The sequence below is a fragment of the Perognathus longimembris genome, chromosome 18 (genome assembly GCF_023159225.1).
Source record: "Perognathus longimembris pacificus isolate PPM17 chromosome 18, ASM2315922v1, whole genome shotgun sequence".
NCBI lineage: Eukaryota > Metazoa > Chordata > Mammalia > Rodentia > Heteromyidae > Perognathus > Perognathus longimembris.
The window spans coordinates 10,490,181-10,561,200 of NC_063178.1; the positions used below are offsets into that span (position 1 = coordinate 10,490,181).

A 71,020-nucleotide genomic window follows, 5' to 3' on the forward strand; every position below is an offset into this window, starting at 1 on the left:
TCCTGGAGCTGGGCTCAGGTGGCAGGCTTAGATAAAGCCTCAGTGAGCCCCAGGTCCTGAGCAGAAATGCCCCCCTCACAATCATAACATGACCTTAAATACTTCCTCTCACGTGGAGATAGAGAACAGGATCTTCTGTGTGTGTTCAGAAACAGATAGCTGTGTCTGTATGAACCAATACTTCAACGTTCTCCTCCACGGACTGCTAACCAAGTCCTTCCCATCGCCAGGGCTCTGGAGCCTGAACCACACCACAGGGCTGCTCACCCCTTCCCCCCCGGGGGCCAGCCCCACCACAGCTTCCTGGCCAAAGGGCAACTGAGAACCACGAGCAGCCAGCACAACCCATTCAAGAGGACCTCGGGAAAATGACATAATATTGTTCTTCCTAATGGCTGTGTAAAATTTCACTGTGTGTAAGTACCACACTTTTTGGATCCACTCATCTGTTGTAGGGCATCTGGGTGGTTTCTACAACTTGGCTATTGTGACGAGTGCAGCAAGGAACAAGGATGTGCTGGTGTCTTTATAATATCTTGGCTTATAGATGCCCAGGAGTGGTATGGTTGGGTCGTAGGGAAGATCTATGTTTAGTTCTTTGAGTAGCCTCCAGACTGCTGTCCTGAGACATCTCTCCCTATCAATAGTGTGGGGACCAGAGTTTACCAGTTCAAGTCCCTGATGACTTGGCCTGGAGAAGCCAGGGGGAGTTCCTGCTGGGGTTTAGTACGGCTTTTGTTCTCTTTCATCATTAAGGATATTCCGATTTTAAATTTTATTTTTGAATTAACACATATTTCTAGTATAAGGGGGCTTCGTGGCGATATTTTCTACATATGCACATAGTATATTTTGAAGTATTCTGATTATTTTATGAATTCTTCCTGTCATTACCACACCAAGCAAAAGCATGAGACCCTGTTTGAAACACAACTAAAGCAAAAAACAAATTGAGCTGTGGCTCAAGTGGTGGAGCACCTGCTTAGCGAGCATGTGGCCTTGAGTTCAGTCCCCAATACTATAAAATAAAAATGTTAGGAAATTGTCTAGGCTGCCTCATTCTTTCTACAAAAGAATGTCCATGAGAATTGTAGGATCTTATTGATGAGCTTCTCTTTTATTTTTATATAGCTCTGATTTTGGAAAGGAGTAAAAGTAGAGCTAGGGACCTCTGAATTACATGCTGGGATCTGATTCTTTCCTGGAATGCTCTTTGCCTCTCTTAAGGCACGCTGTACTCCTTTGCATGTTTGAATGCTGTCTTGATTTCATCAGGCTTTGGGGAAGAAAGAGACAGTTGTGATCTGGCTTTTATTTATTCATGAGGAGATGCAGGCCCATGAGATGAGAAGCCAGCGTTTCACCAGCAGGAAGTGGACAGCAGAGAAAAGCCCAGGGTGGCGGGCTGTGGTGTCCATCCAGGCCTTCCACCCAAGTCCTTGGCTAGCCTTGCTCCCTTCCGTGGGCGATGGACTGGGACTGAGGCCTCTGGCCTTCAACTGAACTGACACCAGAGGAAAGGAAAGCTCCTCAGCTCCTACAGAGGCCTCCACCGTCAGCGCTCACGTCTGCTTGCATTCAGCACATAGTCAGGCCCTCACTCCGTGTGACTCTTGTCCCAATCCCTCTGCCATTTCCTCCCACACGCTCAGTACTCTGTCTCCCCCGCTGCCCTCGCAGAGAATCTACCCCCAGAGTAGTAATTGCGGTACTTAAAGATGATTTTTGCCAGACGTTTTTCTCAAGCTATTTCTCCAGGAAGTGCTTAGCCAGAACTCTGCAAATCATGATGACAAGGACAAGAACACAGCCAGCTGCCATAACCTAGTGGGAGATGAGAGACGCCGGGTTACCTTTTAGTCCAGCACTGATTCTTAGATTGTGGCCTCTGGTTCCTCTGATTTTATTGCCCTAATCTAACCTGCCTTGCCCTGCTTCTGTGGAAGCACAGTTCTAGAACAGTAAGAGGAGAGCTACCCCTCCAGGAGCGAGCCCCTAGGGCTCTGCAAGCTAAGGCAGCTGACAGTCGGTCCTGGGTCTCCTAGCTACCCCAGCCAGAGGACCCCAAGTGGGGACAGCAAAGGGGAGGAGCTGGTATGGAATGTCCCAGCTTCTCACTGTGCACAGCCTTCAAAAGCCATTATTCCGAAATTCTGCAGCCTCAACAACAACAATAATAATCCTGTGGCCCCCACTAGCTCTGATGTGGACTTGGACGTTTCCAAGGAAGGCTTCTGGTTTGGAGGATGGAGTCACTCCAGCTTTCTGAGTGCCAGGCTCCCTGCCTCCATCCGAAGCTCCCCGCTGAGGATAGGAGCAGCCAAAGCCAAGGAGGCATCAAGTGAACGGAGCCCAGTGCTGCTCTACAACGGGAGGCAGAGCAGGAGGCTGGCAAGAAGGAAGGCCACCATTCGGCACACCTGCCGTGGTTGCCAGAGATGGAAGGACTCCCTGGCCTGCCTCACAGCTGGAGAGGTTCCGGTAACCAGCGCTTCCACAGGATGCAGAGGGGCGCCCTGGGGTGCTGCATTTGTGCTAGGCAGGGGAGGTGGGTTCTGGGATTTGAACCAGGAAAGAGCACAGGGTCAGGGTTCACCACCACAGCAAGAGGCAAAGGCAAACCACTGTATCCCAACGCCCATCTCTGGTTTAAATAACAATTAAATCCTGAATGACAAGGAGGCTTTGCCGGGACTCCCGGCCTCTGGAAGGCAGCACCCAGACGCTGTGGGCCAGCACAGAGGGTCACATCTTTTTTTATGTCATCATTAATCACTCTGACCTTGTGAATGAGAGTTCACAGGGATTTCACTTCCCTTCTTCACAAGGGTCTCCCGTCCTTTTGCACCTCTGAAGCGGAGTACCCCCTGTTACAAGGTTTTGCTTCTGACTGTCCCTCAGCCTCGCTGCTGGCTCCTCCTCCATTCCCCCAGCATGCCTTTCTCTTCGCATTACTTTTCCTTTGTGGACACTGTCTCACTACAGAGCCTCAGCTGGCCCCTTGGCCTCTCCCCATTGCTACACCACCACACTCTGTTCTATGCCGATGGAAACACTAGGCATTGAGTTTAGGGACCACTAGATAATCTAGAATGTTCTCACTTGACACCTTTCATGTACAACATCTACAAAGATAAATTTTCCAAATAAGGTTTTCAGGCTCTGATAGGCTTTCGAGGTGCTACGATTCGACGTAAGCGCCCGAGCCTGCCCTGCCTGCCATCCAAAATACCACAGATGGAGTGGTTTCAACACAGACATTTGTTTCCTCCCAGCTCTGGAGGCTTGAAAAACCCAAGGTGAAGGGAACAGCAGAGCTAGTTTCTGATGAGCCTTCTCTTCCTGGCTTAGCACCCCCTCTCCTCGTGTCCTCCTGCCGTCTCCTGTGTGCTGTCCCTGGTCATGCAAGCTTCCCCTTCTCATAAAGACGCAGTCCGATTGCATTAGGGCCCACGCTAATGCTCTTAGCCTTAATCACCTCCTGAAGGGCCCCGTCTCCAAATATAGATCCTGAGGACACCATCATGCTGTAACAATGAGGGACACCAGCATGGGGGGTATGACAGTGCACGCCTGTAATTCCAGCCTTGGGGGGGGCAGCTGAGGTCAAAAGATGGTTTCATTTACTGATTTCTTTTGAAATAAATTAGCTTACTAGGTAGGCCTCTAATTTGTCATCTTCCTACTTCAGCCTCTTGAGTGCTGGCATTATGTGCGCGTGCCACCCTCTCTGTCTTCAAAGTGCCCTTGGGCCAGTGTGCAGGGACCGCCCCCCTCCAGGACTTGATGCTGTGGCCCATCTCATGGTTTGCACACTGCCTGGCACCTATTGGTTTCTGTTATCGCCCTCCACTTCTATCCGTGTGTAAAAATAAATCTCATTTACTTCTGCCACCCAGTGTGCTAAGGAGAAATAGGAGAAACTCTACTCGGAAAGACAAGAGAGAGCGCTTCACCTTTGAATTCAGACGCACGAGGCTGGCAAGTAGGTTTGCCAGGCAGGTTATAAAAACTGGGGTTCGACTCTTCTCTAATGACTTTCTACTTCAAAGAGACCTGCCCTTCTGTGGGCAGAGTTGGGAAATGGGTACATGGCTGAGTCACTGTCTCCCCGAGATGATGTAATGGTTGCAAGCCAGACAACCTGGCTCCACGAGCTTGAGCCATCACTACTGGTACAGTGTTGCTTTGGGACCTTGAGCTCTTGCTTGACTTTCTTGCTCACAGTTGGTGCTTTACCACTTGGGCCATGCCTCCAACCCAGATTTTTTGCTGGTTGTCTCTTTGGAAACTAGGACCGTGGCTATGCCAAGGAACCATTTGCTATATTCTGGACTGAAGGTTGCTTGACTCAAACCAATGACTTTACCTACAGTGATAGTGGCAGCTAAGAGCAGACATGGCAGGAAACCGGAGGACCACAACACAGATAGGATGCTCATATAAACAGAGCTGGGTGCTGGTGGCTCATGCCTGTAAACCGAGCTACTCAGGAGGCCGAGACCTGAGGATCACCGTTTAAAACCAGCATATAGAAAACATCTGTGAGACTCTTATTTCCAATTAAGCAGCAGAAAGCCAGAAGAGGAGATGTGGCTCATGTAGAAGAGCACCAGCCTTGAGGAAAAAAGTTGAGTGAGAGTTCAAGTCTTGAGTTCAAGCTTCCCCGGCCTCCCATTCACATAGAAAAAGAGCTGGCTAGCTGGTCAACTCAGGCAGAAGGGGACAGACCTGTGCAGTCACTGTGACCCAGATTCAAGGGTGTCCTTCACCAGAACCCACACACACATGCTGACAAGACTCTGCCCAAAGCCAGCCTTACCCAAAGGACAGAAAGCCTGGGGAGTCTTAGCCACCCTAGGCCTGTCCTTTACCCTTCTCAACTTCCGTGAGCCCCACTGCACAGATCACTGGAGACAGCACGCCTCTGCTAGTGCATGTGGCAGAAAAAGAATACAGGGACATCTTTGAAAGATATGAAGACCTGGAATGAAAACAATGACAGCTTGCTCTCTGGCAGGGGCCGGGGGTGGAGATAGTAAGAGGTCAGGAGTCTGAATGTTAGGGTCCCCACTTTTTCCTGTTGACAGTGGCTTAGGAAGTTTGGGAAGCCTTGTGGGGACCTCTAAACAGAGGGGCTGGAAGGCTGGCCCCACCCCAGCCTGGTCACCAAGGAGAAAATGTCCATCAGAGAACAGAAGGGAAGCAGAAAGCTGGGCTCCGTTCCTGGCCCCCTGTGTAAAGTTGCCTTAGAATTTACCCAAGGCCACAGAGCCCACGGCTTTCACCGCAGTCCCGCCCTTCCACGGCGAGGCCCTTCCAAGGACGGGTGGGGTGCGGGCTCCCTTTGGCCCCGAATGAAAAACGGTCCTTTCATGTGGAGCTGGCATGGCCGGAGCAGAGCGGATGGGGGTCCAGCTGGCATCGGGCAGCACCCAGGGCGGCCTGGGCTTCCTCCTCATCCCCCCCACAGGCGGCTGGGGCTGTCTGGGGAACAGAGCCGCTGTCTTTGTGCCGCTCCTTCATCAGGACAAACTGCAGGAGCCAGAAGGAAGAGACGATTGAGCTTCTCGACCATTCCACAGCCACTGTCTGAGTGTGTCCTGTGGGGTGGGGAGGGGAAGAGGAGAGGAAGAAGGAGGGCCAGAGAGAGTGGAGTGTGCAGGAAAGTGTACTGAGAATCATGTTGTTTTTATTTCTCTGAAACTTCTTGAGGAGTGGCTGGATTTCGCTTACAGATGCATTGGGTGGGGTGCGAGTGGACATGAACATGTTCGCTGAAACATGGTAGATTCAAAGGAGATCAAATAGTGGAATTCCTTAGAAAGTTCAGCCAAATGAAACACCAGGAAGTAGGTACTGGAAAGGGGTCAGGTGGGGTCAAAGGGAAAGGAGCTGGTGAATGAAGAGAAGCGGGGAAGCCTGCAGACAAGAATCCCAGGCAGATCCTACAAATGTCAGAGGAGTAGGGGAAGGGGCGGGGAGGGGTGGGATGGGGGAGAACGTTGAAAGAGGTGACCTTGATCAAGACGTACTGTAGTCATGAACGGCACTGTTAAAGGCACCTCCTTTGTATAACTACTTTTTTTTTTTTTTGGCCTGTCCTGGGGCTTGGACTCAGGGCCTGAGCACTGTCCCTGGCTTCTTTTTGCTCAAGGCTAGCACTCTGCCACTTGAGTCACAGCGTCACTTCTGGCCATTTTCTATATATGTGGTGCTGGGGAATTGAACCCAGGGCCTCATGTATACGGGGCAAGCACTCTTGCCACTAGGCCATATCCCCAGCCCCTTGTACAACTACTTTTTTTTTTTTTTTTTTTTTTTTTTTTTTTTTTTTTTTTTTTTTGCCAGTCCTGGGCCTTGGACTCCGGGCCTGAGCACTGTCCCTGGCTTCTTCCCGCTCAAGGCTAGCACTCCGCCACTTGAGCCACAGCGCCGCTTCTGGCCGTTTTCTGTATATGTGGTGCTGGGGAATCGAACCTAGGGCCTCGTGTATCCGAGGCAGGCACTCTTGCCACTAGGCTATATCCCCAGCCCCGTTGTACAACTACTTAAAGATCACTTTTAAACATGAATAAAGGAAGGAGGAGGAAGGGGAGTGGCTAGAACCAAATCCTACTGCCCGGACACAACCAAGAAAATAGACAGAAGAAAGAAGGCGGACGTTGCTCCCAAGTGAGCCAGGGAAGGAGGCACTGATGGCAAGAGCCAGGGTGCCCGGTGCAGATGGCACGGGCTGGAGGTCCCATCGGAGGGCAGAGAAGGCCAAGGAAACCCATCCGAGGGGGCAAAGGGGTCAGGCTCAAAATGAAGTCTTGGGCCTGCGCTGAACCCACCGGAACTGAAGGCAGGAAGCAGCTGGTCCAGAGCGAAGGTAGGACGGGCCCCACCTCCGGGATGCGGGAGAGGCCGTGGGATTCCTCTGTGTAGGGAGCCTGAGCCCCACTTACTCCCAAAGGCAGAAGAAGGTGAGACTCATCTCCAATGAACCACCAGAAAACCGCAAGTGAAGCTCTAGCTTGAGCAAAAGAGCTCAGGGACAGCACCCAGGCCCTGAGTTCAAGCCCTATCACTGACAAATTAAAAAAAAAAAAAAAAAAAAAAAAAAGAGGGGCTGGGGATATGGCCTAGTGGCTAGAGTGCTTGCCTCGTATACATGAGGCCCTAGGTTCGATTCCCCAGCACCACATATACAGAAAATGGCCAGAAGTGGCGCTGTGGCTCAAGTGGCAGAGTGCTAGCCTTGAGCAAGAAGAAGCCAGGGACAGTGCTCAGGCCCTGAGTCCAAGCCCCAGGACTGGCCCCCCCCCCAAAAAAAAAAGAGGTTGGTATGCTTGGAGAATGCCAGTGAAAGGAAAATGGAAGGAGCTGGTTAAAATAAGACCACAGGGCTTCCATCATCGGTAGCAAACTGCCAGCCAGGAAAATACGCCCGTGAGAAGTTAACCCACCCTCTCCACAGTCGCAGGTCTTGAGACACCACCTATGTGTACAGACCTGGAAGGTTAACATTGCTTTCCCTTTGCTCTGCTTCACAAATGGTTACGTTTGAAGTGCATGTTTGGCAAAAACACAGGGAATAACAGCCAATTAAAATGTTGTTGCTAGGCAAAGCAAGCTGATCCCTAACTTCCCTCAGTTACAGAAAAGGTAGGTAATCAGTCAGTTCCAATAGTCCCTAACTGGAGAAATAAGAGCCACGCCCCCAACACCCCCTAAGACTGTGAGTCCAGTTTGCATTGGGTTTTCCTTCTTGCCCCTCCTGTGAGGGAGCTTTATTCTGGGGTCATCAGTTGTTAGTAACTCCTGGACATGAATTTGGGACCCCAGAGCCACTGTTTCACCAGCAATGCCCAATTGGAAACATAGAAGACAATTTTTTTTTGGGGGGGGTACCATTTCTGAGGTTTGAACTCATGGCCTGGATGCTGCCCCTGAGCTTTTGCGGCAAGGCTAGCTCTCTACCACTTGAGCCACAGGTCTACTTCTGACTTTTGTGGTGGTTAATTGAAGATAAGCATCTCACGTTCCTACCTGAGCTGGCTTCGAATGTCAGATCTCAGCCTCCTGAGTGGCTAGGATTACAGGCGTGAGCCACCGAGCTGGCTAGGATTACAGGCATGAGCCACGGAGCAATTGAGAAAGGTTCCTGTGTAGCCGCACTGCGGGGCAGGAATGCCTTCATTCCCTCCCCTCTCTTGCTGGGGACATTCGGGGAATGGAGTAGATGAAATTCAAAACCAATCCATTTCAGAAGGAATCAGGGAGGGAAGAGATGCACACTCAGGCTTTTCTAAACAATAACATTGGTTAAGCTCTGACAAGCGTTCACAAAGTTACCAACTTTCTATCCAGATTCATCAAAAACCCTTCCACAGCGCTTGACTCGTGTCAAATGGGGAAGGGTTTGTGCTCACAAATGGCGGTGAGGGTCGATCCTGCCCGCCCCGTCTCACTTGTAAGATCCCTTTAGGAGCTTTGTCTGGTGACACCGGTGACGGAAGGAGTGAGGGCCGCGTCCCATAGCGGCCAGGCGGCTGGGCCACTGCAGACAGCAAGCGATCTGCGTGCTAGGGGAACTCCAGCCACGGCTCCCATTGCCCCAGCTCCCGCGCTACTGTCTTCTAAAGCTTGAGTGTCACAGCCACCTTCATTTGTCTATAATATAACAACTTCATTGTTGGGCAGTTACTAAGATTTGAACTCTGCACTCTACCACACTCCCAGACTTTGTTTTTAAATCTTGTTTTTCAGGTAGCATCTCACCGTCTCTGCCCAGAGCCAGCCTCGGATGGTGATCCTCTTTCCTGTGGCCTCCTCACATAGCTGAGACCAGCGCCTCTACCACCCAGCTTACCCTCTAAACCTATCTTGATTTTTGTGTGGTAACATACACTATCGTGTATTTATTTACCCTCCTTATCATGTTTATGTGTTCACGTGCAGTGTGTTCAATGTCGTGCAACCATCACCCCTATCCATCTCCAGCACATTTTCATCTTCAAAAACTGAAATTCCATACCTATTAATATCGAACTCCCCATCTCAACCCATTCCACTTCCTGTCTCTGTGAATTTGACAGCGCTGGTGCAGCAGCAAGAATAGCAATCAACAAGTAAAATCGCATGGTTCTGTTGGTTCCTGTCTAGCTCATTTCACTCAGGACTACATCTTCAAGGTTCCTGTGGACTGCGGCACATGGAAGAACTTCTCTTCTTTACGGCTGAATAAATATTCCATGGTATGTCTGTGCTAAAACTGTCTTCGTGTTTATTTGTTGATTGACACGTGGGTTGTGTCCACCTTTGAGCTGTTGGGAATGAAGCCCAATATCCACATGAACAATACAGAGGGCTCTCATTTCTCCACATCCTCCCCAACCCTTGTTATTCCCTGGTGGTGTCTTTCGTGGGTGCTAGTACGGGGGCAAGAATTCACAGCCTTGTGTGCTCACTTGACTTTTTCACTCGCAGCTGGTGCTCTACCACTTGAGCCACACGTCTACTTCTGGCTTTTTGCCGGCTAGTTGAAAATAAAGAGTCTCAGGGATTTGTCTGCCTAGGCTGGCTTCAAACCTCGATCCTCAGATCTCAGCCTCCTGAGGAGCTAGGATTGCAGGCGTGAGCCACAGCACCCATCTGAGTGGGCATGAGGTGATTTCTCATGTAGTCCTACTTCCATTTTAAAAGTCGACTTCTGGTCCCCTTAAGACCCTGCCCTCAAGGTCCCGACATCAGATGCTGTCTAGACATTACTTGCGTGTCTTTTTCGTGGGAAACATTGCTGTCATAGCATTGGCACTTGCACTTCTGAGACCCCACGTTGGGCATCAACAAGAACAAGTAGAGTTAGGTGCCATTCCCTCCATGCGCAAGGGCCAGCAGGCCCGGGTGGACCGTCCCTGGGTTGGTGGCCAGTGGCTTGGCCCATCATGCTCTTCGAGTAGTGTTGTCCTTTCCTGTGTGTGCTGAAGGGGTGGGGGGTGGGGGTGCAGAAGCTTAGCCTTGCAACAACCCAGCACTGTTGAGTTCTTTAGCCTGCGCCTCTTAGCATTTGAGGTTTAAACTATTGGGACTCTAAAACCCTTTTCCTTTCAAAAAGAAAACTCAGCGCTTATACATAAAATGGGCCTGAGCGCTTAAGTCATGAACTCTGCTCTGAGTTTCACTGCGCCTTTGACTCGTCCAGCGGCTTTGTTCTGCCTGGGTGACTCCTGGATGTCCTTTTGCTGGGCCATTGTGTGGGTTCTGGAGGGCAGCAGAGGTGGGGTGACCAGGGCAACCCCGATGTCTGTCGCCTCATTGCCCGGCCACACAGGAAGCAGGGCCTGGCTCCTGCGCCCAGCACTCTTTGCCTTCCAAGGCCAGGAAGCAGCCAAATAGCATGGAGAGAGAGAGAGAGAGAGAGAGAGAGAAGAGAGAGAGAGAGAGAGAGAGAGAGAGAGAGAGAGAGAGAGAGAGAGAGAGAGAGAGAGATCCAGCGCTGATGGGGCGATTGCCAGGCTGCTGGGTGACCTTGACCTGCGCCCCCGGGCACCTCGGCGGATCTGCTTCCAAGCAAGCAGGGGGCGGAGCGAGCAGAGCCAGGTGAGTCTGTCATTCACCAGGGCGCCCCTCCCCCCCCCTCAACCCGGGGTGTCCAAGGGGGACAAAGGCCCTTGGCTTTCTGAATTCTAAAACATTCTCTGGAAGCGTCCTCATCCAACCGGACCCAGCACAGGCAGTGCAGCTGTTCAGAGTGGGCTGAGGCTCCGGCACCTCACAATTCAGGCCTCGGCCTCCTCCCAAACAACCCAAAGAGCAGAGCGGAATCACTCAGGGAGGTGGGGTGTCCCCGTGGAGGCTTGCTGTCGGGAGCAGGTCATCCAGGGACAATGGCGTGCTGGAGAAGACTGATGGGAAGGCCGGTGTGCCTGACATCCCCGGAGGATAAGGAATGGGCTGAGAGAAGGCAAAGGAAGGAGGCCGAGGGCTGGGAATATGGCCTAGTGGGAGAGTGCTTGCCTAGCATGCATGAAGCCCTGGGTTCGATTCCTCAGTACCACATACACAGGGAAAAGAAAGAAAGAAAGAAAGGAGGCTGGGGGTCGTGGCACAAGCTTGTAATCCCAGCTACTTAGGAGGCAAAGGCAGGAGGATCCTGTTCTGAGGCCAACCTGGGCCAAGTTAGCATAAGACCCTATCTGAACAAGAAACTGAAAAGCCCAAAGTGCAGGAGGCCTGGCTCAGGTGGTAGAGCGCTTGCCTAGCATGCACACAGTCCTATAGGAAGAAAAGGGATATCCTAGTAATAATTTCTAGGTCCATCTGGTTAAATAAGTATGATAAAATAGCATCAGGAGAAGAGGAGAAGGTAAGGGAAGAAAACAAAAGACGTAAAACTCTAGACCAAAACAATTTAATGAAACGGATTTGCCATCAGCACACTTGTTACTAAAAGGAGAAAAGAATGCTTTTATTACAGGTGCAAGAAGCCCTCAAAACACTACAATTGCTTTAATGGGATTTTTGTTTGGCTTTTGGGACATACTCTCACTATGTAGTCCAGGCTGATCCAGTAACCCCGGCCGGCCTTGAACTCATGATCCTTCTGCCTCAGCCTCCCGAGTGCCGGGATTTCAGAACAGCACACCCAGCTCACCTGCACTTTCAAGAAGCCAGAAATCTGGATCTGATGGGCGAGCTGAAGTTCTGTGGTCTGCTCCTCATTTCCATTCTGCACCTTATCTGCTCTAAGTAGCAATTTCTCCAGGAGAGAGGAAAGGGGTCGGAAGGCGGCCGGTCCTCCTGGGCACACACCAGCTGCACCCCCTGCAGCCACTCTCCAAGCCTCGCCCAGGACTGCGAGGGCCGGGCCCTTGTTCAGAGACCGCGGGTACGGTGCTGCATGCTGCTGCTCTGGGATTTGATTTCCTAACACACGTACTTTTTCAACCGAATTGAACTCTAACTTCCTTTTTCGCTTATCCACCGACAATTCAACCAGGAAGACGCAATTCCAAAGGGAGCCCCCTGGTCTCTAACATCACTTAGAAACCAATTTACCCACAAGCAGCTCTGTTTGGTTAGGCTGCCCCCGTGTGTCCACAGAGGGAACTACCATTCCAGTTCTCTGAAACCTCAGAACCACTTTGTATCCATAGTTCAAAGTAACTTTGAGGACATCAAAAGCACCTATGCATCAGAGTGGCAGATATGAAAGAGGTTAGTGTATACCTCACCCTGAAAAACTTTAAAGTGTCATAGAAAGTGGCAGACACATAGGAGAAACTATATTCTAAAAAATAAAGAAATGGAAAGCAATACGTGCTTCTCGTTGCTAGGAGAAAACATATTCTACAGGCTAGAAGAAAGTAAAGTAAATTCCAGCTCAAGAATCGGAAAGGCTGCACAGACTTGACATTTGACGTGAGCCTCAAAGCCTGAGCACGGCATAGAGCCTTTCATTCATTCACCCAAGAGATATTTTCGCAAATAAAATCAAGTCATCAGAAAAGAAATGTGTAGTGCCTACTGAAGGAATAGTGGGTTCCATGTTTCTCTGCAGGATAATAATGTGAACTGAAATCAGAAAGGTATGTAAGCTGATGGAATGGTAGTGACACCTATAACCTTGACACTTGGGAGGCAAAAAAAAAAGCTCAGTCCAAGGCCAGCATAGGCCACATGAGATGTTGTCTTGGGCCATGGCGTCGTTCAGTGGTAGAGCATTTGCCTAGCATGCCCATGTCCTGGAATTCAATCCCCAGCACCACAAGAAAACATTCCTTGCTTTAAAAGCAAAAACAAGGGGGCTGGGAATATAGCCTAGTGGTAAAGGGCTCACCTCATATACATGAAGGGTTCGATTCCCCAGCACCACATATATAGAAAAAGCCAGAAGTGGTGCTGTGGTTCAAGTGGTAGAGTGCTAGCCTTGAGCAAAAAGAAGCCATGGACAGTGCTCAGACCATGAGTTCAAGCCCCAGAACTGGCAAAAAAAAAAAAAAACCCACCTTGTACACATTGGCCCTATACAGTGTTGATGTCAATTATATCTCAACAAAGATAGGAAAAAAAAAAACTGGGTGGAAAATAAAAGCCCCTATGAGGACGGGGGAAGGGTGGAAACTAAGTACAAAAGAGATTGGTAGGAGTCCCTGCCAGCCTTACAGACTGGGTTGGGGCAACAAGACTGGGTTTTAGCACAAGGGGAGCTGTCAAGAACTGGATCCCCTCTGCAGATTAGAAATACCAGTCTGGGACGTGTGGAGAATGCTCTAGAAGAGCTCCTGTTACCCGCAACCATGATACTATGATGCGAGTACTTCATCATCAGGTTTGTTGTTGTTCTGTTTCGTTTTTGGTTTTGGTTTTGGTTTTGGTTTTGGTCGGTCCTAGGGCTTGAGCTCTGCGTCTCAGCACTGAGCTCTTCTTGAAGCATGGATCCTTGTAAAGAAATTTAAGTTTGCGGGCTGGGAATATGGCCTATTGGCAAGAGTGCTTGCCTCCTACACATGAAGCTCTGGGTTCGATTCCCCAGCACCACATATATGGAAAACGGCCAGAAGGGGCGCTGTGGCTCAGGTGGCAGAGTGCTAGCCTTGAGTGGGAAGAAGCCAGGGATGGTGCTCAGGCCCTGAGTCCAAGGCCCAGGACTGGCCAAAAAAAAAAAAAAAAAAGAAAAAGAAAAAGAAAAAGAAATTTAAGTTTGCAAAAGACATTTGGGCAGTGGCTGCTGAATTACAAATAAAATATCAAAGAATAAAACTGGACCATTTAAAAGAATCAGCAGGGCCAAGTGAGGTGAAAATAGGTCCAAATAGGTCTCCACCTTATCTCAAACACTAAGTGCAAAAGACCTAGGAATATGGCTGTAGGGGGAGAGTGCTTGCCTAGAATCTTGCGCCCCTGAGTTCAATCCCCAGTGTTGCCAAAAGAAAACTGAAAGAAAGAAGAGGAAAGAAAAGTATCTGAGGCTACTTAGAACTTTTCTGGCTAGCCAAAAACCTCCTGGGGGAGGAGGAAGAGCACTTCAAAGCCAGTGCATAAGACGCAAAAATCTACCTTTCAATTTTCTTTCACTGTTCCCCCAAGGAGGTCTAAATTTTCCTTCATGCTAACATCAAACCCAAGACACCAGGCTGCCTAGAACGTCCTTTTATGCTGTGTTATTTCTGCAATATTCTGCACCCACCTGTGGCTCTTTAAAGGCAATCTGAAAAGGAAGCAAAGACACCTCCACACAGTAAAGACATGAGGGCCACGAAAGGCGCCCATAAATCAAAAGCCAGAGCAAAGCCTGCCAGCAACCTGGAAATCGAATTGTGTCAGGGAGAAGAGCCGTGCAGAAAATAGATGAGAAGAGCACTGAGCAAGAGAAAAGAAAGATGAGCAACCCTTACAAAAATTAATGAGAGGCAGAGGAGGCCCTGAGCAGCGGCCTAAATTTGCCGAGTCTTGTACTGCTTAAGGATAGACTAGCGTTTCAGAGAGTTATATAACCTGGTGGCCGTCCATCTCCGCTTCCTTCTTAATGCATTTACTGCTCTCGAAACTGGGCTTCAGGCCCTGGAAGAGCAGGCCTAGCAATTCAGATGAGGATAGGAACCTCTCTCCATAGCTCCAGTCCTTCATCTGACCTTCAGCCCCAGTGACTGTATCACCATCGCCCACAGAGCTGACCAAACCTTAGTGACCTGAGCTAATGGCATCTAAGCCCCCCTGCTTGTTCAAAAGGATGGCATGTGTTAAAGCAATGAGTACAGGCACTGGCACGGGGGCAAGAGGGCTGCTCCATAAACAGAGCCTGCATTGTTAGAAAAGTTAGAACGAGGGAAAGCTGTTTCTAAAACTTTTCATTTCATCTGTGAGGTTCAGGCACTGAAATCTTTCCATTTTCTCAAAATCCTTGACCTCCCCTCCCTCCTACACATTCCATGCCATGGATTTAGCCAACCATGGATTGGAAATATTCGGAAAAATTAATGTAGCATTAAAAAAAGAAGATGTGCATGTATGGAAATATCCCAATGAAAACCCCTCATATTTCAAATGTATGTTGCCTCGAAAAGAAAACAAAGACAAATGAATTTGTCGTTCTAGATTACAAAGCATCTAGAGGTGATGAAAAGTGTATACAACGATGCGTATGGAATATGCAACCGTGTCACTGTTTCATACAAGGAAACCAAGAATCTACGGATTGGTGGTGTCTGTGGGGAATCCTGGATCCGATCCCCTGTAGATATGAAGGTAAGTGGACACCACTTCTCGTTCTTATGGCTGGGGTGTGAAATAACCCCCTCAAAAATCACTGGTGCTGAAGGCTTAGTCCCCAGCTGGTGGAGGTCCACTCAGTGCGGCTTCCCTGGAGTGCGGTTTGTTTCTTAAAGGTTCGTAGAAATCCTTTACCTACTGCAGGAGCTACATCCCAGATACCCTCATGGTAATGAAAAATCCACGATGTAGCAATAAATAAACCAGGATAAACCAGGAACCACTTGGCAGATTTTCATCCATCTTTCTTGCATTTCAGTTCTTCATGTTAAGTATTTTCTCACAGAAAGGCAAAGTGACTAATGCTAATATGCAGTTTACTCCAACTTCTATGCCAAGATGGAGTGAACATGTACATTAGTCACTTTATTGGGACTTTATTGCTTCTCAACCAAACCTACAGGCCTCCAACGTGAAGTGAATCTTGATGACAGAGGTCTTCTAGGGAGGGACTTTGGCCAACAGTGGTGATCAGTTTGATGAATCTTTTGGATCTCAGATCCTATGCATCATTTGCAGTTCCTGATATGATTCAGAGAACAGATAAAACACAAACCAATAACTATACAAATATCTATTTCAAACCTTCACTCTGCATCGTACGCTTGATCTTGCCTAACTTACAACCCAATAGTAGAGGTAGTCAGTGGCTGTGGTAGCCATTGGATTGCCTTCCTCCAAACACACAGAGGCGTTTCCTTCCCCATTGTGCCTGAAGCTTGCAGTGGTTGCCTGAGTTGCTTTGGCAAATTGAAGAAGTTTTAAATGCTAGTTCATACTTTATCTGCCCCTCCCTCCACCACAGTACCTAGCAACTTCTCATCAGAATCTCAGCTAGGGACAGGTATAACACGTGAGCCCTCAGCTGATGTGTAGCAGAAGTGAGTCTTTGTTGTTTGAACCACTGAGATTTGCTTTGGTTATTTCTGTTTTTCCTTCCTCAGCAGACTCTAGCAGGCCTGTAGGGTACAGGTGGTGTTTGTTTTGCATTACTATAACAAAATATCTGAGATAAGCAACCTAATGAGGAGCAAAGCTGACTTTGGTTGATTTCAGGGCCTAGTTGCTTCACCCTGTAGCTTTGTGCCTAGGACAGCACAGTGTATCCCAGCAAAGGTGGTCCGTGCATGTCAGGTGACCAGGAAACAAAGGGGAGGGGGGGTCAGGGCCAGGGTCCCAACACCCATTTTAAGAGCACATTCCCAATGACCTAACTTCCTCCAATGAGGCCCCACCTCTCAAACATTCCACTGCTTTCCATCGCTCCAGAGGTTGACAACCAAGCCTTTGGTTTTGCCTTTGACACATGGGCCTTTGGAGGACATTGCAGATCCGAACTGTAACAGAAGCGATATCACACATGCAAGATGCCCTTATGATAACATGTGATTTCCTACACTATATATATATTTTTTTTTTGGGGGGGGGGGTTGGCCAGTCCTGGGGCTTGGACTCAGGGCCTGAGCACTGTCCCTGGCTTCCTTTTGCTCAAGGCTAGCACTCTGCCACTTGAGCCACAGTGCCACTTCTGGCCATTTTCTGCATATGTGATGCTGGGGAATTGAACCCAGGGCCTCATGTATATGAGACAGGCACTCTTGCCACTAGGCCATATCCCCAGCCCCACTATATATATATTTTTTAAATTAAATTTAATTAATTTTTTTGCCTTAAACTCAAGGCCTGAGCACTGTCCCTGGCTTCTTTTTTTGCTTAAGGCTAGCACTCTGCCACTTGAGCCACAATGCCACTTCTGGCCGTTTTCTATATATGTGGTACTGAGGAATCGAACCTAGGGCTTCATGTAAATGAGGCAAGCACTCTTGCCATTAGGCCATATTCCCAGCCCACTCATACACTATTTGTGAGCCCTTTTCTGAGCACAGGGGCCAGTTTTAATATTAGACTGAGCCATGAGGAACTATGTGGCATTCAGGCCCATCTGCTCAGATATTTAGAAAGTTCCCTGCCATTTTACCAAAGAAAAGCATCTCGGCTGAGGCTTCCCACCCTATCCATCCTCCTCCAGGGGGCTCTAACCCGCCCCTTTTCCCAAGTACCCTCAACTATTGCTCTTGTCTCCCTTTTCCTATAAGTCCTACTTAACTGCCACTAAACCTGGAAGTAGGAAGCTTTGTTCTGATTTGTTACGTGTTTCCCCTGAACTATTCCTGGGGGCTTGTATTCTTTCCACTTCCCAAATGCTGAGTTTTGAAAACTCATAAGTCAAGAACCTCTAGGTCTGAGTTCTGCTGGAATAAACACAGCTTTCTGAATGCAGCAAGGATCCAAGAGATGGAGTGGAATGTGCAAGGGGTGGCAACTGATATTTCAAAATATTAGATAGATACATAGATATATATGTTTATGCATTTTGTCCAATAATAAAACTGAGAATTAAAATCTGCCTCACTCAAAGGAATCCAGCAGGTGGCTTTTAAGTCATGTAACCTCAGATGCCCATTCAAGTATATCTTTTGTATAATTTTCATTCTTGCAACACTTCCTTGCGGCAAAGGGTGCTGGAGGGGGCATCTTTGCCAGAGACAGTAAGATCTTGAGAGCCAAGACCACTTACTTATTCAAAGCTCTCTACTTTGAGAAACCAAAACTTGCAGGACATAACTACCAATTGTAATAATGATCATCTCACCCTACTTAAGCTTCCCTTTCCATTTCAGGATGTAGACTGTCTTGTGCCAGCCCTTGAGATCTCGAGAAGGATTCCCTGCCTGCCCTGGGCACATTTGAAAAACCCAAGCTACACCTATGGATCCCATGGGTCTCCATGAGAAAACACAGTGTAATCGAAGTCAACAGCTGAGTAGGCTACACATCAGCTGTGATCTGCAGTCACCAGCAGGGCCTGGGAGGGCTTCCTATGGGCGGTGTGGGAGAAGCAATTGGTAGCATAGTTTAGGCACTGACATTCATTTTGCTAATCCAGGTCTCCAGCACATTTCTGATTGTGGGGCATAAAGAAATGAGCCATGTTAGGCGCTAGTGGTTCACTCCTAGAATCCTCATCCAATTAAGGCAGCCATCAAGAGAAGTAGCTTTTTTATGGCTTTAAGTGAAAAAGCTGGAGAGGCTGAGTTCAACCCCTAGTACTGGAGCTTGCCCACGCGTGTGCACACACACACACACACACACACACACATCCACTCAATTCTCCCCTCCCTCAAAACTCACAGCCTTGCTAAACAGAACAAACCAGTGTGTCCTTCGCAGGGAGGCTCCCGAGACGCACCCAGCCACCCAGGAGGAAAGCAGGGTGGACCCGAGGCCACCCCAGGGCACCGAGGGCCTGACAGGGGGGCGGAGCACTGGGGGCAGAGCGCGAAAGGCTTCAGGGGGAACCGGAGTGTGACACTGGGGGGCGGAGCTTTCGGGGGGGCGTATCCTCCTGGACGTGCCTCCGGGGGCGGGGCTTTCCAGAGGGCGGGCCTTAGGTGAGGGGCTCTCGGGAGTGGCTGGTTGGGCGTGGCTTTCCGGGGGCGTGTCTCTCGGGGGCGGGTCCCTTCCGGGGCGTGTCTCCTGGGGGCGGGGCTTGAGGACCTGGCACGGCTCGGCGTCCAGCGGCCCTCGCGAGGTCTAGGCCTGGTCACCTGTTGCTCAGCTCCGGGCCCCTTCGCAGCGGCCGGGCCTGGGAGGCACCCGCGCCCCCGGGGCGTCCTGAGCCTGCGATCGGGCCGCATCCGGCGGGTCTCCAGCCGCCATGGCCACCGTGGGCGGGCTGCCCAGATGGCTCCTACGCCGCCGGTGGGCCCCGCTCCCCGCCGGCCTGTGCAGCAGGGGGCTGGCCGGGCCCGGGAGGCCGGAGTCGGAGCCGCGGCCCACCAGCACGTGGCAGCGGGACGGCATCAGGTCAGCCCGCAGGCCGTGTGGGGCTCTCCGGGGGCTGGGGGTCGATGCCGGGGCGGGGAGGAGGTGGGGGGCGCTCACGGGAGGCCCGGCCCGGCCCGGCCGTGCGCTCCACCGCCGCCGCCGCCGCCCCCCGGGGTCCCCGGGCGCTGGCCGGGCCCTCACGTCGGTCCGCGCCGCCCCCGGCCCCGGCGGTTACCAGTCACGGCCGAATCTTCCGGGGCGGAATCGCCGCGTCTACAGGTGTCCGGTCCGGGACAGGAGGTGGCCCCGGCGATCCCCTGAGGACCTCCGGCTCCTGTGCCCTGCGAGTGCGCCCACCACTGCCAGGGCTTCGGAGAGAACCCCCCGCAGCTGCCTGGCCGGCCCCGGGGGTGAAGGCAGGCCTAGCTGAGCTGCTCCTGAGCTGACCGTCGGGCGCAGGCGTGGGGTGGGGGCAGGCAAATAAGTCAGATAAAGGGCACATTGTCCTGAGCACTGCCCTTTAGCACAACATGCCTTAAAAAAAAAAAAAGACAGACTCACACGGAATAAGGTTGGAGGGCTCCGGGGCAGGGCCTACCCATGTTTCTCGGCCAGGGCAAGGGTGCAGAAGGAGGTAGGCCTCCATCCTTAAGAGTTAGGAATCAAGCAGTTCATGTTCCGCCCTCCCACCTGACAACTGCCTGTCTAGGGCCACATTGGACTTCAATGCTCACTTCAATCCCACTCCTGGGTGGATTCAAAAGAGGAGCAGGATTGGAGCCAGACTCTGGCCTGGGGGCTTTTCCACGCTCTCCCAGCTTCCCCCCATACCCTGCTTTCTCCCACCCTCTCTCCGGCTGCCTGCAGGGGTTCAGCATGCAGGGCTACAGACAGCTTGTCCAGCGTGCCCCATCTGTCCCCACTTTCTGCAGACCTGGCCTAGCAGTGCCCACGCAGGATTCCAGGGCTTCCTTTGCATGCAGCATGGTTTGGAATGGAGGTGTGACTCTCCCCTTTGAGACTCCCTGTCACCAACAGGGACACCCCAAGAGGCAGGTCAGAGCACTGATCTGAATAGCAGGGCCCACACTGGGGACTTGCTTATCCCCCTCCTTTTTTTTTTTTTTCTTTTTTTTTGGTGCTGCTAGGGTTTCAATGTAGAGCCTTGTGTTGACTAGGTTGGATCACCGAACCCCCAGCCCTGTTTTCTGCTGGTTATTTTTAGGATAAGGTCTTGCTCTTCACCCAGGTATGCATCTGACCCTCTGTCTGCCTACTGGGGTCATAGGCACATGCCATTGTGTCCAACTTCCCTTTTGCCTTTGCTAGCACAGTACCCCAGTCTCAGCTTCCCTAAGGAGCTAGGATTACAGGCAGGAGCTGCTGGCAGCTGCTTCTTCCTTGCCTGTGTTTAATAGCTGGTTTTACTTCTATAAAGCTAAGTCTAGTGGCACGTACCTGTAATCCCAGCACTTGGGAGGCTAACAAGAGAATCTTGAGTTCAAAGCCAACCAAAGCTACAGACCATGTTCAGGGCCAGCCTGGACTATACAATGAGACCCCATGTCTCAAAACAAAACAAAACACCCTGTCAGAAGCCTGGCTCCAGGAATAGCACCTGGATGGCAAAAGATGGCAAGCTGAATCCTCTAGAATTAAATACGAATCAGCACAGGGGGTGAAGGGAGCGACCTGTCATAAATGCTAGGAGCCATGTAGTGGGTTTGAGCGCTTGCGTGCCGTTTTTCAAAGATGTGCCCAGAGCAACTATGGTGTTACATCCTGAGGGCCAGGTATGAGCTGAGTGCTGGGCTGGGCACTTGGCATCTGGTGCCCCTAATTATTACAATGGCTGCAAGATAGAAACGATCACACACACACACACACACACACACACACACACACACACACACCCCTTCACAGTGAGGAGTTAAATTCAGAGAGTCAGCAGCCCAGAGGTAGTGTGGCCAGGAGTCGGAGAGAAGAGCCCCCACTCTGCTTCTGAAGCCCCTGTCACCCCGCTGGACCATGTCAGTGCCCGGCCGTGCCACTGGGTACCATGCCAGCCCACTGTGATTGGTGGAATTGTGGGCACTTTGAAAAACAGACATCCAGAGCCCAGATAGGTAGCTGTTGATACACAGGGAGCCAGCTCACCAACACCAGAGGGAAGTTGCCTGAGAGGAATACGTAGAGCAGGAAGAGGGCAAAGATGGACGTAGAGGACTGTGGGCCCAAATGTCAAGAAAAGCATCCTGAGAAAGAAGTCCAGAAGAGAAGGAATCTGTTCCCAGAGGAGGCAGAGGCAGATGGCCAGTGGATTGAGCTGTGGCCATTAGGAGATGACCAGTGAGAGTCATTTGGTGGAGAGCTAGGAGAGGCAGCCAGTCCCTGGAGTTGATGAGTGAACTCAGGAAGGCGGGGGGGAGGGGGGGCGAGGGAGGAAGAGGTACCCACACCATGCATAATAAGCACAGAAGGAGGGCGCAGCCCACACAGAAACAGATACTTCACAGGGCAAGGGCATTTAGACCCAACCCCTTGGCACAGTTTTGCCTAAGGCCTTGGAACTGAATTCAGGCTCAGGTCGCCTGTGGAGTGGCAGCTTTTTATTTGCCACAGCACGGACCCTCCTTATTCTATGGAAAGCATACAAACCGGTCTCACCACCACCTCTCTTCCCCCAAATGGAGGTTTCTGTGTCAAGCCCCAGATCAGCTCCTCAGCCGCCTGCAAACAGGAGCGACGCTGACATGGTGTTCCAAAGAAAATGGTTGTTTTGATCACATTGAAATACATTCAGTCATCAAAGTTGTTTCCCTCCTCCCCTTCCCCCCCTAAAGAAACCACAGCACAGCGTGCTATCCAGTAGCTAGCCAAGCTGACTACAGAGCAATAAAGAGGAAGGCAGACGTATGTGTAGGTGGAGACTGACTGGAAGTATAGAATACAGAACAATAATCTGCGTCTGGTTCATTGCCCATTTCTTTTTTCTTTCTCTCTCTCTCTTTTTTTTTTTTTTCCAGTCCTGGGGCTTAAACTCAGGGCCTGAGCACTGTCCCTGGCTGCTTTCTGCTGCTTTAGCACTCTGCCACTTGAGGCACAGCACCACTTCTGGCCTTTTCTATACATGTGGCGCTGAGGAATGGACCCTAGGGCTTCATGTATATGAGGCAAGCACTGTTGCCACTAGGCCATATTCCCAGCCCCTGCCCATTTCTTAAAACAGCAAAAATAAGACATTGTTATGGAAGGCAGTATGAGGATAGTGCAGGTTTTATTCGGCATATGAGATACTTTAAGGTCATGAACAGGCCCTCTGAGTGGCTGCTTTTTTTCTAATGATGTGTCCAGAAGAGGCCTCATTGTATGGTTTGTCCTTCAGCAAACCTCCCATTATCCACACTAATTCTTTTATGGAATCACAGGAGAAGCTACTGGGTGCTAGTGGCTCGTGCCTATAATCCTGGCTACTCAGGAGGCTGAGACATAAGAATCAAGGTTTGAAGCAAGTCCAGGCAAGAAACTCCATGGACTTATCTCCAATTAAACACAAAAAGCTGGAAGTGGAGGGGCTGGGGATATGGCCTAGTGGCAAGAGTGCTTGCCTCGTATACATGAGGCCCTGGGTTCAATTCCCCAGCACCACATATACAGAAAATGGCCAGAAGTGGCGCTGTGGCTCAAGTGGCAGAGTGCTAGCCTTGAGCAAAAAGAAGCCAGGGACAGTGCTCAGGCCCTGAGTCCAAGCCCCAGGACTGGCCAAAAAAAAAAAAAAAAAAAGCTGGAAGTGGAACTGTGGTTCAAGTGGTACAGTACTAGCTTTGAGTGTAACAGCTAAGAGAGAGAGCTCAAGCCCCAAGTTCAAGACCCAGTTGTGGCACAAAAAAGAGAAAGACAAAAAGGATTACAGGAGGTCGCTATAAGACAAAAATGCTATGATATATACATATTGGTAGAAATACCTCCCTATCTTTGGGGTGGATGGGAGGAGATTTGAGGGAATAGTTTTTATTTTTGGCTGCTTTCCTAACCTCATCTGAACAACAAGGCCCGGAAGTAAATTGAAGATGGGCAGTGTTTGTCGTACCCACTGGTGCCTGCTACTGTTCCCCAACTCACACTGTTCCAGGCAGAGGAGACCTGGAGATGGCAGCCAAGTTTGTGTTGGAGATGGAGAGGGGGAGAAGGGAGAAGGAGAGCCAAATCAAGGAGTGAGGAAGAAAAAAACCCAGCCTGCCTTTTGAATCATCTGTTCCTTGTTTTGACTTAGCTGTAACTCCAGATTGCTGACAGACCTTCTAAATCTGTAGTTTTCTTCTCTTGGCTTTTAAAATAGCTCCCCGATTGGAGGAATCGCGGGGGTCCCACTTGTTTTGACTGCTGCATAACCCAGGGATTATAAAATGTGTCTCACAGGAACATTGTCTTGAGCAATCCCAAGAAGAGGAATGCCTTGTCACTCGCCATGCTGAAATCCCTCCAAAATGATATTCTTCATGAAGCGGAAAGCAAAGATCTGAAAGTCATTATCATTTCAGGTATTTATCTCATTTCTAGCCCCAGTGTTCTGCAAGGCCTACAAGAGGTTTCTTTAGTAATTTTCTTTAGTTAATTGGAGCACTCCCTTACTTAACTGGAAAAATCATTTAAGATCTTTATTTATTTATTTTTTGGCCAGTCCTGGGGCTTGAACTCGGGGCCTGGGCACTGTCCCTGAGCTTGTTTTGCTCAAGGCTAGCACTCTACACTTGTGCCACAGTGCCACTTCCATTTTTTTCTGTTTGCATGGTACTGCAGAATTGAACCCAGGGCTTCATGCATGCTTAGGCAAGCACTCTACCACTAAGCCACATTCCCAGCCCATCATCTAGGATCTTTTGATGAGCATTTGTTATGGAAAACTTGTGTCATTGCAGACTTGGTCCTGCCGCTGTGAATTGTGGGAGTTGTGGCAAAGAGGGTCAAAACAAAGCTCTTCCTTTTTGGTAGATACTAAACATGGTGGCATTGTGCTGTGCTCATCAAAATCACACTCAGAGATGAGGCTGGAGCTCAGTGGACAGCACTTGTCTAACACGAGTGATCCCCAGCACCTCAAACCAAAGCAAACAAAACAATTCTCAATTTCTTCATGGACCTTCTAAACCAGGATTAATCGTTAACCTCTTGGTAAATAGTCAGCCGGGACCTGCCTCTTTGGCATTTGACTGATATTTCTTTGCTGTTCTCCCAAGCTTTGCCCCTGATACCTGCATGCTTTTTTTTTTTTTTTTTTTTTTTTTTTTTTTTTTTTAATGTGCCAGTGCTGGGGCTTGAACTCAGTCAGGGCCTTTGCACTCTTGTTTGGCCTCTTTTCCTCAAGGCTGGTGCTCTACCACTTGAGCCACGCCTACTGTTTTGGCAATTTGCTGGATAACTGGAGATAAGGGTCTCCTTGATTTGTCTGCCTGGGCTAGCTTCAAACCTCAATCTTCAGATGGTAGCCTCCTGAGTAGCTAGGATTACAAGGGGGAGCCACCAGCTCCCGGCCTTCAGGCTCGTCTTTAGTGATGCCAGGAAGTTGACATGTTTCGCCTTTGTTCTTTTTCCAAGAAGAATTTTTCTAGAATTAGCTTTGCATGTGATGCCAGGGGTGGTATAAATAGTAAGATAAGGGCCGCATCTTCAAGCACCCACCCCTCTTGTTTGCTTGTTGGATTAATTTAAGGATCTGTGTTTCTGGAGGCAGATACTTAGAAGAACGTTGCCTTCTTAGCAATGGCTAAGTGGATCTTTCCAACAGATCTTTAAACAGTGAAGGAAAAGAAAATACAACTAGTAGGATGTGGCAGCTAAGTAAGGTGTAAGCTGGGTGCAGCAAAAGTGGCTAACTTTAGACTATTTCCTCATTTGTAAAAAAAATAAAATAAAAAGGGGGTGTGTGTGTGTGTGTGTGTGTGTGTGTGTGTGTGTGTGTGATATTTCCTGTCAAAAAGACTACAGCAAGGCTGGGAGTGGTAGTGCATGCCTATAATCCCAACTGCAACAGGAGGCAGATGTAGGAAGACTGAGGCTGCAGGCAAAGCACTTGCAGCTTAAATCTGAAATCCTAGCTACTTGGGAAGTAGAAATCATAAGGATCTGAGTTCAAACTAGAAAAAAAAACGTGCTGGGGGCGGGGGATAAAATGTTATCCACATATTAGCAGACTGGCATTTTGTCTTTCATGCTGGTGATATCAGCCACATCTTTCATTTTCTCTTTTATAAAATAAAGACCTGGGCCAGGTAGCTCTGTTCACTCTGACCTTCCTGATTCAGCCCACTGCCCCGCCTGGCGACCCGGTGGCCTTCCAGGTTCCTGAAGGGTCCATTTAGTCAGGCAACACTGAGTCTCAAAGCAGGAGGGCAGAGGACAGCTGTGTAGAGCACAGCCTCGGCTCGGTCACTAGGCACCAACATGGTTCCATGGGCACTCTCAGGACGCAGGTGCCTCCCCTTGTGTTTTCACACTGTGCTCTGCCTGTAACTTCCAAGAGCTCTGTAATGGCTCTGGTCTAAAGTGGGCAATAATGTCTGCCAAGCACCCAAAGCATAGCCAGAGTGGGCATAGTCTTGCTGTAGCTCTCCCTTCTGCCTGCTGACGCCTTTCTCCATTCATCTTTCATGGGACCCGTTTTCAGCCCAGGGGCCTGTGTTCTCCTCTGGTCATGATTTGAAGGAGCTGACGGAGGAGCGAGGCTGTAACTACCATGCTGAAGTGTTTCAGACCTGTTCTGAGGTAAGCGGGGTGAAGGGCAGCACCATGAAAGCCATCATTGTTTTAAAGGCCATGTTAGCCTCCTGCTTTACAGATACGGCTTGATCCATAGACTTAGCCACCATGGTGCCACGGAAAACTCAGTGGCCACTGGCAGGTTCTCCATCCAAGCAGTTACTTAGCTCCTGAAGAGACAGAGATTGGGAGGATAGAAGTTCTGTGAGACCCCGTTGCAAAAGAAAAGCAGGGTGTCGTGGGTCAGGATTCCTAAAACAAAAGGATCAACATCCAGGCTGGCCAGGGCAAAATACAAAAACCTATTGCAAGATAATGAGAGCAAAAAGGGCTGGAGGCATGGCTCAAGCAACAGCCTGCCTTGTAAGCACAAAGCCCTGAGTTCATACCCTAGTCATTTAAAAAACATGTCCATAGGGCTGAGGTAGCTCAGTGGTAGGCTACTTGGCTGACATGCAAAGTCTAGGTTTGATTCACAGCTTGTATAACACACACACACACACACACACGTCAGATTTTCAAGATGGCGCACACATTCCCCCAAAGCAAAGACTACTGTATAATAAACAGAGTAGTCATGTGGTTAGGGATTTTGCCAGTGGGGATCGGCTCTGAGTGAATGTGTGGTTAGCTAATTTCCTCATTGGGCAAACGTCATTCAGTCAACTTCCACAACACAGATCTAGAGGGTATAGCTGCTCCACACCGAGGCTACATGGCACAGAGACAACCTAGCCAACACATCCAGGGCCCTGTTGAACAAAACTCCACCAGATTCAACCCAACACAAGAGACCATGGAACAAGCCAGAGAAGAGGTGACCTTGAGCTGTCTGAGATTGTCGGCTGCTGTAACACAGACTACATTTTGGTAGGAAACTTGCTTCTTAGGAAGTAGAAGGACCACATGCTAAGGAGCTGAAGTTACAGCTGAGTGGCAGAGCATATACTTACCATGCTCGGGGCCCTGGGTTCAAAGCCTGGCACCAAAAAGTACAGCATAATGGATATACATAAATCAATGATTGCTATTCTTTACCATTGTTGAAAATGATGGCCTGTACGTAATCACATTGCTGGATCTTCTTGTGACTGGCAGCATCAAGTTTGCTTACTCAGTGCCACCACAAACAATGGAGCAATACATGCTGGCACCAGTGGCTGGCACCTCACACTAGGTATTCAAGAGGGTGTGATCAAGAGGAGTACAGTTTAAGGTCAGCCTGGGCTGAAAAGTCCAAGAGATTCCCCATTCAATTAACCAGCCACAAAAAGCAGGGCTGGACGCATGGATCAAATGGCAGAGTACCTGGGTTCAAGCCCCAGTACCATAAGAATTCTTTTCCTCTATTATAATCTTGTAGGAACACCATGGAAAAGGCAGTCTGCACTGGACCCAAAATGTTGTTATGCAGCCAATGAATATATAATTAGTTATTTTAGAAAACAAGCTAACCCATATCAAAGGTTTATTAGTCTAAAAGTTGGAGATCCTAAGCAAGAATCTTCAAATCAACGAAGGTCATTTCCTCTGAATTGCTGTGTCGAGGAAAAGCCCAGATGTAGCGCTTATCTCCCCTCCCTCCTTGCCAAAGTCCAAAGAGCAATAATTTAGAAATTGAAGTTACCATAGCAACACAATCTGTTTAGTGTATCATTAAAAAAAAAAAAGAAGCTGTAAAAATAAGTTAGGGTTCTGGCAATTTCTGGAGGCAGGGGTCACAGGAGCACTGGGTCTCTCCACACCAGTGGCTCTGTTTAGGGAACTTCGCTGATGGTAAGGACAGCAGTCCCCCCCTCCCCCCATTTTAATAGAATTGGGAAAGCAGGCAGGGTTGCAATTTGAGAAGTAATTACTAAGGAAATTGCCTGCAAGTCCCTTTCCTACCTTAATTTTTCAAGGAAGCATCAGATACCAATTTCACACTTTACCACGATGGCTTCCTGTAGACACAGGAGAAAAGAATTATTTGTGAAGCGTTGTGGTCACTCCCCAGAGACACCCATGTCTCTGCCCTCACGCGGATGGAGGGTGCTGGGGTGCAGTTAGTTAGGGCCGTGGCTCCTGCCCTGTGCTTCGTCCGCAGGTGATGCTGCTCCTCCAGAACCACCCGGTCCCCATCATCGCCATGGTCAACGGCTTGGCCACGGCGGCGGGCTGTCAGCTGGTGGCCAGCTGCGACATTGCGGTGGCAAGCGACAAGTCCTCTTTTGCCACTCCTGGGGTGAACATCGGGCTCTTCTGCTCCACCCCTGGGGTGGCCTTGGGCCGAGTGGTGCCCAGAAAGGTAACTTCCACTCCCCTCAGACCCTCTCCTCAACTCTGCCCTCCAGGGTCCTGACGTTTCAGGATTAGCTTATGGGAAGGACCATGCGTGACAGTGTCCCTTCTAGAGTCAAGGACAGAACACCAGCTGCTTGTCCCCCGCCCCCCCCTCCCTGAACACGCGCATTTCCATCCTGCGTGATCCTCAGCTGTGACTCGTGGCTGTTGCTGACTTGTGTTCTTGAAGGCACGGGACTTTTGCAATCTTATTTGATCTGAGGCACAGTTCCACAGCACTAAGTGCTTGCCCTGTGCTGACACAATGCCCGCAGCAAGAAGCGCGGGCTGTACTGCTGGCTAACCACTCGTCAATAATCCTTCTTGTTCTGGAAAGGATTTCAAGCAGCTGATTGACTGTGTTAGGCTCACCATGGCTGCGTTTCAGGAACATGAATATCTCATGAGAGCGACATGCTGAATGGACCTAGGGAAGAACCCTGTTATCTTGTCATGACTACCAAGAAATCGGTTTTTGTTCAGTTTTCTTCCTTCCTCTGACATCAGGAATAGTATTTTCTAAGCATCCCTTGCACGGAAGCCATTGGCATCCTCGTTCTAGCAGAAGGGCATCCTTATTCTCAATGAGAAATCGTAAAGCAGCCAAAATCATACAGAAAGCAAGGAAGGAAATTGCTTTCTCGGGCCAGATGTGAGGGCACATGCCTGTTGTTCTAGCTACTTGGGAGCCAGAGATAGGAGGATTGTGTTTTGCAGCTAGTCCAAGCCAAAAAGAGATCCTATCTCAAAAAAAAAGGCAAAAATGACTGACCAGGGTTGTGGCTCTAATGGTCCAAACATCAGTACTGCCGAAAGGAAAGGAAAAAAAAAAAGAAAAGAAGTTGCTTTCGAAGATATGTTATCTATTTTAGCAACAACTAGAAAAATTAGCAATTTCTCAGATGCCTAAGGCCTAAAAGAAAAGCATGCAAAGCAAAGTCAAGCAGTAAGGCCAAGAGGTTGCAGGAAGGACAGCTTTATTTTGGACTGCCTCCTTGTCAGTTCCTGTAAAAATGGGTACTTTACAGGCCAACACCCCCAAACAGTGGGCTCCCCACTAAAGAAGGTGACAGCCTGCTAAAATGTCTTCCAACAAAGGGGCTGTTTCACATTGGGTCAAAAATAGATATTCATCTTAAATACATAGAAATTTCTTACTGGAGTACAGCTCAGGTAGTGGCAGAGCCGGCCTCACAAACACAGGTTCCAGACCAAACCCAAGTAGTGCCATAAGAGAAAGAAAAGGAACAGGAGAACTTATTCGCTATTAATAAACAAACTTCTGGAGGCTTCTCAGAACTGAGTCTTAGAAACTTAACACCATATCTATCACACTTACCAAAATTTAAATTTGGTTTTGAGAAGATAAGGAAATGGGAGAAAAATTAGGCCTTAAAGTGCCACAAAAAGCTAAATCTCAGAGCCACTTGCATAATTGTCCAGCGGGACCGAGGAGGGGACAAGGGGACATTGTAAGAACTGAGAACGGTTTTCTCAAGAACAGGCTTTATTGAAGATGAACAAAGAGCCTTCTTGATTGTCCTACTCAGGTTGAGAATATGGCTCATTAGTAATGATCAAATTATCAAGAAAGGGGATTTTGTGGAGGAATGATATGTCAAAACTTAAGCCTCAGCCAGGAATTCTGGATCCACAGGACCAACCCGTGTGGCCTGCTTAGAGGGAAAATTAAGGACCCATGAAACTCTTGTTCTGTCCAGAAACGCCTGCCTGTCACACCATGCACAGGTCCACGTATGCACATGGCATGGACATGCCCCTGGCCAGCCACGGGGCCAGCAGGTGCTTTTGTAAACTGGCCTGGGCAGACCAGAAGCCAGCCCTTGGCACAAAGGCTTACAACATGTGCTGGCCTTCGGCGCCCCCTGCCGGTCACCTGGGAATCTGCTTGTCCAGCCCATCTATTCCAGCTGGCTGAGCCTGTACCCCAGTGATTTCCTCACTCCACAGTGCTTCTCTCTGTTCACGTGAGTGAAACAATGCACGCCCATCGCTACATGGAAATGCCCCACCTGGTACAGCTGCCCCTGCCCCAGGCCAAGCTGACCCGACACAGAATACAGAGCCAGTGCCTGGGGACAGATTGTGTCCTGCAGACCTGGAGGAAAACCCAAACGCTTGTTCAACCTATTTACCTATCCCTAATTTGTGTGTCTGTAGAATCTTCTTTCCTATTAGTCTGACAAACAGAGACAGCTTTCCAAGCTTGAAGAGGGGTAGGTAGGTCCTTGCTGCTCAGAGCCCTTCCCTGACGAGGGTGACATTCAGTTTGGGGCCTGCCACAGACCTCCTGTGGCAGTCTCGGGCGGACCGTGTGGCAGGCGGGATATGGGAAGCCCATGTGAGCACACACACACAGGTGCACTGTATCCTAAGCTTCCCACCTATTTTCTCTAACCATGGTGATACTACAGAAGGAGAGAGGGGGGCTGCGGATTTAGCTCAGCGGAAAAGCGCCTCCCTGGCAAGTGCAAGGCCCCGAGTTCGAGTTCAGACCTCAGCTCTGGTGGGAAAAAACAAAACTATGAAAGAAGGAGAGAGGCCTCCTTTCCAGATGAGGAGAGAGACTCTGGAAGGTCGCATAATGTATCAAAGGTGTTAAGTTGGTAACTAGCAGGCCCAGGGCTGCGACTCAGGTATATCTGAATTCAAACCTTGAGTTCTTCCTAACAGCCCATCTGGGTTAAGCCCCAGCCTCAAATCCATTTCATTACATTTGATGCAATATCCCTGGGGAGAGAAGTATTAAATTACCAACTTCTTGGGGTGACCCAAGGCATGCCACCCTGAAAGGCAGCACGAACTGATTGAGGAGAAGGTGAGGGTATATTCTCTTCTCTTCCCTCTGAAGTCTCTGGGGATCATACTACTTAGAAACTCAAACACTAAGTAAAGATCATGCTAATTATTAACTGGTTTCTTTTCCGCAGAAAGGTCACTTGCTAATCTGTCCAGACAAAATCCATATAAATCAATATAGCACTAAATAGTACAACCCCCACTCCCTCAATCCCCACCCCCAGGCAGACAAGGAAGCTGCCGCTCAGAGAGGAGAGGGAACTTGGTAGCCTGATAGAAAGCCAAAGGCCAGGCCAGAACCCAGGCCAGGCCTTGTGGCCCTTGACCTTGCTCCAGGCAGGGCTACCCTTCCTGAGCAGTGCTAATTCTGCTAAGCCCTTGTTGAGCTTCTGAGCTGAAGGCAAAGCTCTGGCTTGCTCATGCATGGAGAGTGTCCTTCAGGCCACCCAGGTTTTTGTCCCCAAACTGGCAGAGGATAGTGGCACACCACAGTGCCAGCATTGTACCTTAATTACTAGGAAAGCCCCTGGCTCTTTTCCCTCTCCTGGTGTCTGTCTAGACCTGTCAGCCAGCCACCTCACCATCTGCCTGGGTCCCTCTGCTTTCCTCTTGACTCCTCTGTTATTGACAGCTGACATTCACGGAGCACAGGCTGGGCCCTCTCCGGCTCTGTGGCCCTGCGTAGGTTTGAGAAGGGACTGTGGAGGTCAGAGCTGACTCTAGGCCTGATATCCAGCAGTGGCCCCCGATCAGATTTCAAAGGCCAGAGAGGAAGAAGGTCTTTCTCAGCCACAGGGTGGTGCCAGGCAGGGCCAAGCCCTTCTGGCTCATCAGTATTCCCCTACACAGTCCATCCCCTCACCTCACGCCAAGCGGAGAGGGGATGGCGGGGCAGATCTAAATAATACCTACTGATAATGATGAGGATATTGTTTTCATTGTAAGTAAATCTTACGTAACTGATAATAAAAGATGTTTGCACCAAGAATAAGTGATAGTGAATCCAGGAGCAGAAGGGACTTGGCTAAAGCATGTGGTCCTTCCATGGCCCTTGGCAAGGCCGTATACGATTCTGTATTCTGGAAAGAGGAGCACCTTTCATCTTTTATAGTACTCTGATGGGTGGTGACCTGCGCATGTAGCAGTCCTGTGGCCGTTTCTATTGCATCCGACATGCCACCGTGCCCCATCACTAGGTGGCTGTTCTCCACAGCGTACCTGGGAGGCAATCACATGGTCCTGTGGAGGATGAGAGAGATAAAAGCCACACACTTATGAGCTGGGACGAGGCCCTATCCGTGCCCCACTCCGTGCCCCAGCCTGGGGAAACGTGAATCCCAAAGGACTTCCACTGGATTCCTGTGACTCCAAGTAGTACCTGGGTCCAACAGGTGCTTTATAAATGTGAACAGAGGAGACACAGGGCAGGATGCCAAGAAAAGCATCCATCAGCACAGGGCACCTGAGAACGGGGACCAGACCCGCTGACAAATCACCAGCCTAGACCCCAAGTCCCACTGTGTGGATGTGAATAAATGCCTGTCTGTGTCTGCCAAGACACCAGGAGGAAACACGCGCCCCTTTAGGTCCTATCCTTTCCTCCTGCTAGCTCCGATCCATTCTTAACTAGCTTTGAAAGCTCCTCGAGGTCTGACGGTTGGAGTGATAAAGGGATGGGGGGATGACTGGGAAGGGGTGTTCTTTCACGCTGCCTGGGGTTTAGAGGCAGGGCCACTTCCTGGTATGTATGCGATCCACGGGAAACCCCCCAGAGCTCTCTGTGTTACCAGAAGAAAAGGAGCTACCCGCCGTCTGCGTTCAGAGAGGCGGCGTGAATGATAGACTGAGGCCTGGTGCGCAGCAGGCCGCAGAACCAAGGCTCCATGGAGGGGGAGCGGGTGGGAAAGCCGAGGCCGCCTCCCCTGGCCATCTCTCACCTACTTGTGACAGTCTGAGGTCTCTAGGAGTCACATCTTTCTATCCCGCTCCTCCCCAGAGTGCGGGCTGCGCTTTTCTGGTTGTCTGGGGTGCTGGCCGCGAGCCTTGCGGTGGGGCTCCTCATCAGATGGGCCGCCATCCCGCATCTGGCCCTGGGAAGAGGCGGGTGGAATCTCCTCCCCCCTCCCGCCCCCAGCTGGCCATTGATGAGATCGCCCCTCCTGGGCTCCTCCGGTGTTCTCGGAATGATGGGATCTCATCTCTGGCAGGAGGCCGGGGTTGATGTGGACAGATGCCACGAGGAAGCAGATACCAGGGGCCGTGACGTGGGGAGGGGGACGCGGAGGGCGCGTGGAGGTGGCCGTGGGGTAGGAAGCACGCCTCGTGACCTGTGTGACTCCCCCCCCTCAGGTGGCCTTGGAGATGCTCTTTACCGGAGAGCCCATTTCTGCCCAGCAGGCCTTGCTCCATGGTCTCCTGAGCAAGGTCGTGCCGGAGGAGCAGCTGGAGGAAGAGACCATGCGAATCGCCAAGAAGATCGCCTCCTTGAGCCGTCCCGTGGTGTCCCTGGGCAAAGCCACCTTCTACAAGCAGCTGCCTCAGGACCTGAGGACGGCCTACTGTCTCACCTCCCAGGCCATGGTGGACAACCTGGCCCTGCAGGACGGGCAGGAAGGGATCCAGGCGTTCATCCAGAAGAGAAAACCCACCTGGTCCCACTGAGCCAAGGTGTGGACACGTGGGCAGTGCCAGGGAGCCCCCAGCCCTCTCCTTCCGACTCTGTCACACCGCTGCTGCTTGGTTGTGACCGAAGACAGCCTGCTTTCCTAGCACCCAGGCCACTGCTGTAGCAGGTGGTGTACAGGAAAAGCCACAGTCCCCACAGGGAAGGGCTGTGGCAAGATGGCGGGCACTGGGGTGGGCCGCCGGGGAGGAAAGCCTGGCATCATCTGCCCTTTCCCAGCACCCCGCGTGAGGGACTGCCCCCCACACATAGAAGGCGGCCGCCTGCAGAGGCACAAAGGAAGGGTGCCAGCCTGACTCGCCGTGCCCTCAGGCAGATCAATCCTGGTGGGGTGACAGGTGACACGTTTCAAATCTCCATCATGAGATGCCGGCCGCCCTGAAGATCTTCGTTCCATCAGGGAATAATCATACCTGTGCCTTTGGAATAAGCGTATGGATTCCAATAAATTCAGTGTTTGTAGAGACAGAGCATTTAGCTTTCCAGACTCTGAGCTGTCTAAGACTAAACACTTGGTTTGGCCCCTCTGATGGGCGTAACAGTATGTGCCTTATCTTCTCTGACGATGGTCCCGCCTCCAGCTTACAGTGACAGGTGAATTCTGGGTAAAGGCAGAGGAAAGTGTTGGGAGGGAGACAGAAGGCACTTTCTTCCCACTGATGGTCGCCCTCCACGCATTTCTGAACTGTGCTCAGCCTCTGGTAAAGATCCCAGTCTGTCCCCTCTTCAGCATCCCCTGGGGAAGTTCCTGCGGGGTGACACGGTGGGCAGGAGGGGGTGACACACACTCTCAGGGCTTTGGAGAAAAGGAACAAAGCCTCATCGCGCACTTGGCACGTGAAAATCACAACCAAAGGCCCATTTGAGACTGAGCATGCGCTATCCCTTCAACCCCTGGGACCATCAGGCCTCTGGGCAGGCTTCCTTCCCAGCTTGTGAGTGAATGCACACTTGGGTCATATATTTTTAGTAGTTACCTGAGCAGAAATGAATCCAGAAAAAGAATGTGCTACCCACCCCTGATATCAGATCATTTATCCCAAGGCAAGTATAAATTCTGAGTTTATTTTTATCTATGCTTTTTTTCCAATGCAATGTTAGTGAAATTGTTCTGATAACCACACGAGATGATTGCTCTTGGCAAGCCTGGCGTATTCATCTTTCCCTCCATACCTTTTGCATCTGTGAAGCCAAGCTGAACTGAGCCCAGGCTAGACCCCAGAGGGGTGTAGGATGGAATCATTTCCTCCCGTCCTAGGTGAGGCTTCATGCAGACGTTGGCTTGGCCCTTGGCAAATGTAAGCAAACAGGCAGGTGACAGGCCATCAGCTCCCTGACTGATGTCACAGCAGACACTGTGAGTGCTGTCCTCCAGCACTGATCTCGCCCCAGCATGCACGAAGCCCAGGGGTGTCCAGGTGTGTCCCTTGGCTGAGTTAATAGACAGCTATGGATGGACACCAGTGGGAAGGCTGTGCTCCCAACAGACTGGAAGGACAGACTGGCCACGTGCTCCAAGGAGGTCAAACGTTCATGGCAGAGCGAAGGGAACGGAATTTGCCTTCCAAAAGAGGTTTAGGGAAAAGCGCTGATTTGATTGCCAAGAACACAAAGTGCAGGCAGGCAGTTTCTGAAAAGACTCAGTTTCTCCTCCTGTACAAAGACTTTCTGGTGCTTCCAGCTCCCCTATTCTGGATCTGACAGCACTGGGGAGGTACAAACAAAACATGCAAAAGGTCGTGTGGGCTCACATGAAATGCTCGTGGGCTTCTTACTCTGAGCAGTGGTAAAATTGGAACTATTAGGTTACATTTGAGAGGAAGAAACCTATTTTCCAGACACGATGAGATTTGGGGCCACACCAAAGAAAGGCACATCCGCGAGGGAAACCCTTCACAGGGCTCACTTCCACCAGACATGGCCATTCCTCCTAATTTGATCCCAGTGCTCCCAGGAGCCCTTCTGTTATCCAGCTAGCTGTTTTCCCCTCTCAATCCTCTGAAACTCATGTTACTAAAGACCAGTGTTTCTAAAGGACAGCCTGGGGGTCACCTATGTCTACATACAGGAGTGGTTCAAAAACAGTTTTCCAAGCTCCGCCGCAGATCAACCGAGATAGAAATGGTGATTTCTGGAACCCCAAAATGATTCCTTAGAAAATTTCAGGTGATAATGCTTCCAGCTAAAATTTGTGAGCAATTGCACTGGGGCAGAAGTTACAGATGACATGTTCCCTGCTCTATTTGCTTTTTTTTTTTTTTTTTTTTTTTTTTGCCTGTCCTGGGGCTTGAACTCAGGGCTTGAGCTCTGTCTCCTGAGCCTCTCTGGGCTTGGGCCACTCGAGCCACAGTGCCACCTGCAGCTTTTTCTGAGTAGCTTATTGGAGATAAGAGCCTCACAGACTTACCTACCTGGGCTGATCCTCACATCTCAGCCTCCTAAGTAGGTAGGATTACAGGCATATTACACCAGTGCCTGGTGCTCTGTTTGCATTTTAAGCAATGAACGGGCCGAAGGGGTAGCAGTGATGAAGATGCATTGTACTCATAACCCGATGTCGGGAATTGTAACCTCTTTGTACAACTACTTAAGAAAAATTAAAATAAATGGAAGCAACACGGTATCTGGGATGAAATTGCATGCAATTGCAATTGGCTTAGAAAGGGATGTAATGAGACCCGAGGGGACTCTGGATTGGCCAGTCCTGGGGCTTGAACTCAGGACCTGGGCATTGTCCCTGAGCTTTTTGCTCAAGGCTAGCACTCTACCGCTTGAGCCACAGCGCCACTTCTGCTTTTTCTGTTTATGTGGTACTGAGGATTCATATTTGTGGGCATCCTCCTCTATCAGTGACAAAGTGGAAACAAGCTGTAGGAACCCCAGACCTATTGCTATGAGGTTGGGCAGGCAGGAAGGCGTGCCAGACTCGAGGAGGATCCAGTTGGCTCGTTTAGGGGGCCAATGGCATGATCTGTAGGAAGCTTTGGCTGTTCAAAGCCTGTAAGGATTTTAGGTCCTCATTGACTTATAGACTGGGCATCACACATTGAATAAAAGATACAGACAGCCAATAGTGGTACTCAATACAGGATCCTCTGCCCCAGTCCTGGCGGGGACCCCTCCCTTTTGCCTTCCCTCCCTAAGAGAAACTACCCATAAGTGTGTAGAGTTGCTAGATGTTTATTTAGCGATGCTCGGGAAAAAGGCCGGGCAGGTGCACTGTCCCCGGCCCCCGCAGGGTCCCCTGGAGAAAGCATTTATGAGCTACTTCCTTTCCACTCCCTTCCTTGGCATTTATTGACTTTTTGATGAATGTGAGAGCAATTTTTCTGTCAACAGCTTCTCATTAGGGGCCTGGCGATGTTCATCCTGACCATTATTTCGTTCGCTGTCATGCCTGGTCTCTGTGAGGGGAAGAGTTCCTGCTTAGAAGCCATCCGTCTTGGCTGCAGCGAAGGCCTGGATAATCCACTTCCAGCCGCCCACACTGACAGCCCCAGGCCCACACGGGAGTGTAGACAGCCAGGCCGGAGTGACTCGCGTCTCCTCTGGAATTATCACTCTCCATGGCCTGAAAGACCGACTTCAGGGTTGATTCTGTTTCTTTTTCAAATAAGTGATGGAGACTTTGATAGCAAAATAATCACTAGGACTGACTTTTTAAGAGATGCCAGATTCCAACAATGAATTAGCCCGCCTTGGAAATAAATGACCAGGGCTCCTAGGTGCTGGGCAGGCTCCCGTTTTCACGATGGGTTGTTCACTTCAGCCCCCAAATGCACCACCTTATGACATGGGCAAGCATCTGGAAGCCAGGCCTGAAGTTTCTGTCCTTCTGGGGCACTAATATTAACTTAATATCGGCATGCAGGCACATGATTCCAACCTGAGATGACCTTTAAATGATGTGTTTTATCATCAGCATCAACCATCTAGCAAAGCTGAGAAGTTACCTACTCATTACCCTGTTTTAACAAAGGCCAGTCAATGTGTGGCCAATCTTAGTTCATCTGCCCCCGTCTGCCCAATTCCCTCCATTCCCTGGGATAGCTTGAATTAAATCCCAGAAGCTGTTGATCTCTTCCTTTTTATAAGAATGTGCTAATGCTTCTCCATACCTCAAGAATGGTGCAACTATAGGTCTCTTCCAAAACACAGGCACAAGGAGACAGCCCTGTTTAGACGTGGAGTGCTGTAACTAATGTCTTGTTGCTGTTGTTGGCCTTGGGGCTTGAACTCTGGCCTGAGCCTCTTTTGCTCAAGGCTAATGCTCTCCCACTTGGAGTCACTGGGCTATTTCTGAGGAATGCCATTTTGTTAGGGTAATTTTGGCCAAGGAGCTGGGGACTCAGCTATAATTAGCTAAGGCTCAAAGTAACTCCATTTGACAAACAAACATAATGTATATTTGCCCAGCTGTACTATACACAAACGGTTTCAAATACATTTTGTTTTATAAGTTAGCAGTGAAAGTTTCCAAGCATTTAAGAGGAAGACCAAAGTATCAATGCTGGTGGCGGATGCCTATAATCCCTATTGCTGGCATCCACTTTAGAAATGGGACTGTGCTGGAGGGAGGCTGAGAACTGGGCTCCTTACCTACCAAGCAAGGTACCAGCGTTCACACTGGGAATGCCAGTACTATGGCTAAAGGTGGAAATGATAACCAAAAAAGAGACTGTGAGGCACTCAAGGGAATGTAAGACATCGCACAAAGCACGAGGCAGTTCTGCAAGCTGAGCAAATGCCCTATGGACCACAGGAGGAAGGCGCAAACCCTTGCTACAGCGAGCTGAGCCTGGAAAGCAGCTCCATTTGACAAACAAACACAGCAGACACCTGCCACTTGTACTGTGCACAGACTGCCCCAGAAATTCAACTGTGTAAACTGAACGCTCTTGTTGGTGTTGTTGTTCAGAACTTTCCCAAGAGTTGCTCACCATGGTGAAAATCATGCCCCCCTCCCCAAAGCAATGCTGGATTTGGATTATCCACTGTCGAAGCACACATGAGTGTAAGGTTCTACAGAGTTACAAGCACCTGATGACTGTCTGTTCTCTTTGGGAGTCACATACAATCATGCACATATGGAAACCTCTATTATTCTGTGCTGTAGTAATTATATTGCATTGCATTATATTATGTGCATTGCTTTATGCTTCCTTTCTAGTACATTCAGGGTAGTCTCTTGGTCTGGGTTCCAAGTTTTAATTCTTGAGTCAGAGATCTGGGTGCTGAAGCTCAAACAAGATCTGTTCTGAGGAACCAGGCATTGAGAATCCTAGCTACTCAGGAGGCTGAGATCTGAGGATTGCAGTTCCGAGTTAGCTCAAGCAGGAAAGTCTGTGAGATTCCTATTTCCAATAAAGTGCCAAAAAGCTGAAAGTGGAGCTGTGGCTCAAGTAGTAGAGTGCTAGCCTTGAGCAAAAATGCTTAGAGACAGCACCCAGGCCCTGAGTTCAAGCCCTAGAACAGGCACACCACACACACACACACACACACACACACACTACTTTGGGTAGCATCCTAGCGGGTTAGCTGTGACGAGGTCATAGGAGGAGCTGTCTGGGCCAAATGCGATGTGGACTGTCCCAGGAAGAGGCTGCACAATTTTGACCAAGGCCTCCCCCTTCAGCTAAGCCACTTCTCAGGGGCAGGCCCACTTGAGATTCACCAGGCAGCCAGAGAAATGATATAATAGTCCTGAGGAATGACGGTCCACAAGTAACACCAGCATCCAAGATCATCTAATTACATGGGTTTTTTTTAAGCTAGAATTCTCTTTGAATTTCACTCCAGTCTTACAAAAAAGAACATTTCAAAACAGTTATAATATAAATGGGTCATTCAGTCTCATAGTGCTAGTGATCACTTCACTGCAAAAGAACCGATGTCATCTCATGGACTTTTCTGCCCAGGCTGGCTTAGAACCACAATCCCCCCAATCTTGGCCTCTCGTATAGTTTAGGATTACAGGCATGACATTTTTCCTCCTTGGCTGGTTTGAACTGTGATCCTCCTATTCTCAGCCTCCCAAGTAGCTAGGATTACAGGTGTGAGCCACTGCTTGACTCTAAGTCGTGTGAACACAAGAAGTAGTCAGTACAAATCATACTTTAAATTTTGAATTTTTATCTTTTCCCTGAAGCATGCTAGGCGGTCCACCATGCCTTGTGATGTTGGGTGGAGCTGTCAGTCCTGCAATCGTGGGGAAGGGGAACAGTCCACTCTCCACAGTGCATTGTGAGTAGGCAGGAGACTGGGTAGCTCAGCTGTGTTAAATACATTGCCAACTTGCTTTCCGTCGATGATGTTTTATCAGTGGCTAGCCCCAGCCCAAGTGAAGGAACATCTACAGTTTATGTTATTATCTATTTGATATCATTTCAAACGTGAATGAAGGAACCATTAGGAAACAGACAAGCACTTTAGGAGAACAAGCTCAATCAAGAAATTAGGACAAAAGTGAGAAAAAGCTCCTAGAAGGCATAGCGGAAACCCTGGCAACCAAAAAGGAAGAAACAAAGTATTTTTAGGAACCAGCAACTGAGTGATAGGAATTCCCAAAGAAAGAAGAGAGAGAAGACGGAAGCAGCCTTTAGAGAGGTCATCACGGAAGCAGCCTTTAGAGAGGTCATCACGGAAGCAGCCTTTAGAGAGGTCATCGAATCAGCGACCCCAGCACTAAAGACACCTTCCTCATGAGCAAGGCCCACATCGAGGGGAAGGGAGAGAGGGAAGGGTCATGCTAATGTGGACAAATGACTAGGGGACGTTTAGAGGGAAAGAAAGATCCAGGCACTCTTTTACCTGTTATAGCAGCTGGGAAAAATGAAAAACAATCTTTTTAATTTTTTTGTGTTGTTAGAGATTGAAGCCATGATCCCAAGCGTGGTAATCAGGTACTTCACTACTGAGCTACAACCACAGCCTCTAAAATAACTGTTTAGACTTTACATGTTTTTCATATTTCCATAGAAAAAGAACTCCAAAATACTCAGTTATTTTTCCCTGAAAACCCAAAACAAAACATAACTTTTTCTTTTTACTTTTTTATGTTTTTCTAATTTTCAAGTAATCTAAAAATAAAATAATTTACAATAATCTGAAAATAAAACATCCTCAGATCTTTTCTGTCCTGCTAAGTTTTGTATCATTTCATGACTTGATTCTCTACTGACAGAGAAGAAAAAGATTTATGATCAAACAACATGTAACTTTTGGGATACTACGTAAGAAAAAAGTACCATAAAGCCCCGTACGTACCTTACCCTAGGAGCCAACCACAGGTTCAAAGAGAAAAGTCAGTGGCCCTAATTAAATTAGCATGACACCTTGATTCTTTTCCTCCACGTTTAATGGAGCAGTTATAAAATTCTCTCCAGCAGAGGGCAATGGTTGTTTAGATAGACCTTCAGCTGTTAACACTTTTGGTTACTTTGAATCCTAAGATAAAAGTTAACTAATTGACCAGGTTACACTGTAAAGCTGTATTGTATTGTCAGGAAAGCTGAGCAATGTAAAGGCATAAGTTCATAAATACAGTTTTGTTTGGGGGAGCTTTTTGTGATAGTCCTGGGGCTTGAACTCAGGGCGTCTATCCTCACAGGGCTTTTTCACTCACGATTGGCACTCTACCACTTGAGCCACAGATCCACTTTCCTCTCTCTCTCTCTCTCTCTCTCTCTCTCTCTCTCTCTCTCTCTCTCTCTCTCTCTCTCTCTCTCTCTTTCTTTCTCTCTCTCTCCCTCTCTCTCTCTCGTAGTTTTTATTGGAGATAAGAGTCTCATGGACTTTCCTGCCCAGCCTGCTTCAAACCACCATCCTCAGATCTCAGACTCCTGAGCAGCACTGGCCTGACATAAGCCACCAACACCCACTACTAGGACTTGAACTCAGGGCCTCACATTCTCACTTGGCCTTTTCACTCAAGGCTGGCACTGTTTGCAAGGTCAGCTGGCTCTTTAGTTAATAAAAATTCGCCAACAGTCTGGCTGGGCGGGCCTGTGCTGTGCGCTGTAGAATGTAGAGCTGAACTCCTGGCTGCTCCTCTGAAGCCAGGCAAACTCAGCCTGACCCCCGCTCCCCACGACAACCCAGAATGTCCCTGGACATTGGCAAATGTCCTCAGAGAAGAGGCTCAAAGCAGCCACCGTTGAGAATCACGACCCTGCGTCATCATCTGGGCTGGTGAGTTTTGTTGACCACCTAAATGTGCTTCAGTCCTGCCCTGGGTTGTTTATCCAGGTATTAGGATTCAGACTCACTTCCAACTGAGAGCAGAACGCTGCACCCTGAAGCTTCACCCAAAGGAGACTGTATCCTCAGAAAGCTTTCCAGAGAAGGGGTGTATTACTGATGATGTTCAGAGAGCAGAAGTGGAGCCTCTGAATAGGATCTGTCTTGGCACTGTGGTTTAAATAAGCGCCCCCAAAAGACTATGTGTGACTGGCCTGAGGCATGCTGGGGACATGGTGAAACCTTCTTTAGGAGGCGAAGCCTTGCGGGAGGAAGTTAGGTCATTGGGTCCCTCCCCTTCCTGCCTCTTTGTTCCCAGGTGCCTCCCTCATCACACAAGTCCCTCCATCCCTATATATTATCTCATTATAGACCCAAAGAAATGGACCACTGACTTCAGGATGAAATCTCTGAACCTGTGAGCCCAAATAAGCTTTCCTTGTTATAAGCAGGTGACCTGCAGCGTTTGTTGCCTTAATAGAAAGCTGATGAGCACAGTGGGCATTCCTTTACCAGGCTCTGGCCTCTGGGAGTGTGGGAAGGGCAATCTGTGGTTTTCAGTTCCAGCTTGCCACATCCCTCTTAGGAGAAGTGATTTCTCTATCACAACCAAGCCCAAGAAGCTGACCCAGGTATTTTCCCAGTCAAACGCATTTCTGGCTAACAAGAAAGACTTCTCTCTGTTTTGTCCGGATGCATTCATCTAACTTTTCTTTTGCAGTCCTGAGGCTTGAACCCAGGGCCTAGGCACTGTTCCTGCCTGTCTGTGCTCAAGGCTAGGGCTCCATCACTTGAGCATAGCACCACTTCCTGCTTTTTCAGAGTAGTTTATTGGAGATAAGAGTTTTGTGCACTTTCTTGCCCAGTTGGCTTTGAACTGTGATCCTCAGATCTCAGCCTCCTCAGTGGCTAGGATGACAGGCATGGGCCGCCAACTCTAGGTCAGGGGCCACGTTTGAATGAGTGTGATTCAAAGGCTGGTAGGAACATCAAGTTACATAGCTACTTTGGGGCTAGCACACAATGGGGTTCAATCAAGTACTCAAAAGAAAAAGCTGGTAGCAATAGTCTTGAGGTTCTAACTCCAGCGCTGTTAGCACCACTTCTGCCTGCTCTCCTCCTACTTCACCAAGGAAGAAGCACTTCTATATTTTACATCGAGCTTCTACATATGATTTCAATGAACAAAAGACACAACTACTTTAAAATTTCTTCAAATGTTTGAAACCCATTACATATAATGGGTTTGCTAAGGTACTTTGCTCCCCAAGTACCTTAGAAGAAGAAAGATGCATGAACAGCCAAGGGCCAAAAAGCTCATCTATGGGAGATGTAGCTGGTATTAGCTTCCAATTGCTGCTATAACAAATTACCACAAACTCAAGAGCTTCCCAACCCAAATGTATTATCTTACAGTTCTCAAAGTCAGAAGTCCAAAATGGGCTCCACTGAGCTCAAACTGAACAGAGCTACATTCCTTCTAGAAACTCATCCAGCTTCAGCAGGCTGCCTATGTTCTTTGGTTTGTGACTCAAGCAGCAATCGCCTCATTCCAACTTCTGCTTCCTTGCTCACGTCTTGTTCTTGGATTCTGAATGTCTTGCCTCTCTCTTATAAAGATCTGCGTCATTACATTGGACCCACGGGAGTATCAGGGCAATGGAGAACCATCTTCCTCGCTCAGGATCCTTAATTTAATCAGGTGTGCAAAGTTCCTTTTGCCGTGTAAATGAATATATTCATACGTCTTGGTAACTTAATATATTCTAGGGCTGAGGAATTGGGACGTGGACATGGCGGTGAAAATTATCCCCTCTCCCACGGGACCAGAGCCACATATTCCTACAGTTCCGTCCTCACTGTCTCACCCATCCTCTTGGGCTCCTCAGCGTTCAAGGTCATCGCTGACGCTCAGAGACAGCGATGGAGGACGTCTTCCTCCGGTGGTCCTGTACCATTGCGTCCACACATTTACTTCCCAGCACATCCTCCAACTCAGAAGGAAGGGGAATGGGGGTTCCCTGGGAGTGGGGCGTGGCAGACTCTTCAGCCACACATTTTGGTGCACCTGTGGGGAACCACAGAATGGTTAGTAAATATCCAAAAGCTGGGACAAATGCCCATTGCCTAGGGTGAGCAGAAGCCAGCCAAGAAGTCATTATGGGACGTGGGGAGATGGCGGCAGGCAGAGCTAATGGTGTAGGTGGATGTGTCTGAGCCCTGAGCAGGAGGCGGGGGCTCACAGAGCGAACGGCTGGCACCTACGCCCACCCTTCAGAGCCCACCACGCCAAGGACGGACTAGAGAAGAAAGCTGAAGACTCTAACCAAAGACACACAGGCCAGGAATTCCTGTGAGCCATTCTGACTCCCTGGGGGACGTGTCATCACTTTCCCATGCCATTAGCAGGACCTGGTCAGCCTCAGGAGGCAGCGAGAACCAGTGGGTGTTTACTGTGCACTCTTCACCCAACCACTGGCTCCGACACCTCCTCAGCTCTGGGCAGAACTAAGAAGAAACTGGGGTACCAAAGGGTAGATTGCCCCGGAAGCTCAGAAAAGCCTCCTGAGCGGGCCAGGCAAAGAGGCCCAGGGACAAGCAGACATGACAGCGGGCAGTTCTTCATGTGCAGACAGTTCTATCCCCTGAGAAGGGTGATAGGTAAGTCTCTACAAAGCCTGACCATGGCCCAGGCTCATCAGGGTGATAGGTAAGTCTCTACAAAGCCTGACCATGGCCCAGGCTCATCAGGGTGATAGGTTAGTGACTACAAAGCCTGACCATGGCCCAGGCTCACAGACACCCACAGGTCTAGGCGCCAGCTCCATGAGTGTGTGAGCTGCACAGTCAGAAGGGCCTCGCACTGGGCTTAATGCCCATCTGCCTTCACCTTACCTTTCTTAATCACTCCTTAAATAAAAGCCCCTGCATGTCCCTCTTACACTGGACCTGCAACTCATGCAGCCGGTCCTTCAGGTTGTATCATGCATGAGTTGGAGTAGGACTAAGGGTTAAGGCGATCATAAAATGCTCAGCCTCTCAGCCTATGAGGTTGACATCTGCTCCATTCAGCAGTCAGAGCTGCCATCTCCTTCCCTTCCCCCCCCCACCGTGCACTCTCACACACGCACACACTCATGCATACACACATACACTTCCCAACACAACTGATCACGCGGAACTGAAGCTGGACGACAAGCGTGTGCGTGGATGAGGCCAGGATGGAGACATGTTCGTGGGACTTGTTTGCACCTCAGGAAAATAACCTGTCTACCACAGCTCGGCGAAGGCTGAGAAGAGCCGCACTTCAACACGTGAGAATGTTTAGAATTGAAGTTCTTGAGCACACATATTCCAGCCATCAGAGTAGATGAAACTATTAGAATGTTGAAAACCAAACACAAAGGAAAAGAGACCATACTGTAAAAAATAAAATGTAGAAGGGCATACATGTAATCAAAGCACTTAGGAGAATCTTGAGTTTAAGACCTGCCTGGACTATATAGAGTGAAAGCCCGGAGAACAATGGAAGAAGTGACATTGATCAAGACACATTGCATTCATAAATTGACATGTGGAATGGAAACCCCTTTGTACAACTACTTTAATAATAATAAAAGGATGAGAGGTATGATCCAAGTGGTAGAGTACCGGTTTTTTGTTTTGTTTTTTTTGGCTTCTTACATGCTGTTTATTTTTTTGATTAGGTAATACATTCACAGGATTTCAAATGCAAAAGAAACAAAAGGATATATATATGTATATATAAGTATATATATGCATATATATATGAATATGAGAGAGAGAGATTCCCCCTACCCCTTCGCAATCCAATCCTCCCCACCCCATCCCCCATCACCACCTCAGGTAACTAAAGGCCATTTTCTCATGTGTCTTTTCTGGAGCTATTTTAGGCATAAACAAGCAAACATGCTTACTTACGCACACGCATTTCTCCTTTTTTTTTTTTAAACAAATAGCATCCTACATGGATCCAGGGTACAGTTGCTGAAACAGTCCCAAAGCTATGACTCAGTGTGGGCATGCAAAGAGCTCAGAGGCATTAAAATTAACCAGAGCCGAATGCAGAGCACCAGTTTTAAGTGAAAAAAGCCAAGGGAGAGTGAGAGGCCCTGAATTCAAGCCCTAGTACTGGCACACATACATATGCTTGCGTATGCGCACACACACACATACATACACACATGACTATTGTCAAAATTAGGCACGAGGGCAAAAATCAGTGCAGACATCATTGATTCAGATTCCTTGCATGGAGTTCTACATGTTTTTCATCTTTTTTTTTTTTTTCAAACTGACTTCAATTCGTTGTTCAAGGGGGTTCCATTTTAACAAGTGCATTTATGTGTACATGTTTCTGGATCATAATTCCCCCTCTGCCAATCTCCTTCACCCCTTCCCTGCCCAAACCACACTGTCAAGCTTCCTCATTCCATTTTCACACACCCACATACAAAGAATTGAGTCTATATTCACCCTCCCTCTCTCTTCTCATTTGTCTCCCCCTTCCAGCTAATGCCTACACCCCAGACAAGTATCAACTTCTAATGTTCTTTTTAGTTAAAGTGCATATTGTCTGAAGAGATTTCCTCCACATGTGTTTATGTGGATATTTATATGTTAGATCTAACATCCCATATGAGAGAAAACATTTGTTCTTCTAAGTCTGGCTTACATCACTCAAAATTATTGTTGCTAGGCCCATTAATTTCCTTACAGATGACATGATTATATCCTTTTTATGGAAGAATAATATTCTACTGTGTATCTATAGCACATTTTCTTGATGCATGCATCAGTTGTAGGGCATCTGGGCTGTTCCACAGCTTGGCTGTTGTGAATAGTGCTCTCCATGGGTAAATGGTTTTCAATTTGCAGAAGCCTGACATGGCGGTTGCTTCTTTCTTTTACCGTATTCCCCCGTGTGGGGAGAGGGCTGGCTGTAGGTTTGGCCTCTGAAGGAAGTTTTGAAGATGTAAATGTGACAGGGCACCTTTCCCCATGGTCCTTGCTTCTCTGCTCATCTGGGTTCCTTTGTTTGTGTTCCCTGCCTGGTCCTGGAAGCTTCTGGAACTTATGAACTACGGTCTACAGGGGCAGTGCCCAGACATTGTTCTAAAAAGTATAATGGAAAGTGTAAATAGTACTAAGCCTTCCACAAATATCTGCTTCGCTAAGGCCTTTGTGGTCCTCTCTGACAGAAGAGCAGTCAGGACAAGGCCTTGGTCCTGAAGAACTAAAGGCCTGGAGAGATGGGAAGGGACACAAGTGTTAACTCACCAGGCACCCCTGGCTGGGGAAATGGGTCCTTCCCTCCCTCCCTCCCTCCCTCCCTTCTTCCCTCCCTCCCTCCCTTCCTTTCTCCCTCCCTCCTTCCCTCCTTCCCTCCCTTCCCTCCCTTCCTTTCTCCCTCCCTCCCTCCCTCCTTCCCTCCCTTCCCTCCCTTCCTTCCTTCCTCCCTCCCTTCCTCCCTCCCTCCCTCCCTCCCTCCCTCCCTCCCTCCCTCCCTCCCTCCTTCCTTCCTTCCTTCCTTCCTTCCTTCCTTCCTTCCTTCCTTCCTTCCTTCCTCTCTTTCTCTCGCTACCATTTGAGCCACAGCACCACTTCCAGCGTTTCAGTGGTTAACTGGAGATAAATGTCTCACAGGGACTTTTTTGCCCAGACTGGTTTTGAACCATGATCCTCAGATCTCAGCCTCCTGAGTAGCTAGGATTACAGACACGAGCCACCAGTGACCAACAAGAAATGGTCTGGAAGGCTTCTGTTCAACTACTGCATATCAGTAGCTTCTACTTGGGTAGTTGAAGTTCCTTCAGTTAGAATAAATTTATGTGCCCTGATAAAAAGAACTTGTGTGCTATGTGACCAGTGAAAACAATACCGGATGATGGGGGGAAAGCCCGAGTTTAAGGGGAGCTCTGTAACTACCTAGGCCTGTGGTATGGGCAGACCAGCTACCACTTCAAACTCTAGTTTCCTTGTGGCAGGATGTGGAAGAGACAAAAGAAAGAGGAGTCACTATTTTCTGAGGTTCTGAGAGAGGGGTGACCTGTGCCTATGTACCATCTCATCTCTAGACCGTGTCAGGCTTGATGTTACTGTGTGGTCACACACAGACACTCGAGCCTCTACCCCTCAGCATGACAAGGCTGGCTTTCTCAATATTGTAACATTTCTATGAAGCCAGGAGAAGCTCATGCCTGTAATTCTGGTTACTCAGGAGGCTAAAAATACCTTCTCTGGCTAGCCTGAGAAGAAAAGTTCTAGTGATACCATCTCCAAAATAACCAGCAAAAAGTCAGCCTGGAGGTCTCCCTCAAGCAGTAGGGTACCATCCAAACAAGCAAGCTAGACAGGAGTGAGGCTCTGAGTTTAAACTTAAGTACCACCCAAAACATAAATTTTTAGTTTAATGCTTTATGACAGTTCACAGAGGGAAAGAAAAACGCATGCTGCACACAAAGAACATGTTACTTACAATCTCAGAAAATCAACACCCCCTGCGAAGCCAAGGTTAAGGACTCTCAAGAAACAATGAAAACAGAGGACAGTGGACTCAAATTCTAGGACTCCGCTCTGATTGCAGGCTTCTCCACTCTGATTGCAGGCTTCTCTTCTTCAGAAGAGGGGAGGGGGAAAGGGAGGGGAGGGGGAGGGGGAGGGGGGGGGAGAAGGTCTTAATTAAGAAACCAGACCTAGACAACTCTATCCTAGAAAATGGACACTGCTCATCTCTAAGAAGGGAAAGTAAAAAACAGAAAAATCTCTCTCCTAACCGAAGCACAGGCCTGAGGAAGGATCAGCAAATTAAAGGCATTCATATTTATCATAGCTGAAAGAAGAATGCTGCAGGAAATGACTAGTGAGGCAGGGATGCAATTATAACCCAAGACAGGAAACGGAGAAGGGTTATCTCCGTAGCCAAGGCAGGCAGGGCCGCAACAGGCCATCCCACCCCGGCCTCAGAGGAGCTTCACCCCTTCCAGAGTCCCCAGGCCCCCGAGGGGGAGTCTGTGCCCTCTCCTTCTTTGGAACTTTGATGTCAACCCTCGAGACAAGGGTACAAGGGCTTCCATTCAGAAATGTGATTAAAGCAGTTTACAGAAGCAGGCCCAAGGGACGAGGTGCATAGGTGTCAGACAAATACCTGTACCCCGACTAGACCAGGCTGAGCCCCCTGTCCCTTCCGGGTGGCCCAGCTGTATGGACTGCTGCTTCGGCTCTGCTCCATGGGGCTGGAGGATGGAGGGGCCAGACTGCTAAGCAGCAGGGTGGGGACCCTTGTCCCAGTGTCAAGGCCCAGCCTGTCATTATCCACTCCCAGTACAACTACTGGGTCTGTGGACCAACAGGAGGACAGCCTGAGGCACAGCAGGGCAGAGTGTACCTTGCCCGGCCTTTATCTTTATGCTGGGGTGGGGAGGGGAGGGGAGGAAAATGCTGCCATTCAGCTCTGGGCTTTGTGCCGCTGGCGGGGTGCTGGGCAGCTCAGTCTCCTGATAGGGTGCTTCTACAGGTGTCACTGCTTCTGTGTTCTGGCCCCCAGGGGCACAATCCCCTGGTCAAACTCAGGGGCTTCACCAAATGTAGGCAGAACCTGCTGGATGGTTCAGGAAGGACCACTGATGCTCATAAAGTTTGTGTCCATTTTCAATTATAAGTCAGAATACAATAAAGACACTTGCATGTCCAAGTTCATTGCTGCACTATTCACCATAGCCAAGACATGAAGCAGCCTAGATGCCCCTCAGTGGATGAAGAAACCAAGAACACGTGGCAGACATGTATAAGGGAATTTTCCTCCTCCGTGGCGAAGAATAACATATCATCTGCAGGAAAATGGGTGAACCTGGAAAAAATTATGTTAAATGATGTCAGGCTCCAAGAGACAATAGGTGCATATTTTCTCTGATACGTGGAAGTTATATAAACATAGAAAAACACAGAAAAGGCCATGTGCAGGTATAAATGATCACTGTCCAAGATGCATGTATAGATTTCATAGTGTAACTCCTCTGAGCAGTTAACTGACAGCTTAACAAAATGTCTACCAGGATGTAGAAGCTTGCCTTGCCTGAAAGAGGGGGGCTTAAGGAGAAGGAGGTACACACGTGGAGAGAGGAAGAGTGGGCAAATAGTCAGACCCTTCAATGTACTTGTTGGGAAATGGGACCAGGTAACTGGAGAGGGTGCGTGGAGCTGGGGTGGGGGAGAATGATGGAAGGTGACCTTAATCAAGATGCATCGGACTCATAAACTAACACGTTGAATTAAAACTCTTTGTACAACTACTTAAATAAAAAAATAACGAATTACTGTTTTAACACTGTTGTCCTTTTTTTTTTTCCTTCCTGTTGTTTGGGTAATCAGCGGTAAGGCACCAAAGTCGCTCTCCACATTGCCCTATGCTGCTACAACATCCACGCGTGCGCATCCAGCTTCCCACGGGGACTCCACCAGGGCCAGACCCAGCACCCTACGCGACGTGTGCAGAGCAGACTCTCAACTCCCAACCCGAACCCTCCCCTCCTCCCAGGCTTCCTCCCAGGAAAGCTTGGACCAGTCCTTGATTCTTCTCTTGCCTCCGGACACATCTGATCCATAAACCCTGGCCAATTCCGGGCTTGGCCTTCAGGTGTTGCCGTTCTCTCTGCTGCACACTTTAACCTAGGCCATTCTCTGTCCCAGCATCATCTGAGAGTTTCCTAACTGCCTTCCCCTGTCCACCCTTATTGTCCACACATTGTGATTGTGTGTGTGTGTGTGTGTGTGTGTGTGTGTGTGTGTGTGTGTGTGTGTGTGTGTGTGCTGGTCCTGGGGCTGGAATTCAGGGCCTGGGCACTATTCCTCAGATCTTATGCTCAAGACTAGTGCTCTACCATTTGAGCCACAGCTCCACTTCCAATGTTTTGGTGGTTAACTGGAGGTAAAGAATCTGGAGATAAAGGGCCTGCTTAGATCTATTGCTCTTCTCTGGGCTAGTCACATGGCTTAGTTGAGCTCAAGTGCTCCATCCTTAGAGCCGACCTGGGAACACGCGGCTCTCCAATAGGACTCAGGAGCTGCTGGAACGGGAGTAGGGCCTGTTGAGAGGCATTCCCAAGTGTCTCTGGTCTTAGTCAGGTTGGGCTGCCAGCGTGACAGACTACCATGGACCAGGCGGCCCACACAACTGACACACTTCTGCTAAGTCCGGAGATCAAGCAGCTGGCAGAGCCAGTGTCTGGTGGGTGCTGTCTTTCTGACCTAAACACATCTGTCTCCGAAGCATCCTCACTTGGCTGGGAGCACAGAGAGGAAATAAGCTCTCATATCTCTTTTTCTGAGGGCACTAAATTCAGTCTTGAGGGCTCCACCCTTAGGACCTGAACCCTTCCCAAAGGTCCTATCCTCCTAAAACTATCACACCAGGGGAGAATTTTAACATGACTTCTAGAGGGCCACAAACATTCAACTTATAACATACACGATACCCTTATCCAACTCTGGAATCCAGAGCCCATTTTATCTGGCTGTAGATACATTTTTTTTTAATTTTTTATTTTTGGCCAGTCCTGGGCCTTGGACTCAGGGCCTGAGCACTGTCCCTGGCTTCTTTTTGCTAAGGCTAGCACTCTACCACTTGAGCCACAGCGCCACTTCTGGCCATTTTCTATATACATGGTGCTGGGGAATCGAACCCAGGGCTTCATGTATACAAGGCAAGCACTCTTGCCACTAGGCCATATTACCAGCCCTTGTAGATACATTTTAACAAGCCTGATATCTGGTCTTTCCAGCCCACAGCAAGTGAGAAAGCATTTGAAACAGACAGACAAAAATAGGTGATTGCACAAAGTAGCCACAGGGTGCCAAAAACCATAATCAGCTAGCCACAAGGACACAAAGCAACACAGTGGCTCATTGATGGTGTCACTGAATCACACCTCAGCATAATAACAGTGTGACAATTACCCTGAGGACATGCAACCTGTCTCCAGTGGACATTGCTTGAGAAGAGAAATAAAAATGTTCAATGGAGTTTGGAGAGAATCCTATCAAAACGTTAAATGTTATAACCATGACTATTGTCAACAATATGAACAAAAAACACATTTTGGTTCTCCCCACTGATGCCAATTAAATTAACTACTGTTAGCTGTAATTACCAAAAATTATAGTGAAACGAGAAGCACTTCTTTCCAAGATTTCAGAGAATGTCTACCTATTTCAGAGCTAGAATTAAAACAAAATTATAACAATTAAAGAGCAAAATGAGTGTTGTCGCATAAAAAGCAAGAAGTAGTGCCTTCCAATCTCAACACTTAAAAAAGAGAAGTTAAATCTCAGGTCCTTGTATTTGCCACTTAAAGGAGAGCTATAGCTAGCTAGCTAATTTTTACTGAGAACCAAATCTATTTTAGCTGGATTGTTCCTGACAGTACTTTGGGCAATGAAGCAATGGGTAGCATGACCTTCCCATTTTGCACATGGAGAAATCAGGATGGAGAACAGGGCACAACTGATTTCCATGAGCACCGAGTCAGTCATCATGCAACTTCCATTGACCCACCTTGGCGCTGTGTGGAGTTGCCAAATGATCTAAGATTTTCAGAACCAAAAGGAGGAGAATCAAGATCAGGCTGCTCTGCTGCGGCAGGTGGAAGCATTCCTTCGGGCTCAGGCTGTGGCTCTCTATGGCTCCCTCCCTCCCAAGTGTGAACATGTCTGCTCCGGGTGCCATAGCGAGGCAGCACAACCACTGACCAGGTACGCCAACAACTCCAGTGCATTTTCTCACAGTTCTGGAAGCTACCAGTTCAAGATCAAGGAGTTGTCAGTGTGGCTTTCTCTGGATCTCTGCTTATTGAAATCTTCATTGCCTCTTCTTATATAAAGCCCCAATCCTTTTGGGTTACCCTCTACTCTCAGGACCTCTTTTTAACTTCATTATCTCTTGAAAGACCTTCTCTCCTATGAAAATAACATGAAGAACTTTGATGAGAGTTGTTGATCAGTAGGAAGTTTGGGGGTGCAGGGAAAGAGAAGCAGACTCTGATGGGCAGTGAATACTAATGGAGGGGGTTGGAACTAGGAGAATGAGAGAGGAAGAATATGATCTAAGGGGATTGTTTTTAGGTCTAAAGATAGAACAATGCAAAGGGTAAACAAATGCAGCAGTGGTGCGCATTAGATACTATGTTGAAAATCAGCTATACGACTTGTGGTGGGAAAGGAGAGGAAAACTGGGAGAGGGCAAGGGAAGGGGTGACACTGTCCTGACTTACATAACTGCAACCCCTCCGTATATCATCTTCATAATAACAATCAATCTTTAAAAATTATGTTCTTGATGTCCTTGCCTTTTTTTTTTTTTTTTTTTTTTTTTGCCAGTGCTAGGGCTTGGGACTCAGGGCCTGAGTACTGTCCCTGGCTTCTTTTTGCTCAAGGTTGGCACTCGACCTCTTGAACCACAGTGCCACTTCCGGCTTTTTCTATTTATGTGGTGCTGAGGAATCGAACCCAGGGCTTTGTGCATGCTAGGCAAGCACTCTACTGCTAAGCCACATCCCCAGCCCTCCTTGCCTCTTTTCTCATATATAATGTATGTTCTCTTTGATGTATAAAAAAGGAAATATATAAATTGACCATAGTTACTTGAATATGTAATTGTTTCTTTGGGTTCTATTTTAAAAATTGAATAATACTCTTGTCTCTAACTGAATGGGACATTCAAGCATCCTATATTATATCATTGCTGATGCCTTCCAATTTAATTATGCTAGTGTAAGAAAGTTTTAATACATTTAGTGGGTATTATTATAAATGTCATTTGAATCTGATGTTGGACATTAAAATATCAGTTATTTACTTTTAGGTTAATAAAATGTTTTACAGAGGGGAAAAAAGAAAATAAAACAATGAGACCTGATGACATTTCTTTAGCTAAGAGGAAGGAAGAGTATATAGCTTCATATATAACTTCATATAATAACTTCACATATTATGAAGTTATTTTATATTATATTCATTTTTAATTTTTTGTTGTTGTTGTTCATGTGGTACCAAGGAATCAAGCCCAGGGCTTCATGTATGCTAGGCAAGCACTCTACCACTAAGCCACATTCCCATCCAGGGAGAGAGATAGAGGGAGTGTGACTACTGGAATATACTATACGTAAGTATGGAAATGGCACAATGAAATCCTCCTCTGTAGAACAATTATCAATAATTTTTTTAAAACAACAGAATATCCTTTCTCCAAATACTGCGAGACACTGAAGTTAAGCATACCAACATTTGAATTGGGGAACACTGCTCAGCCTATAACGATACCTGACTTGGAAAGGGCCCACTTCGAAGGCCCTAAGTCCCCACCTGAGTCCTGAACCCTGAACCTTGAGCCCTGCCTTGAATCCCTTTCCCATGTATCTCATTCATAGCCAGGAATCCTCAAGGCAGAGTTTGCTAGTAGAGGCCCTGGAAATGCTCAGGCGGACTTGCTTCTGTGATTGTATCATCAGCATTGGAACAGGGTGGGGTATCTTGAACTCCTCATTTGAGGGAAATTGGGCCTCTTTGGTGACAGGCATGCTGTGATTTTCTGAGAGGCTCAACACGCAAGAACTGGGTGCGAACAGCTGTCCTTGCCCTGTGGCTCCTTTCTCTAGTCCTTGCTGGAAAAACTGTCTTCACTCAACCCTGTGATCGATCATGTAACAATCCCTTACCTCTCTCCTTTTCCTATATATCGCCAATTTTCAGCCTCCCTTTCTTGACCCTCTGAGGAGGAAAAACAACAACAATGAACGTCTTCCTTTACCCTGGTAAGGCTTATGGGGACACTCCCACACTAATGGCAGACTAGTCTTTTTTTTTTTTTTTTTGCCAGTCCTTGGCTTGTACTCAGGGCCTGAGCACTGTCCCTGGCTTCTTTTTGCTCAAGGCTAGCACTCTGCCACTTGAGCCACAGCGCCGCTTCTGGCCGTTTTCTGTATATGTGGTGCTGGGGAATCAAACCCAGGGCCTCATGTATACGAGGCAAGCGCTCTTGCCACTAGGCTATATCCCCAGGCCCAGACTAGTCTTTAGTTAGTACATTTTTGAATGTACAGAAAAGTAGTACATCAAATCTAACGCAGAACCCTCCAGAATGAACACCTAAAGGAATCGGAAATGTGCAATTTAATGGATAAGCAGACAGAAAAAATGACTCACAAGACAAAAAAGGTTCACCTTTGTGACAAACTAGGTAGTAAACAAAAGGAACTTGGCAAGGCCTGTTGACTCAGATTCCTCTTGCCATCTCTCTGTGACATTCCTTCCCACTGGGTATGGGGCAGGACACTTTTCACTTTGGGTTGAAAACAAAAGTTACATGGCCAGCTTAAGGGGGCAAAGGTAAAGAGAAGGAGAAAATGGCCTGTCTGCTTCTGCTATTCGCTCAGATGCTAAGGCACCAGACTTGGGGTACTAAGTCTCTTCTATACCCCCTTTCAGTTTGGTTTCCATCTCCAGCAGTCATGGGAGGGATCTATTCTGTGGCCTAGTGCTAAGGGGCGTGGGTACAGCCCCTGGCTCACACCACGAGAGAGCTTTGATCCCCTGAGAGCGAGACTAAGATAGATACAGAGGCACAAAGACTAAGAACGCTACCACAAAGCTCACGCACCGTGGTGTTGAAGGTGAGCTTCAAAATGCAGAAAGAGCTTGACCTCTGCAGAGATAAACATGGCTCCAAGCACAAGCCTGGAGCTGGAAAGCTCTGGAAGAATTCAGGAAACTGCTGTCACAATGCCCAAGCCAGAGCAGAAGCAAGGGATTTGGGCAGTACCAACATTTGGGGGCTTAAAAGGGGAACGTAGACCTCGAGAAGCAGGGCTGAATTTGGTGGGATCCTGAACTTTCATTTGTTTTCTGGGATAGGGTTTTGCCGTGTAGTCCAGGCTGCCCTTGAACTCTCAGTCCTCCTACCTGCACCTCCTGAGTGCTAGGATTATAGGTTGTATACACACTCCACTTCAAGTGTGTTGTTGCTGGTTTTGCTGCCCTGGGGACTGAACTCAGGGCCGCCTACTTGCTGCGTAAGCACTCTATACTTGAGCCACCCTCTCAGTCCCATTGAGCGGTTTTGAGAAGTACTAGATCGGGAGAATTCAGAATCACTTTACTACGAACTTGGGGCTTCTACTTTTTCCACTTCTTAGTAATGAAGAGTCATTATTATAGTTGCAACAGATAATTATTATTATTATTATTATTATCATTGTTATTATTATTATGGTCATAAGGCTTGAACTCTGGGCCTGGGGGCTGTCCCTGAGGACTTCAGCTCTAGACTAGTGCTCTACCACTTTGAGCCACAGCGCCACTTCCAGTTTTCTGTGGGTTAATTGGAGATAGAGTCTCATGGACTTTCCTACCCAGGCTGGCTTTGAACTGCGATTTCTCAGATCTCAGCCTCCTGAGTAGCTAGGATTACAGGCGTGAACCAGCCTCCTCTAATTTCTTTGATGGCTAAACCTCCAAGGCCTTTTCCACTAGTGGAAAAAACAAAAAAACAAATAACAAGCAGGAGAGAGAAAGAGAATTTCCATAGGCACTGGATCCGGGAGTAGGTCGTTTCCTGGCCCTCTCCGACCTCTCTGAAACCCCATCATATTAAAGGGTCTGGGGACTCCCACTTCAAAGCTCCAACCCCCATCACCAGCTCTCCCAGTGTGACTTGAGAGAACTGGGTCATCACAGAGCCATCTAGAAATGGCTGCCAAAGAAGGCTCCTTTCCCCCAGCTCGGTACTAGCTGATCTGGAAGACAGGCCAGGTGAAATGAAGTCATTAGAGATAGCAAGCGAGGCTACAGCGATCTCCAGGAAAGGTGGTCAGCCCCCGGCTCATGCTGAAATGTCACACTGCCTTGGCACATTCCTACCCCCCTGTTTCAGTTACAAGATCCTTTTTCACTTCTTTAGAGATACCTAGCCATGGCCACCCTACATGCGTCTCTGCCAGCCAAGAGGACCAAGCCTACATATTTATAATAAATGTCCAAACATCCTTTCTGTCCCCAGATCCAATCTGGGTAGCTTTTACCTCCAATTTTCTAAAAATAGGTTTGCCAAAAAAGATCAGAGGAGATTAGCCTGTCATTGCTTTGTTTTTAATAATATGCCTGTCTATAACTCCCTGAAAGAAGTAGATCTTATTTACTTTAAAACAACAACAAAAGTCCAACTCGGGTCAGGAACTGAGACATTCTTTGGGTCTCTTTCACCCTCAGTTTGTCCTTCTGAAAGGGAGTTATAGAATGGCACTTAGTTAATGAAGCAGTTCTGAAAAATATTTTCACCCAGATGTAAAAGCTACCTTCGGTTCCAGACGCAGAGACCCCCGTGGGGTGGCGGACCAGACACGGCCAAGTCCAAGAACCACACCACGCGCAACCAGTCCTGGAAGTGGCACAGAAATGGCATCAAGAAACCCAGATCACAAAGACACGAATGTCTGAAGAGGGAAGACCCCAAGTTCCTGAGGAATATGTGTTTTGCTAAGAAGCACAACAAGAAGGGCTTTAAGAAGATTCAGGCAGGGCTGGGTATGGCCTAGTGGTAAAGTGCTTGCCTCGTATACATGAAGCCCTGGGTTCGATTCCTCAACACGACATATATAGAAAACAGCTAGAAGTGGCGCGGTGGCTTAAGTGGCAGAATGCTAGCTTTGAGCAAAAAGAAGCCAGGGACAGTGCTCAGGCCCTGAGTTCAAGGCACAGGACGGACTAAATAACTAAATAAGATTTCTCACTAATAAAAAGCAGATGCAGGCAAACAGTGGCAAGGCCATGAGCATTCAGGTTGAGGCCCTCATGACCCTGGTGAAGCCAAAGCAGGGCGCAACAAAGACAAGCTTCTCGTGCAGCCCACCGCAAGCTGCAGCGCCTCGCCCGCCTCGCCCACCCCAAGCTCGGGAAGCGCATCCGTGCCTACATTGCCAAGGCTCGCAGGCTCACTGGGCCAAAGGCCAGGGCCAAGGTGCAAGCCGACGCCCAGACTCCAGCTACCACTCCAGCTCAGGCCCAGGCTGCAGCCCCCACGGGGCCCAGGCTCCGGCTCCTAAGGGTGCCCGGGTCCTGTGAAGGCCCCACGATGAAGACCCGTGTCAGCCAGCGCGAGGACAGGTGGACAGCATCTTCAGGGTGGCCTGTCTCATTTCTACCAACCCGAGGCAGGATCTGGTTAATAACACAAATGAGCAAACAAAATCAAACGACCTTAGGTCTACAGCTTAATGTAGCGCTTCTGCACAGAAAGAAGTGTCCTTTCAAACTTATGCCTAACCTGGATTCTTTTCTTTTTCCGGCAATAGGTCAGAAAATCTTGGTATAAGAGAGCCACAGGATACAGTGATGAACTTTTCACACATCCCATGTCCTTAATGTCTGGTACAATGAAATCTCACTTAGATCACGCAGCCATTCTTACAAGGAAATCATTAGTGTTGGAGGGGTGCTAGGGGTGGGCCTGATGCGTGCTCTCTACAACATAGCTGTCCCTGACCTCGGAATTTTCTTTCTCTCTCTCTTTTTTTTTTTAGGGTGGGGGGAATACTGGGGTTTCAACTCTGGTCCTGCACTTGCTAAGCAGATGCTCTAACCACTGAGCCACACCTCCATCCCTATCTTCTGCTGGTAATTTCTGAGACACGGTCTTGCTTCCTGCCTGTGTGCTCTTTGGGGCAAACCCGCTATGTTAGGCTCCTGGCAGCTACGGGTAACAGGTGCACAGCACTCCTTTCTCACTCAGAAGGGGTCTTGCAAAGATTTTTCCCAGGCTACCCTTGAACCACAGTCCCAAAATCCCAGCCTCCCAAGTAGTTCGAATTACAGGAAGGAGCCACCAACACCCAGCCGGAATTTTTTTAATGGACCAGAAGCACTTGTCATTTAAAGTCTTTTTAAAAAGTAAATACATTTATGAAATGAAAATGTGTTTTGTCCTCTTTGAAATATCTCAAGCATTTAGAGTTTCCTAAAATATTTTTTCTTGTAATATAAGCTAGAAACAACCCGCCCTTTATTCTACCAGCCTGCAGAAGCAAATGTCTCCTTCCCGCCAGTTTATCCGCCTGAACTCCAGAGTCCGACCTTCATGGCTTCACCTCTTCAACTGAGGAACCTAACCAGGCCTGTTTCTCTCTAGCTCACAAGCAGTTCTCCCCAGCAGAGGAAAGAAGGGAAAAGCGATAACAACTAAATGAGAATTTTGGTATTTTTAGTAAATCTGGGAAGTGGACTAATAAAAGGCAAAGCTCAAACCAATTATGGAATTACATTTGCGTATCAATGATCCCTGCCATCCTCAAATAGTTGCTTGGAAATATGCACATGTACATACTCCCATGAGAGTCATTACCCGCCACAAGCACATGCTGTACAAGGAGGGCCCGTCTGTCCTGGCTGGGAGAATGAGGAACAGATGCAGCTTGTGTTCTGGGCCAGCTCAGCCCTTAACCTGCAGTGGTTTCTGGGTAGTGGGCAATTCAGAGCTCAGGATCTTTGCTGCTTCTGTGCATTTGCTTGAAGGGTTACAGCTGTCTTTGTCTGTCTGCTAGTACTGGGGCTTGAACTCCTGGCCTTGCATTCTCAATCAGGTTTTTGATCCTGGTTGGTGCTCAACTACTTGAGTCATGCCTTCAATTCCAACTTTTTGCTAGTTAATGGAAATGAAATCTCGTGGTTTTGTCTCCGCAGGCTAGCTTTGAACCATGACTCCTATTCTCAGCCTCCTGAGTTGCTAGGATCACAGGATGAGCCACGGACACCTGGCTAAGGAGCTAATCTATCTCAGGAAGAGAAGGAGGCTTTCTTCGCCAATGTTAGCTCTACTTCTACAATTATTCTCATTTTGATTAATTTGTAATATGGAAGCACAGAATCATTTTACAAGTGTATAATGGAACTTTGTATTTAGTGTTTAATTACTCTGTGGCTTTCAATCAGAACCCTAGTGGATTTTTATGCACTTTTCACCCTTTAGCTCGGTACCTCCGCTTCTGGTTTTGTTCTGTGGCTTCTCCCTCCTCGCCCCTCCTCCGCTCTCACTACTCGGATGAATATTTAATAAAGTGAGACTTCCACATCTGTAATGAGATTTCCACAGCTCTAACATCTATTACTAGTCCTTCATCTCTCATAAAGGTTCTGCCTTTTCCCAGTACTAATTTAATAGCCTTGAAAACAGTCAACAGTCTGAGCACAAATCCTTTAGTTGGCTTTATCAGAGAGGAAAACAATGCACGCCAAAGATACTCTACCAGGCAACCGCAGAAGCACGAGGGACGGCTCGAAAACAGACCACAACACTGGCCTCAGAGTGACCAGCTCATCCCTCACTACCTGAGTACGTTTCAGCAAGTTACTGGTGAGCCTTCGTTTCACCACCCTCAAAAGGGGTTCACACCACTTTCCAGTACTGCTAACCATGTCTAAGTCTTGCAAATTCCAAAGTAATAATAAAGATGTGCTGTTCTAATACGTAGACCCCTGAATCGTAAGAGCAGAATCTGTAAGTATTTTTAAAGAGCTGAAGGAAGAAGGTCAGGGGTCTGAGAGAGAAGTTAGGAGCTTGAAAGGAAGGTGGAAGCTATGGGCTTAGTAGTGACGTTCATAAGATGGCCCCTGGCACCGTAACACAACTGAGAAACAGGAACTCATAGCCACAGGCCAATGTATCCTATGTGAATAGTACATAGGCCAATGTATCCTATGTGAATAGTACATAGGCCAATGTATCCTATGTGAATAGTATATAACCCAAGTGTCCAAATGGTCTCCACTCTTTTCTTTTCTTTTTAAGTTAATAATACAAGTTTTATTTTTGTTTTTAAGATTCAGTCTTATTTATGTATGTTCTTGTTTGCTTCATTTGGGGGGCTTGGGTGGGACTGAACCTTAAACTCAGGACCTCATACTTGCTCAGCTGTGGCTCTACCATCTGAATCACATCTCCAGTCCAACTCTTATTATTTTGGAGCTAGAGTCTCTCAGATTTCTCTACCCAGGCTGGCTATAAACCATAATCCTCTGGGTCTCTGCCTCTAGAGTAGTTAGGATTTATAGGTGTGAGCCACTAGCACCAGGGATCTTTTTGTTTTTAAAGGAAAATAACAGATGCTGGCAAGGATGCAAGAAGTTGGACCTTTTGTGCATTGCTGGTGGGGACATGAGTACAACCACTGTAGGAACTGGTACGATAGAAGCTAGGAAAGCTAAATATAGAATCAGCATGTGATCAGCAACTCCACTTCTGGGAAAATACCCAAAGCCATTGAAAGCCAGGACTTGAACAGATACGTGTCCACCCATGTTTCTAACAGTGTTATTTACAATAGCCAGAAGGTAGAAGCCAACCAAATGTCCATCCACAGATGAATGGATAAATAAAACCATGGCCTCTATAGACAATGGAATATTATGCAGCCTTAAAATCTGTGAGAGTGAGGGTGGTGATGACAGTTGCTGACAGTCTGCTGGGAGGAGCTGTGGTTAACTCCTGGAGACTTCTTTCCCGGTACTGGTAATGGAACCCAGGGCCTCACCCATGCTGGGCAAGAGCTCTACTATCTCTACTAGCCCTATTGGGGGAACATAGAATGTAAGAGATGGAATGTAACTGGTATTGGCAGTTGGATTTGGGCTCTGATATAATTTTAGGACAACAAGAAATTCCAACTTCACATTTTATTTATTTATTTATTTATGCCAGTCCTGGGGCTTGCACTCAGGGCCTGGGCACTGTCCCTGGCTTCTTTTTGCTCAAGGCTAGCACTCTGCCACTTGAGCCACAGCACCACTTCTGGCCGTTTTCTGTATATGTGGTGCTGAGGAATCGAACCCAGGGCTTCATGTATATGAGGTGAGCACTCTTGCCACTAGGCCATATTCCCAGCCCCAACTTCACATGTTATTATTCCCAGTGATTTGGAATGGTTAAATGTGATTTCCCATTGAAATTCTTCTTCTTCTTCTTCTTCTTCTCCTCCTCCTCCTCCTCCTCCTCCTCCTCCTCCTCCTCCTCCTCCTCCTCCTCCTCCTCCTCCTCTCCTCCTCCTCTTCCTCCTCCTCTTCCTCCTCCTCCTCCTCCTCCTCCTCCTCCTCCTCCTCCTCCTCCTCCTCCTCCTCCTCCTCCTCTCTCTTTGGTTCTACTCCTGGGGTTTGAAGTCAGGGCCTGGGCACTGTCCCTGAGCTTCTTTTTTTATTTATTAATTAAATTTTGTTGACAAGGTGTTGTGTAAAAGGGGTATAGTTACATAATAGGGCAGTGAGAACATTTCTTGTGATATCTTACACTCTCATTTTTCTTTCCCTTCCCTAGATCAGGTAGGCATATATACAATACACAGTGTACCAAAAACATATACAGTAGCCACGTGGCCTACACCAAAGGAAATTCACCTAGAACTTTAAATATAACGTCAACAATAGAGTTTGCTTATCCTTGTCTTATATGATCATACATACATAGCTTTTGAGCTATTGTGATCCACTGAGAGGTCAATTTAGACCTTTTTATGTTTAGTAGTTGTTCGGTTTTGGTTACATAATGTAGGGTCGCTGACCCAAACCTGTGGAAATACCATTTGACAAGAAGTTTTTTGTTTCGCAGACCTAGTCTCTATTGTCTCTCCCCCCTCCCTCACTTAACAGTCATATACCAAGGAGATCATGCCCCTTTGTTCTCTGTGTTCTAGGCTTGTCTCACCTGAGCTCCTTCTGTTCAAGGCTGGCACTCTACCACTTGAGCCACAGCTCTCTCTGCTTCTGGCTTTTTTTTTTCTTACTAGTGAATTGGAGATAAGAATCTCACAGACTTTCCTGCCTAGTCTGGCTTTGAACCATGATCTTCAGATCTCAGCCTCTCAAGGAGCTAGGATGGGAGGCGTGAACCACTGGCACCTGGCCTGTTGCAATTCCTTATGGAAAGAGTTTGTTTATGTGAGTCCTATTTACTCATTAGAAAGCTGAAAAATAAATTATTTTAAGCATCTCAAAGAATGGTCAGCATGGGTTCCCCGCCCCTAAGCTGATACTTGAAAACACTGTTGGGGCCTCGTGCCTGGGGTACGGCCCCTTCCCGAAGCCCCATGAGCTGCTGAGTTTGGAAAGATGGGGCCACACCTGGGGTTCGCAGGCACAGCAAGTGGCCGGCTGACCCTGCCACCAAAGGTAGAAGAGCTAACTCCGAATTTGGGGAATTTACATTCTTAGGTTTCGGGCTCAGGTCAGAGAACAGGTTCTGGTTTGGATCACACCCAAATGACATGGGAAACTATCAGCCCTCTCACACGGGGGTCAGCAATGATTCAATATTTTTACTGAAATGAATCAATGTAAATTCAACATTGCAGAACGGCAGGCAACAAAGGAGTGACGATTATTCCTCTTCTACGTGTCTTGGGAATTGACCTCAAGGCCAAGGCACTGTCCCTTAGCTTTTTTCACTCAAGGCTTGTACTCTACCACTTGAACCAAGTTCCACTTTGCTGGTTAATTGGAGACAAAAGTCTCAAGATCCTCCTGTCCTAACCTCCCACGTGCTGGGATTACAGGCCTATGCCGCCATGTCCAGCAGAAATACAGGTGTTACTGAGGGTTTGGTGGGAAGATAAATAACTTTGCCTAGAAAACTTCCTTTAAAAGTTTCCCTTTCCAAGTAATATAGACATAGATATGTAGGTTACATACATATATGTAAATATTTTAATGAAGCCATTTTGTACTATCGTATGCTAATAAAGAGTTTTTCTTAAGTCTCTCACCAGGCATGGAGGCACACAGCTATAACCCAGCACTCAGGATGCTGAGGCAGAAGGATCACAAGTTGGAACCAGCTTGGGTTATATAGTAAGACCTTGTCTCAAAAAGAGAACAAAGGGGCTAGGAATATGGCCTAGTGGCAAGAGTGCTTGCCTCGTATACATGAAGCCCTGGGTTCGATTCCCCAGCACCACATATATAGAAAACGGCCAGAAGTGGCGCTGTGGCTCAAGTGGCAGAGTGCTAGCCTTGAGCAAAGAGAAGCCAGGGACAGTGCCCAGGCCCTGAGTCAAGGCCCAGGACTGGCAAAAAAAAAAAAAAAAAAAAAGAGAGAGAGAGAGAGAACAAAAATCTTGGATGGGAGTGTGCCTTAAGTAGTAGAGCACCTGCCTAGCAGAAAGCAAATGAGATGTGAATGCAGTCAAAGGAAATAAAAAACCAGTGAACATTTGAATCTAGCAAACATGTTAAATATAAGCCAAACAAATTAAATGTGGACACAATAAAAGGAAATCAAGAACCAATCACCTAAAGAGAGTAAAACTTTTCTGGAACTTATCAACTCAAACCACCTTTTAAAGTAAAGAATGTTCTCTGTGATTAAGGCCTTTTGCTTAGACCCAGTCTCCTTACTTCAATTCTATTTTACATTTTTTTAACTTGTCATCCAAAAGTCTCCAGGTTGAATTTCCTCATCTTTAGGAGAATAACCTGATTTTTTTTAAGTTAAAGTGCATCCATCTCCTGCTCTTCTTTTCTTCTAACCATCAATACCCATAGAAGTTTGAGATAGCTCAACAGTTAAGCTTTGACGGGTTTTGTTCATTGCAAAAGCAATACAGACGCAAGAGAAAATTTAGCACATACATAATACTATGAAAATCACAGTCTGCAGTTTTCGTGGAAGGGGGCAAGGTGAATGGAGAAGGTGAAATGATCTGAACACTTTATATGCACATGTGAAAATGGAACAATGAAGTTTGTGAAGATTGCCTGGGGGAGGGGTAGGAGCGATCGTGATGGATGCGGTGAGTCTGATTGAGGTACATTGCATACATACTTGTGAACATGTCAAAATGGAAACCTACTTGACAATTAATTGATGCTAATTAATGAAATCATACATAATTGCTGCCAAAAAGAACATCTGTGGGGCTGGGAATGTGGCCTAGTGATAGAGTGCTTGCCTAGAATGCATGAAGCCTTGGGTTTGATTCCTCAGCACCACATATATAGAAAAAGCCAGAAGTGGCACTGTGGCTCAAGTGGCAGCGTGCTAGCCTTCAGCAAAAAAGCAGGCAGGGACATTGCTCAGGCCCTGAGTTCAAGCCCCAGAACTGGCCAAAAAAAAAAAAAAAAAGAATACCTGTGATCTTTCTGGTAGATTTCCTTTTAATGTCATCATATATAAGAGATCCATTGTCCAAAGGCAACATCATAATTTACATATAATTTTGTAGTATTCTTTGCTGCCCCCATAATAATATATAAGGCCTTTGCTTTGCTTTGAGATACCCTAGATACCCTAATTCATGATCTCCCGGTCCAATCAGATATACACCAACATGCCCAGCTCTTCTCTCATTTCCCATCATTTTTTGTTTTGTTTTGTTGTGGGTGCTTGAGATAGAACCCAGGGCTTTGAATATGTAACTCAAGGCCTCAGTAACTGAGATTACAGGCATATGCTACCATGTCTACCTGGTTTATGTGGTCACTACTGACTGAAATATCACTTTGGGGCACGTGACTGTTTTCTCTTATGAAGTACAAACATGTTTAGCTTAATTTCTTAGCATGCTTGTAAAATGTTAACATACACAAAGTACTTAAGAATTGTCTCATGTTGAGGAGTCACATATTGTATCAAACTTTCCATTACAGTGACAAAATCCTTCAAATTATCCATGTAAGGGACAAGGTAGGTTTGGAGCTCATGGTTTGGAGGTTTTAGTCCATACCAGGTAGCTGGTAAGCCGCCTTGGTTTGGGGCTTCTGGGAGACAGAGCCTTAAGGTGATAGAAGATGCTCAACCTCATGGCTGACAGGAAGCAAAGACAGACAGGAAGCAGTGGGTTCAATATCCACTCCAAAAGCCCACCTCCTCATGACTTCACTTCCTCCTCTAGGCTCCACTTCTTAAAGGCGCCACTACCTCCTACTGGCCTCTCAAGCTGGTGACCATGCCTTCATTACATGGCTTTTGTAGGACATTTTAGATCCAACTATAGTACATATGATCAGCATGTAATTAGCCAAGGCCACCGTTGCTGCAGTGTTAATTTTATTAAAGTCAAATAGAGGCTGCATGGGGGAAAGTTAGCTCTGTGACAGAGCACTTGCTTAGCATACGTGAGAGTCTAGGTTCCATCTCTAGCCCCAGAGATTTTCTTAAAAATAAAGTTAAGTGCAACTTTATGCATTTTATGAGTTTCTTTTTTATTTATATCATTTTACTTTATTTTGTGCTGGTTCTAAGTCTTGAACTCAAGGTCTGGGCACTGTGTCTAAGCTTTTTTCTGCTCAGGATTAGCCCTCTACCACTTGAGCTATAGCTCCACTTCCAGCTTTTTTTTAGTAGTTAATTGTAAATAAGAGTCTCACAAACTTTTCTGCCTGGGGTTGGCTTTGAACCATGATCCTCAGATCTCAGCCTCTTGAGTAGCCTGGATTATAGGTATGAACCAGTGGCATTTGGCTATTTTTTAATTTTATTCACTTAGTTTTGAGAAAGGTTCTCACTCTGTAGCCCAGGCCAGACTTGAACTCCTAATCCTCCTGCTCTAGCCTCCAGAATGCAGGAATTGTGAGCATGTACCACCATGCCCAGCTAAATATCATGAGTTTTAATGCAGTAACATTAGTGTTTGTGTATTAGTGCAAGAGAAGTTTTTGTACCTTTGTATCTTTTTGTTGTTGTTTTTCTTCCCCTTCCCTCCAACCCCTAGACACCACTTATCTGAATAACTGTCTTTAAGATCCCCTCTAAAGCCTTTTGTGTGTTTTTCTTAAAACTATGTGTTCTTTCCTGCTGTGGAGTCTCTAGTCCATAGTCTGTGTTTAGGTCTTGACAAGGATGGGGCTGGAAGCCAGCCCATGCTCAGTATAGTTTAGCTGAGTCCCTGGCTAGGTCTACACTGGCTCACAAGGCTTTGGTTAATGCTACAGGGCGGCCTCTTTTCCCCTGACCGTTCTGGGCTCAAACTCTTGTTTCTCCCCCGCTCATTGCTGCCTTTCCTCTTTGTCTTTTTCTCTCCCTTTCAGTCCTCCTAAGCCCCTCACCCTTCAACATCATTCTCCTCATCCACCTGAAAGCAAAGCTACATCATAAAACCCTAACAAAGCAAAACAACGAATACAAGGCAAAACAATCCAGGAAGCACACGTATCAAAATACATTATTATTATTATTATTACTGAAGATTGAACCAAAATGTGTTTTTTTTAGTTCTTGATCCAAATTGTTTAAAGATATGGGTTACCTATGTTACTGTTCACCCATAGTGTTTACTCTTACTTAAATTACCTCATGATAAGTGCATTTGTATTTAACGCAATATGGGATGAAAATATAAGAAGAGGGAAAAAAATGTAAGCAGCAAACTTGTCCTTCTGTTTGCCAAGGACTGGTGATGATCAGAATTGATTTTCTCCTGAAAGAAGGGGATAATAATGCTTTCCTAATTAACTGTCATGTTGGGTAGATTAAAGCACTTTGTAAACATTAATTAGAGATGCAGATAGTTAGGTGGAGCCACTGTGTTATTAGAGAAAAGGTAGGGTTTCCTTTGATCAGGCAGGAGGGCAAAAAAAAGTGACCTCAAGACTGGGGAACTGGGCTCAGCCCTGCTGGCTGCCAGTGACAATGACCCAGTCATAAAGTGCAGCTAGCCACTTCCTTCCTTGGCTTTCTGAGAAATGGAGGGAAAACTCTTGAGAATCAAGGTTGATCGAACGGCGGCCATTTGGGTAGATCACAAAGCCTTCAGTTAATAAGACCTCACAGCCCTTGCTCCATCTCGCCCTAGCCAGTGGTTCTGCCTTGTAGAAACAACTGGTAAGAAGGTAATATTAACCTCCACCCACTTACAAAGTCTTCCCCACGTAGCTATTAGCCTTAGATATTTCCAGTGATAGCAAGAAGAAAATAGCAACAGTGAGATCAAAACCTCTTCAAGGGAAGTCTTCCAGCTCTCAGGACCCTAATTTTGCCTGCCTGCAAAACGAAGATAAAAACTCAAGAGGACTTTAAAAAAAAAGCTAGAAGAGGGGTTTGTATCTGTTCATCTCACAGAAATGATGCAATGTTTGCAGAGAGGTATAGGCTTACCTTTCATATCAGGATATGAAAGCTACACGATTCTATACATGGCCCACAACTATGGATAAACGTTGTATCCAATTAAAAAGAAAAACTAAGTAGTTAAAAAAAAAAGATTGATGGGTGAAAAGGAAATCCAGGAAACAAATGTGTGTATGTGATAAGCCGTCTCTGAGAATATGACTGTTCAATAAATGCCAGTTATTGTTACCATCGAATTAAAAAAAAAATCTCTCCAGTGTACCCAAGTGGTCCATGGATGTAATCCCAGCACTCTGGAAGCGGAGGCAGGAGCGTTGGAAGTTCAAGGCCAGCCAGGGCTGCCCAGTGAGAGCCTGTCAAGCACAAAACCAAGGGGGAAGCATGCCAGGGAGAAGTCCGCTCAGCGCCCCGAAATCCAAGGCGAGCTGGGGACTGTCACGCTCCCGCCTGGAGCCAGGAACAGCTAGGGCGTCCCGCGTGGCCGTTTAAATGTCGCGGGCACGCGCGGCGCGTGCCCGGAGGACCGGCACCTCTCCCCCGCCCCCCCCCCCCCCAGCTCCTCCATCCCCAGCCTGGGAACGCTGCGAGACAGGGATGCGCGCACGCCCGGAAGGGGGAGCGCTGGGCCAAGAGCGCGCAGGGGCGCGCGCACGGGGAGGGGCGCGCCGGGCGGGGAGCGCGCGCAGCGGGGAGGGGCGCGCGGGCTCGGGAGCGCGCGCAGCGGGGAGGGGCGCGCGGGCTCGGGAGCGCGCGCAGCGGGGAGGGGCGCGCGGGCTCGGGAGCGCGCCGGGCCGGGAGGAGCGCGCAGACCCGCGGGCCCCGGACGGCCTCTGGGACTCGCTGAGTCGCGGGCTGGCTGCGGGCGGGCGGGCGGCGCGAGCGCTCGGGCCGCGGGCCGCGTGGACACCTGCCGTCCCGGGAAGCAGACTCCCACCGGGTGAGTTTAAGTGCGGAGCCCGGGCGGCTCGGGAGCGGCGGGGTCGGGGTCCCCCGCGATCCCTCTCCTCCACGCCGGCTCTCCTCCCTCTGAAGTTGGGGAGCGAGGTCGCCGAGCCTAGGGCCGGGGTTCTGGGGGGAATGGCGTGGCTTCCTCCGGGGCCCCGCGTTGGCGGCGCGCTTTCTCATCAACTTGGGGCGCCCACCAACCGCCCTCCCCAAACTCCGCGCTCACTCCCCGGAGCCGGGCGAGGGGAACAAGGAGCGCCACGGTGCCCGGCTCCGGTCATTGGAGGTGTCGGGGTCCCCCGCGGGGCGTGGGCCCTGTTGGCGGGGTGTCGGGGTCCCCCGCGGGGCGTGGGTCATATTGGCGGGGTGTCCGGGTGTGGGTCATGTTGGCGGGGGATCGGTGACCCCCGCGGGGCGTGGGCCCTGTTGGCGGGGTGTCGGGGTCCCCCGCGGGGCGTGGGTCATGTTGGCGGGGGATCGGGGTCCCCCGCGGGGCGTGGGTCATGTTGGCGGGGGATCGGTGACCCCCGCGTGGCGTGGGGCCAGGTCGTTGGAGGTGTCGGGGACCCCCACGGGGGGGGGGTCCCCCCCTGGGCCTTGTCGCAACCACCTGCCGGCCCGAGGTCCCGAGCTCCCCACCCCCCACCCCAGGTAATTGAATCACGGGGATGTGTGAGATCTGCCCCGGGCCAGGAGGGATTAAAACGGAAGAAAATGTGGCTAATAAGGAATAAACCCCAGTATTCCTCCCAGGCTCTGAGGTTTCCCAGTATTGTTTTACCACGCCTAAATTTAAGCATCTAGCTTTTGAAAGGTGCCCCCTGCACCCCTTAACCGCAGGCACTGACCTCGGGAAAACTTTCTTAACTCTTTTCCTGAGTCGACTGGGTTCAACTGCCCGAGTTGAATGAAGGAAACTGATTTTGTCTGTGTTTTTCCTCCGTCCCCGGTCTTTGCTGAACGGAATAGAGGAAGAAAACACCTCCTGGCCCCACAATTTTACTGGATTTTGTTTGATTATGTCTTTGTATTGTACAAAGCTTTGATTTCTGGAAGACATAGAAGACACACCAAACCAGGTGGAAATATTTCTTACAAGAGAAACCTTTATTTAAAAAACACTCATACTTTTTTTTTTTTAAGCACCATGTATTTCATGCCCTCGGGATTCTGTGTCTGAACAGTACAGATTGTTATTTTCTAGGTGGAGGAGGAATTTTCATTCTAGCAGCCCATGTGGAAATACAAACAAATGCCCTGTTTACTTGGGATTGGGTGAGAAGGGCGCAAGTTGCATGAACACCTCCTGCTTGCCAAACTTGACAGTGTATGTATGGAATCTTGTGTGGTTTCTGGCCAGACTGGTAACAGCCGTTTTTAAAGGACTGTGTCTTTTTCCTGGACCAGCATTTCAAATGAGCCTCTTAAAAAAAAAAAAAAAAAAACACACCTTAAACGTTGGTCATCATTTAAAAATAACTCATTTCTCCATTCATAGAAGTCAGGAATTCAAAATTAGATTAATTGAGAGAGCTAGAAAAGGAATGAAATGATTAAAATAAAAAAGGTTTGAGTATGTTTGACTACATAGCTACCTTGTTACAGTGAACATTTGCCTGCTTGGCATTAGTGCAGGTCTGGTGAGTTCATTCATTCATTCCTCCATATTTGTCAGCTGTTGACTACCTATGGTGCTGACCCTGACTGCTCTTGTGCCTGCTCTCTCTCTCTCTCTCTCTTTCTCTCTCTCTCTCTCTCTCTCTCTGTGTGTCTCTCTCTCTCTCTCTCTCTCTCTCTCTCTACCTCTTTTTTTAAAACCTCTTTTTTGTGTGTGTTTTGGTTGGACCTGGGGCTTGAGCTCTGGACCTGGGTGCTGCCCCTGAGCTCTTTCGCTCAAGGCTAGCACTCTACCACTTAAGTCACGGTGCTACTTCTTGGCACTCTACCTCTTGAGCCACACCTCCACTTTCAGCATTTTGCTGGTTAATTGGAGAAAAGAGTCTCTCTGGATTTTCCTTCCCTGGGCTGGCTTCAAACCACAGTCCTCATAGATCTCA

At 48.2% G+C, this 71,020-nt stretch overlaps 2 protein-coding genes and 1 pseudogene across 2 annotated transcripts in view; all 3 read left to right on the plus strand.

The window, feature by feature from the left end:
* The first annotated feature begins 18,895 nt into the window (after positions 1-18,895).
* Echdc3 (enoyl-CoA hydratase domain containing 3) lies at positions 18,896-34,171 on the plus strand. The gene is made up of 5 exons (XM_048367735.1): positions 18,896-19,125; positions 23,506-23,627; positions 25,751-25,848; positions 27,929-28,129; positions 33,334-34,171. The coding sequence occupies exons 1-5, from the start codon at positions 18,977-18,979 to the stop codon at positions 33,643-33,645; spliced, it is 882 nt and encodes a 293-aa protein (XP_048223692.1). The 5' UTR covers positions 18,896-18,976; the 3' UTR covers positions 33,646-34,171.
* A 22,494-nt stretch (positions 34,172-56,665) lies between these two features.
* LOC125366868 lies at positions 56,666-58,674 on the plus strand (annotated as a pseudogene).
* A 10,163-nt stretch (positions 58,675-68,837) lies between these two features.
* Positions 68,838-71,020, plus strand: part of Proser2 (proline and serine rich 2) — a 25,147-nt gene continuing 22,964 nt past the window's right edge. Inside the window, exon 1 of the mRNA XM_048367821.1 lies at positions 68,838-68,955. The gene's annotated coding sequence lies outside the window, so the exon portion shown is untranslated. The remainder of the gene's footprint in view (positions 68,956-71,020) is intronic.

What these genes read in the sequence shown, in the direction of transcription:
- Echdc3 (XM_048367735.1), top strand. Translation starts at nt 18,977, where the DNA reads ATGGCCACCGTGGGCGGGCTGCCCAGATGGCTCCTACGCCGCCGGTGG. An exon ending in TGGCAGCGGGACGGCATCAG is followed by an intron (nt 19,126 to 23,505) that starts GTCAGCCCGCAG and finishes TGTGTCTCACAG; the next exon opens with GAACATTGTCTTGAGCAATC. An exon ending in TGTTTCAGACCTGTTCTGAG is followed by an intron (nt 25,849 to 27,928) that starts GTAAGCGGGGTG and finishes CTTCGTCCGCAG; the next exon opens with GTGATGCTGCTCCTCCAGAA.